Genomic DNA, 55,051 nt, shown 5'->3' with positions numbered 1-55,051 from the left:
TTTGCTCCAGTCATCTATTGTTAGATAAAAAAAACCACCCCCAAACTTAGTGGCTTAAAACAGTGGTGACACTTATTTTGCTCAAAAATCTGCACCTAGGGCAGGGCTTGGTCCAGCTCCACTCACCCTCACTGGGTGGGCTTCAAGGCTAGAGGCAGAACCATTGGAGTGTTCATTCATTCACAGTTCTGGTGGTTTAATGCTGGCTGTCAGCTGGGAAAACACTGCGGCCTGGCCTCTGAAGTCACACAGAATCACGTCTGCAGCGTTCTATTTGAAGTAAGCCCACATTCCAAGGGAAGAGAAGTAGGCTCCACCTTTTGATGGGAGACGTACATGTCAAAGAACTTGCAAACAAGTTTTAAAACCTCACAGCCTTGAAGAGAAATGTCAATCATAACTGATGGGTGGCAAGAAGAGGAGTCACACTACAAAATCCACAGCAGGCTTCTTTAAAATCCTCATCATTTCTCTACCCAAACCATGTGTCTACACTGCATGGCAGCCTGCTGCTCCTCTAATCTCTCTGTCTCCTTCCCTCCCCTCTGCATGCACCTCTACACCCATTCTTCCTTACTTTCCTCTCTCTGTCCTAGCTCATGCAATCCCTTTTTTATCAAGTTAAATGTAGATTTTCACATTTTCCTTTCCCCCATGGCCCATCTCCATCAATTTCCTCAGCAGAACCAACTATATCTTTCCTCCTAAGGAAGGTGGGAGGGGGTAGGTTGTTACTCTTTAATATTTTCATGTAGATGTGTGTGTATGTATGTATGTACGTATGTATATAGACATGCATGTATATATATTTGCAAGTTAACTCAGTAATTTGAATAGACTAGACATCTCTGTGTGCATATAACCCATGAAAATAAATAGATATGCCTGAATGTATAGGAAACAGGGTACACTCAAAGGAGACCTTAATGAAGGATTATTTAGAGAGGTGCAGGCAGAGTTATGAGAACTACCCAAGGATGTTGAGGTACCCAGCGACTAGCAACAGCAGGAAGCCATCACCTCCCTTAGATCTGAAGTGGGGGTAAGGGGGTGTTACCCAAGGCAATGAGAGCTGGAGTCAAGAAGCTGCAGCTATAAAAGAAACCAAGAAAAGTAAGGAGGCAGGGAAGATGTGGGTTAAAGTTACCTTGACCTCCCACTTCTCCTGCCCTTTTATACCCAGCTGGTTCTTCCCATTGGCCAAATCCAGCCAGAGGCCAGAGGGCAAGGGAGCCCAGGAGGTGATACTGTCCATAGGGGTAGGTCTCCCCACAGGATACACTGAGAAGGGCAAAGGAGGGTGGGCAAATGGAGAAAAAATAGCACAACTTCTTACAGAAATGAGGAAGATCACCTCCGGATGGCAACTCTTTCAAAATATACATACATTGGGAGTAAAAGATGTTGGAGGAATCACATGTGCAAATAATTAAGAAAAACAGACATTCACAGCAACTGGCATGACAGCCATCTTTAATTACATGAGCTAATGAAGTGGGATTCCTGGCATGACTTACTCCAAAGTAATTTATATTTGGCTTCAAAAGCAGAATGGTTTTTACAACAGATTTTTCTAATTATGTTTTGCTTATGTTAATATGAGGATTTGATGCCTCAAGCAAACACCACCTGACCACAAAGCAGGACGGCTTGGAAGTACACTGAACACCAGGTGGGAGCCAGGCTGGGGGTCTGCCATTTGCTGCAGATGATGCAAAAGTAAATGGAAGTTTTTGCTTTGGTTTCACGGGGGCTCCTCTCTAACTGGTTTGTAAAGGCATAAAGGGTAGCTATTGTATCTCATGCTTCTTCTGGATTCCTCAAAAATAATAAAACTCAAACTTTGCGATGCGTAAGCATCACCTGCAGAATGTGTGAGAATGCAGATCCCGCCAGAGTAACACACTCTCTTGGTCTGGGTGGTGCCTAGGAAGCTGAATTTCAACAAGCATTCCAGATCTTTCTGATGCCAGAGGCCAGGGCCTCATATATGGGGAAATATTGTTCAAAAGGCTGGACACACATTCATGCACAAACGAGGCAAAGTAGTGTAATAGATGCAGTAGGGAAATGCTTTTGGGGCAGAGCTGGGTTCAAATGACAACTTCACCATAGACAAGTTGAGGCCAGTTGCCTTCTCTGACTGTCATTTGCAAGAAGGATCAAAAATGCATGAAAGAGTACACTTAGAGGTAATAACTGAAGAGTGAAAACCATGATTAATACATAGTGGCACTCGCAATTTGTATCTAGAAGCTTCTTGAGCAAGGCTTTCTCAGGATGAGAGGGCTCTGGGAGTCCTACCTTCAAAGACCCATGGGGATGGCACCTGTGAGACATGGGGCGCTGGGCACTGCACTCACCGAGCGCTATCCTGAGATACTGGATCTCAGATATTTCAGAGTTTCTGAGGCTCATGCTTTCCTTGTTTCCACTCAAGAAAGTATTATTCATCCTGCAGCATATGGACAACAGGTTTCTTACCCATTCTCTCTTGCCGTTGGCATCATACCATGCAACAGCATGGTGTTAACGAGAAATATTAAAACTAGCCATCTTAAATTTTTGATTCTGTTTCATAATGTAGCATAATGAGAAGGAAAATCTTTCACAGAGTCCCAGTGGTGCAGAATCATTTAGAAATGACTCTAAATATAGGCTCCCAGATGTCAGAGGGGTTGTTTTATGTCATTCTGTGATTTCTTTTTCACAGCATGTTCTATGTGCTGGAATAAAAACGTTTAGTGAAGTCAGGATGCTAAATTGAAGCGAGCCTTCACTCTCTGTTCGTTGCAAAATGCGTTTGTTACATTTAATTGGCTGGGCATCCTGGCATCAGGCCCCGCAAGCAGCAAAACAAAAATCAGACTTCATAATGCAACAGTCTTGATTATGCCCAGAACTAACTACCACTCTGGGTCTTTCCTAATCGTCTACTTAACCAGCTTTCATTGAATACATGTAAAAAGAGTTTCCAATTGCTCCTCTTGAGAAATCATCCTAAATGGACATGAGTATGTGATAATATGTAACTTGATATTTCACATAATATAATCACATGTCCTAGATGATGCTTCCAGTATTTTGGTCAATAAATAGCCAATGAATACTGCTTGTTATGGGGAATAGATTTGAATTGCAAACTGCTCCGAGCACACCACTGAAAACAGTTTCTTGAAACTTAGGTACAAAGTCTGTAGTAACTTGTCAGTGACTATAAATCTGAACTAGGTATCCATAGAACCACCCAAGGAGCCCCCTTAGAAATGCAGGTTCTAGGGCCATCCACAGAGAGTCTAATTCAGTAGTTCTGAGGGTGGAGGAGAGGCGAAACCTGGGACAGGCGTTTTAAAGAACTCACCAGGCGACGCTGATGTAGCTTAGTTGGGGACGTTCTGATCCATTTTTTCCTGGAGGTGTTCCTCCCTCACTTGTACCTGCCCATCCCCTCACCTGTGAACAGACTCCCAACCCAGACACATTCTCTTAGCACTGGCCTGGAGGCAGGTGTGTATCTAGGATTAAGGAATGTTCTTTGAGCTCCTGAGCTTCTCTTGGACTGACCACATGACTATCTAATCACAAACAAGGTAAAATCGTGAAAATCCTATCTCAGGAATTGCTCAGAGAGAGTCTAATACTGGATGTCTTTGGACCAAATAACAGTGCACTGTCATTTATGTTCTTTTTTTTTTTTTTTAAAGATTTTATTGGGGAACAGTGTGTACTTCCAGGATTTTTTCCAAGTCAAGTTGTTGTCTTTTCAATCGTAGTTGTGGAGGGTGCAGTTCAGCTCCAGGTCCAGTTGCCATTGCTAGTTGCAGGGGCACAGCCCACCATCCTTTGCGGGAGTCCATGAGTTGAACCGGCAACCTTGTGGTTGAGAGCCTATTGGCCCATGTGGGAATTGAACCAGCAGCCTTCAGCGTTAGGAGCACGGAGCTCCCACTGCCTGAGCCACCGGGCCGGTCCCTCATTTGTGTTCTTTACTTGATCCTCACCACACCAAGATCGGGTCTTATTTTATAGAGGAAGAAACTGAGGTTAAGGGAAGCTGGGGCACTTAACAAAAGTCACACAAGAAAGGTGGAGAACCAGTCTCGGAACTGTGTCTCCAATTTTCAAAGCTGTTCTTTCCAACAACTTATTAAGAGTTTGGTTTGGTTGTATTGCCAGGATATGTGGCGGTGGGGTAAGCCTTTGACATTAAAAAAGATTAACTAGTTACCTCTCAGAATTAATTTTCTGTACAAGAGGAGACCACTTTTGTATTCATAGAACAGCAGCTACACGGGGAATGATCAAAATGCTAAGAAAAGTCTCCCTCAGGCTTGATCTTCAGACCTTTTACAATGCTTCCACCTTATGGTTAGATATGAAAATAGAAAAGTAAATTGAAACCTGATTTGCCCCTGGTTCTCAGACCCTCTGTCCCCGACCCAAGGACAGCCTGACTTTGCTCCCTGGAGCTGGACCGGGCATTGTGGAACCTGTCTCCTCCCAGGACCAGAAACCAGATCTTCACAAACCTAATTCTAGAACTTTCAGAACTGACGTTTGTAGTTTGGATGGTTTTGTCATTTTGATGGACGGCTCAGAGTGCCAAAACAAATGACCACACTGTTCAGTTTCTGGTGCTGAACCACTTCCTGGTTCACAGACGTTCATCTTTTCTGTGTCTTCACAAAGGCAGAGTGAGGAGGAGGAAAGAAATATCTCTCTTCCTCTTCTTAGGAAAGGATACCAACCACCTGTCAGATTAGGGCCCCATCCTTATAACCTAATTTAACTTTAATTATCTCCTATCTCTAAGTACAGTCACATTGGGGGTTACGGCTTCAGCATATGAATTGGATGGTGGGGGTGGGGGACACAATTCAGGCCATAGCAAATGGATTCAGGAAAGCAGCTTTGGAAAGACGTACATGAATAGCTTTCCTAACTAAAGACAGAAAGTTCTGTCTCAGAAGGTACCCTTCTAAACCTTTTGTGGAGAAATGGATGGTGTATCAAAAAGTCAACGTGTGCCATTACCAGCGCTTGGGCGGGGGGGCCCCCCAAAAATACTGTGGCTGCTGAATCTGGTTCCACAGCGTCTGGAGTGGAATTATATGCAAATCTGTCTGTATGTATACACTTCCTGGGAGGCATGCTTTAGCCCAATGACTTTCCTGCTGGTGTTGGACAAATCAGACAAGCTCTGGCGTTAGCACTGCCTTAGGCTGGGCTCCTAAAAGCAGAGCCTGAGGCTGGGATTCTTGGGCAAGCGATTTATTGGAGAAATGCTCTCAATCAGGGCATCAGGCTAGGCGTTGAGGGAGGCAGGATATGTCAGGGGAGTAAGTTGGGCATAACTGTAGTTTTTGAAGTCTTGCCTCAGTCTGTCCCAGGGGGGCTCTGGAATGTACCGCACATCACAGAGAGTGTCCCATTGAGAGGCAAGAGCACAGGGCACGTTTGCCCACCCCGTCAGTCATTGGCCGCCTCCCAGGCTTCTCTCGGCAGGGGGCAGCTCCAGTGAGCCAAGGGGACAGGTGTGAGCAGTCAGCAGCCAACACCGACTACAACAGGGAGCCAGACACACTGGCTGCTGCAGAGCCTGCTGTGGCCCACCCCTCTGTCTGAGTGCTCTTTTCCCAGACACCCTCTTAGCTGACTCCCCCGCCTGCTTCAGGTCTCACCTTGTCAGTGAGGTCTCTGCCAGCCCACTGCTGTGCACACTGAACCTCACCCCTCACCACGCCCTTGCTCTGCTCCACTTTTTCTTTTTGTCCATAGTTCTCATCACCTACAGACAAACATAGTTTACTTCTTTAGCATGTTCAGTTTTTTTATGGCCTAACTCTCATATTACCATGGAAGCTCTTTAAGGATGGAAGTACTGGTCTAGCCTTAGCACCTAGAATAGTGCCTGACATAAACTAGGCAATTAATAAATGCTTGTTGAATTATTAATTAAGTCTCAAAGCGGTCCCGACCCATAGAAAGGAGGAGATCAAGACCCGAAAGCAAAGATCACCATCTTCTTTTTTTAGAAGGGAGCCAGCCAATCCATGAGGCCGTCTCGGGGCCTATCGGAGGGGTACCAACACTTCCAGGAATACATGGATAATATCATGTCGGGGTCCAAATGAGTGCAAAGTCGCCATTGCGCTCTGTGTGGCTGCTCCAAGCTGTCCTGCCCAATACAGGTGCGGTCCAGAGGACTCAGGAGGTTTCCACTTGCCCTTCTAAGATAACTTGGTCTTTACTCTTCCTCGCAAGTCTCATCTGGGACCACTCCGATGATGACACCTTAGTTAGTAGAACTTTTCACCCAAAGATAGGGAAATGCAAAGGTATGGAAACACTCAGATGTGACAATGCTTCATAAACACTAAGTAAGGCATTTTCACAAATTCCTTAGAGGATGCTTATTATACTAACGTGAAGCTGAGTGACCAAGACAATACCCACATCCCAGCTGCCTTACAGAGAAGGTGACTTAAACAAACCTTGAAAAAGAAAAATAATTTTTTTAATCATCTCTTCTGGACCTACCACTCAAACAATTCACAGGGAACGGTTTACTCCTTGCCTAGACAAAATAGTCAAAGAATTAAGACAGATATCACCCAAAAGTGAATGAATGAGGAGCAAACAAATAGATGGGGAAATGTTTGATTTTACCAAAGAAATGCAAGTTAAAACAACAGTTGGATATGATTGTCATCTACCAAATGAGCAAAGGTGTTTTCTTTTTTTGTTTTTTTTTAATTGTACTACCAAAACTGGTGAAGTTGTGGTTACAATGACCATTCTACAACATGGGTAGAAGTGTAAAGTGCTAAAGGTCAGCGGAAAGCTATATTTAGAGACTAGCTGTATTCAGAGACTTTGCTATTTTCCTAATCTTTGACCGAACAGAGTCAGAACACTGCTGGAACCCTATCCTACCCAAAATAATCTGAAATTCGGGGAAGAAGCCTTTTGAAACCAGCCATAGAGGTTTATAGCAGGTACTATAATGCCAGGAAGAGGGAGGGAAAGAAGTAGGTTACCTGGGTAAGCTGGTGATAGATTCCCTCAAAAATTTTCTTGGGTTTAACTTTCTATCATAAGGACAATGTTTTCTTTCTTAAACAAATCTATTAAGAAATTGTACTCCTGATGACAAATGTGTTTTCAGGTCCCTAAGACATTTTATAAATCCCCAGATAATTGTGTGATGAAAGGTCATTTGCTGTCAAAAACATATTCTATTCACTCAGGCTGAAATGCCGTTTATACACGTTTTCTTCATTTAACTTGACTTTGCCCATGAGTCAGATAATGAATATGAACTCAGCATAAAAATATGCAAAGCATTTCACCTGGGATACAAATGCCGAATACGCCAGAGACAGACTTCAGGAAACATTGTGTGTGTGTGTGTGTGTGTGTGTGTGTGTGTGTACATGTATGCATGTGCATACATGGACTATTTTTGTCACATTTACCCTGTGGCCCAACAAATAAAATATTGGCATTAAAAAATATATTGGCATTGAGTTTCATAGTTGGAATTGATGATTTCATGTACTTCTGACAGTTGAATCATAATTCCAATAGTTCCCTCGTGCTTGGCTCTTATTAACCTGGAGCCATGTGAATAACTATTTTCAGAGCAAGTTGAACAAACCGTTGCTTCAATTTTAGGCCTTTGCAAAGACCAAATGTCAGCTTGAAACCTCAGCGAAGAACCATATCTCATGCCATGCGACATTTATTTATTTATTTACTTACTTACTTACTTACTTACTTACTTACTTATTCACAGTCCCATCCCACTGCTACGTACTTTCTATGGGGTTCTACTGCAGAGAGTGCTGTGTCGGTAAGACACCCTGCAGAGCTATTAATATCCCGTGAGTCATTTGAACAGTGCTTTTTGAAATGATGTCCCTTCACTTTCTGTTTAGTCAGGGAAAGAGAAAATAGTTCTAACATATGGCAACAGTATTTTCCAACATCCCAGGTCTATTCTAATATTTCTATGTGTGACTTTGGACTTACTAATTTTTTTCTCCCACCAACAGATACTATTATTTAGAAGTTCATGAGATCTCAGATCAGAAAATTTCCCCAAGAAGTTGGAACATGGATTGCTGGTTAACACAAAAAGTGCATGAGGAGAAGAGCAGTGGGTTGCCCTCGCCCATCTCATGAAGATTTTAAAGTGGAAAACCCTGACTTAGTGACCAGCTGTGGGGGCACTGCCATTTTTGGCTGCCCAGCCCTAGCCTTTTCTTGGGCTTCACTGCTGTATTTGTCAGGATTCTTGGGTGGCAGGTGAAGATCAAAACCCAGTGCAAACCAGCTTTAGTGAAACACAGGGACAGATGGGCTCAGGTAACCAGATGGGGAAGAGAGCAGGGCTGGGTTGCTTCCAGGAGTTACTGGACCCTGGGAGTCAACGCCACTGGGATTCTTGGTTTCTGGTCTCCTCTTCTCCCCGTGTGTTTGCTCCATTTTTTTCGAATTAATCTTTTCCTGAGACATGGGAGGGAACATGGCCACTAGTAGATGAATATCCTCAGACTTTCTAACCCAATGACAAAGGGGCCACTCTCTCCTAGATCCAGTTTAAAAATTCCTGTGAAGGACAGTGGCAAGAGTTTCTATGCCCAAGGCTGGGACCAAGTTGTTACCCAAAGGGACGAGGAAATACCATGACCGTAGCCAGGAGAGTGGAATCTGTTAATAAAAGAATGGGGGGCCGGGCAGTCTGAACATAAGATGTGCCCTACATCTCCTTTTTCAGGAAACTGTCTCTTCCCCTCCGTCTAGAGGGAAGCATCCTGGAAGAATGACGCCTTTGCCATATCAATTGTTAGACGCTAATGCTAGTCCATCAGAGTCCTCTTCCAGGAATTTAGAGTGGGGGCTTGGAGAGGCCAGCTTGGCCCACAGCTTGCTTGAAATCTGAGGAGCTGTAGGAGGAGCCATTTCTTCACCACCAGGGTGGGAGGACTAGGAAACAGAAAGAGCGGGGCAGCAAACAAGAGGGAAAGGAAGCAGCCGTTTACAGAGAGATGCAGATGCAAAGGGCTGAGCATTCCGGTGGGATGTGTGTCCTGGTTTCAGCGATTCCCCGGTATCAAGTCACATCCTGGCAGCCAGCTCTGTGTAACACCCCATGTCCACATAACGCCCCCTCCCCTTAAAGAAACTCAGATTGCACTTCTGTTGCTTGTAACCAAAAGCATTCTGATACTCTGTCTCATTCTAAAAAAACCCAGCCTCAACTCTGGCACTGCACAGTGGTGGCTCGGTTAAATGGGTGGGTTCGGGTACCAGCCTTCCTCGACTGAACCTGAGCTCTGACTCTTACTAACTTTGTGACATCAGACAAGTTACTTGACCTCTGTGTGTCAGTTTCCTCATCTGTAAAAGGAAACATTAATAGTAGTTGTAGTGTTGTGAGAATTAAGTTAATCCATGTAAAGCACAGTGCCTGGCAGGTAAAAATCACTCAGTAGTCATTAGCTATTATTCATAGTAGGAGAAGGCAATAGAGCCTGGGAGACAGTCTAGCCAGGGATCATATCCACCGCTTGCTGCATGTTGCAGACTCTGGCCACCATTCCAGACACTTGGCCTCCTTTAGATACGGGGGATAACCAGCGCTTCCTCTAAGAAAGCTGAATTTTACTCTAATGCTTGTATTGGGGTATAAGGATAATACCTCCCTCAGACGCTGTCGTTTTTAAAATCCGAGTGTCAACATATATGTGGAGAGGATGAGGAAACCCACGTGTGGTTTAATCTATGTGCACAGAGATTCTTTATAATGAAATGTTCCTGTAGTATTCATACATATGCAAAGGAAATAACACTAGAGAGAACAAAGAAAAGCAAGGGGTGAAACGCAAGGTGTCAAGTGACATAGGGCCTTAAAGGAGCATCACTGCTGTGAGGCAATGTTTGGAGGAGTCAGGGTGTGTCTGAAATCTACGTTGGTCAGCGTCTCGACTATCCTTTGCTTTACTCTAGCAGCTTCTAGTTTATACAGTAGACAGTTAACACAGTTAACTTAGTTTACTTTCACTTTTAGCGATCTAATTTGGGGAAGAGCTAAACAGGAGTGAAAATAAAGAAGTAAAGATCGAGAGCAGTTTTTTTAAACAAGAAATTATATTTAAAAACAAATAAAAGCAAGGGGAAAAAAGAAGAGAATCAAACCCCATTGGCAGTCATCTAGATGGCCCTTTTGTAGTTCCTGTTCCTTACACTTAAATAACGTACATTCGAATCTCCCTTGATAAAGAGTGGGCTCCTTGAGGATCCAAGTCTGGGCTGGCTGTGTCTCCCACACAAGTGCTCACCCTGTGCCTGACTCACATGAGGACCCGCCTGTTTGCACTTGCCAATTGGAGGATAAAGACTAAAAGGTATAGGACAAGAGGAAATAGGACAATCATCTGAAGGTTGGACTTGAGTTCCTCAGAAATGGGGCATTGCTAGAGCATCTCACAGATGAGATGTGTAGGCATTGATGGTGAAGGTGAAAATCTCCTGGAAGATTTTAGCCATGGAAATGATGTTATATTAAATCTGCTCGTACCTTGCTTGAGTGAAACTAGACTTTCCGCAAAGAATGTTCTTTGATGAGGGGTGTCTCTTCCACTCTTCCGGGAGCAAATTTGCGCTGCTTAACACACTGCTACAAGAATCTTGGGATATTTGACATTTATCTTACATTCATTGTAGTCTGTCAGAATCCATTTCATAGATGTCGCTTTCCAACAAAGCATGCAGAATCCTTTAATACTCATTATTTACCAGAATAAAAACTCTTTAAGAGTCATAATCTGGCTCCAGAATCTTCAGACAACCTTACTTCCTCTTTCTTCCTATTACCCTTCCCCCTTCACCCATTTCCCTCAAGGTCCTAGGATCACAGGTAAGGCCTCTCTGCATCACTGACTTTGCTTTTCACCAGGATGTCCTCACTATTGGCTAATTTAGGAATTAATTACACATATTTTCAAATTATTCTCTGTTTTACGTATTCTAGTTGAGCCAAGCTGCACTGTCAGCTGAAATAGAGACTGGACAATGGAGGGCCGTGGTTAAAGGCACAGACGTGAGAGTCAAACAACCTGTGTTTGAACCCAGGTCTTGCCACTAACTAGCCTGGTGTCCTCAGGCAAGTTACTTAACCTCTCTGTGCCTCAGAAGCCTCATCTATAAACGAGGATGAAGATGGTAACAGTAGCTAACAATAACTCTACTGAACAGGGTTGTGGGGAGGATTAAAAGTTACAAAATGTGAAATTCTCAGAAGAATGCACGGCCGGCCCGTTGTGCTTAAGAAGGTTCATGCTTTTAAGTTATCTCTCACAGACCCTAGCATCCTGCTGTACAAATGGTTTTATCAATAAATACATGTTCATTTCTGTTAAGTTTTTCTTGCATACGTAGTACATGTATCATGTATAATCATTAGAAAATACATCATATAGAAAATACATATAATAAAAATACCAGCAGTGCCACTGCCCAAAGATAATACGTATTTTCATGTATTCTATTCATTAATTACACATTTACTGAGTACCTAATATATGAAAGGTTTCACACTCTTGCTCGAGCTATAATGTTTGTCATAAATAGACATAGGTCTTGGAATTTACAGTCTAGTGGGGGGGATACACACCTTAATCAAGTAATGATATAAATATATATGAAGCTGCAACTGTGCTCAACACTATAAGAGGGTACATGTGTAGTAGAGAGATCAGACCTAGTCGTGAAGGTCTATCTGTTATTTGAAGGTTGTGAGGAAGAGACTACTGAGCTGAGATTCAACTCAAAGGCATTAACTCGGGGAATTCAGAAGGGAAGTGTGCCCAATAGAAGCACAGGAAGTCCAAAGGCCCTGCTGAGTGAGGGAGCACAGAAGGGAATCAGAGGGCCTAATGAGACTGTAGTGTACGTGAGACGAGGCTGCTGAGTCAGGGAAGGGCGGACCTGACACAGCTCAGAATCCTTAGTTTAGAAATTATATTCGCTATTCATTCCACAAACTTTGCCTATGAGGAGCCAGGGACACACACACTTTACAAAAATTGGATTAATACCATACATTGCTTTTATTATGAACATTTTTCTGAACACAAAATACAGTATTTTAACTCTTATTGTAGAAAATAATAGATTGTTTCCAACTTCCCACTATTATCATCAATAACATGACAGCAATATGGACATTTGTCTAAATATTTCTTGGCATAAATTCCGACAAGTGCAATTGCTGGTTCTGTGAATTTGTTGGGATATTTCAATTTAAATCTTGCCGGGAAAATTAGCATATTCAACTGTCAAGGTTTGATGCGACGTGATTCTACGGTCTTTTGAGGTTGGTACCACGATTTGGAGGCATTCTCTGTGACTTTCAGAACCTGCTTTTTCATTTTTTTCAGTGTGTGAGGAAATCCCTTCTATTTCTGATCCCCAGGGTTCTTCTCACAAGTTCAGATCACTCAGTACTGCCTGCCAACAAAGTTATCCTTTACGGCAGCTCTAGAAGCCTGACTGTCCTACTGCTGGGCTCCATAGATGAAAGGCTTTCTTATCTGTCTCTGAAAGATCTTCCTCTGGACTTGAGATGCACTGGAAGAGAAGGCAGTTTTTGACATTCCTTTCCTCTCCTCTGGCCTACTTTGTCCAGTTCCATTTTCATGCAAATTCACTAACTTGTTAAAAGCAGATGGAGCTCAGATGATTCTATTACAGACTGTGGTTTTCCGTTCTATTGAATTGACAGACGCCACCATCTCCAGGGTCTTCGTCTTCTATCTCCCCTCTTTCAACATCTACTGGCAAACTGTCCTTTTCCTCTTTTAAAGTCTTGTTTGTATCCTGCCTTTTGCTTACATTACCTTCTAAGGCGCCATTTACTGTTAGGTTGCAGGTCATTTTTAGGTTTCTAATGATTTAACATCATCAATCTATTCACACTTTAACTGTTCTTTGCATCCTATGTCTTCAATGAAAATACCTGTTTCCGAGGTCAGTGGGGCTCTCGAAAGCAGCCAGTTCGGGCAGACCTTGATAGGACACTGGGTGTATAGGTAAAAGTAGGCTCACCATGTGCCAGGGGCCGTGCTAATTGCATTACATAGGTTATACCTTTTAATCCTCATAACAGCCCTGTGAGGTAGGCATCATTACGGTCCCCATTTTACAGATTTGAGACTTAAGGCGGTTGTCACTCCTCCACAGTCACAGAGCTACTATGTGAAGAGCGGACCCCACTTCTGCTTGTAAACTGAGTAGATGAAGAAAAGGGAGGCAGATCAACAAAGAAAACATAAAAGGGGTAAAGGAGAAGGAAACTTAAGCAGGCGGGCGGAGCGGCCCCCTTCCGGTCCGCTTTCCAACCAGGGCTGAGCCACCAGTGAAGCCCCAACGCCTCCCAGCGGCCGCCTCTCAGCCCGCAGCGCTTCCGGCCTCCGGAGGGCGTCATTAACCCAGTGCCCTGCGTCGGCGTAGGTCACGTGTGTGCGTGTGGCGTAAGACGTCGGTTGAGGAGGCGGGCCTTCCGGCCCTACTCAAAACCATTTCCGGCAGGAGCGGAAGACCGTTCCGGATGGCGTCGGGGGCGGCCTGTGCGTGGAAGTGAGCTGTGGGGCCGCCGGCCTTCCAGCGCCTGCTGGTCTCTTCATGTTGCGGGCCGCGGCCGCCAGTCCCCGCTCGTATCGGCGATAGTGAGGCGCCCGGACAGCGCGCAATATGTCGTCGGGTCTCCGCGCCGCCGACTTCCCCCGCTGGAAGCGCCACATCTCGGAGGAGCTGAGGCGCCGGGATCGGCTGCAGAGGCAGGCGTTCGAAGAGATCATTCTGCAGTGTAAGCGGCGAGCGGTCCCCGGGAGTGGGTGGGCAGACGGGTCCTGCAGGGGCACGGGGGGCGCCAGCGAGAACCGGAGGCTGAGCCCCCGGCGCGGGCCGCCCGCTCGGGTACCCGGACCCTCGGACGCCCCCTACCTTTTTAGATCTTTTCCTTCCTTTCACTCTATGCCTGGGTGTAACTGTGGGGTGTTTTCTCTACTAAATTGTGTGTTCTTCGTGGGCAGGCACCGTTTACGTTTGTTTGTGAATCCCAGCAGCTCGCACAGTGCTTGTGTCAATAGGCAGGCTCCAGAAACGTCCCGTTTCGGGCTTCGTGTTGTTGAAACGGGCGCTGACGAGGCATTAACTCGCGCCATTAACGTCGTTTTGTGAGGATGATAAAGTGTTTGGCCTTTGATTCCTCAGACCGCTTGGCCTTATTCCACCTTGGTATTCTTTGACACATTTTGAGTCTTGACATACTTTTCAGGTGGGACCTCGTAGTCTTTACTGTCATTGAAAACTTCACTATGAAAGAGGTGGTTTTTCTCCCTGCCACCCCCACTGCAGTCTGAGTGCAAAAATGTCTGTGCCCCTAGCTGCGTTCTGACGAGCATTTCCTAGCGACCCCCTTCCCTGACTGTACCATAAGTGGTCACACATTTGGGGTAGGAAATGGGCACTTTTCGGTCCTGCGGTTCCGTGTACCCCTTGAGGTAAGCGTGGCAGAAGTCTCTTGAGTTACGTTGATCGATGAGATTCATAGTAATAGTTGCCCTTTATTGCATTTTGGTTGTGCTAAGTCAGTGGTTCTCAAACCTACCTGCGTGTTAGAATCATTAGGGATCTTTCTTTAAAAATTACACCGCCCAGACCACCTGTACGGCAGTATACAGGGGGGGCGGCCTGGGTATTGGTATTTTTTGATGCTCCCCAAGTAACTGTTATGTGCAAATAAGTTTGAGTACTGGGGTAAATATTTGGCACGTGTTATTTCACGTTATCTTCCTGAAAATTCTACGAAGCAGGTCCTGCTATTGCCCTTGTTACACAGGAAGCTGAGAGAGATGAAGTAACTTCTCTGTGAGGCACAGCCGATTGATGGTGGGGTCCGGATTGGAACACAGACTCGATGGCTCATGACTTTTGCGTTTGCTTTTCTCTTTGGGTCCCCCAAGAAATGGTCCTCCTTTGCTTTGGCTGAGCCCGTCCTCTTACAAGGGTGGGAAGAAACGGGAGCTGCTGTGCCACTGTTGTTGCGGATGCCTTATGTACTCAAAGCAGGCCAGGCCAGGGCTATTTCAGAAAGCCAGAAGTACAGGCCACCCCTCTTACTCAAATGCTGTCCCTTCACAGGTTACTTAAATTCGGGTCTCCAGGTGTTTATTGAATGCTTGTTCTTTAAAAGCTAGTACGTATTGAAAGTCAAATTGGGTTGGAGGTCCGACTCGGCCCCTTACTAACCTTTCCACTTGGCTTCCTGAGTCTGGTTTGCCGCATCTATAAAGTGGGGATGAAGCGTGCTCCGCCTGCCTCATAAGAACAGGGCTGTGCATGTAAGTGCTTTGGAAGCCCTCTACGTAATAATGGTCTATAAATGGCAGGTGCTTGTAATCGCATTGGCACAATTTGAATGTTTTTCTGCACTTTGAAAATGGACCTCTTGACGGGGTGGGAGAATGAAGGAGAAAAATCGGAAGGGAAGATCAGTCCTAGAGAGGGAACACATCTTGAAAGAGCTGTGGTGAGTCGTGCGTACCTGAGGAGCTGGGAGAGGGACCTGGGGTGAAAGGCAGTGAGAGGGCAGGAGAGGAAGGCCACCTTTGCCTGTTAAAATCTTTTCTTTAAGCCAGGGATTGCCATTTGGGAGATCACTTCCGGTTTGACTGTGGAACACCCCATGCCTCCTGCCAGCCTTCCTAGTTAAGTTCTATTTATCAGCCCACAGTTCTTTCTCAGTCCCTGCCTCTGAGGCTGAAGAGAAAGATGAATAGAGGTTGTGGGGTCAGAGGACACCTTCCTGCTGTCTCCAGCCTGCTCTTTGGTGAGAGGAACTTTTAGGAAGGACCCCTCTTACTGCCTCATGTCCTTTGAAAGACCTAGTATTATCACAGAGCATCCAGTTCCGATGTAACATTTGGAAGGTCTTGTGAGAGCCCTTTGACACGGGTGACTTTCCAAGGTTGGAACCACTTCCCTGTTCTGGGCTCGTTCATTAAATAGATGAAGAGAATGTTTCTGTTTCTGCCCAGGAATCCCATTTTCAGATAATCAAGACTCTTTAAGAGAAGAAGTAAGCTCTTCTAACAGGAATAGTCACTAGCGTAAACCTATTAAAATTTTGTTCTTGAGCAGTTCTAATCTCAGACTTTTTGGGTCACTTTCTTGTTCTTCTTAGTGTATCCCCCCACATCTGATTTAGCTGGCCCCCTTTTTTGCCGGTCATTCTTCACTACATGTCATTTTTAGCCCTGGCTTTTCTTTTGAATTCCTGCACCATGCTCCCTGTCACATTTATTACATTCGGAAAGAGCTCATTTTCTCCCGTAAGCTCGCTGTTGCTGTGTTCACTGACGCATTAGCATCTACCACCCAGTTGCCTGGGCAAGGAAGGAACCTCAGAATGATCTTTGACTTCTTACTAATAAATATCTGATCACATCACTGCCTGCTTTTAAAAGCAGTTATTTCACCATTGCCAGTAAGAAAAGGTCTGAATTTCTCATCGTGCCCTTTCACGTGTTGGCTCCAACTGTTATTACCAGACAACTCTGCTAGTCCTCCTTCCTGACTGTGTCGTCTTCACCTGTGAAGCCATCAGAGAAAAGGAGAAAAGGGTCGCTCTTCTCTCTTCCTTTTTATACTTCATTCCTCCTCCCCATTACACTGGAGTTCCTCGGGGTCAGGGGCCCTCATTTGTATTTGTATCCCTTGTGCCCTGATCAAAAAAACAAATTTCCAAATGTAATAATAAGGTAAAGTTCTGTATTACTTAGAGGTGTGTAGCATTTCATTTTTTCATTGTGTTTTGGTATGTTTCTTACCTCTTGCTCCTGAGGTAGAAATAGGTAACTTGTGGGAGTAGAAAGCATTTTCAGCTGTTAATTGGGGGGGACATTCTTTTTTCTTAAAAAAATAATTGCCCAACAGTTTAATAAATGTGTACGTATAGATATAATAGATTACGTATAGATTATAATACATATAATACGTTATGTATAGATTATAATAGATACATAGATATAATAGATTATAAAGTCATTTATACTAAGGTTGTGAAATAAATATGGATTGAATAATAGACATTCTTGCAGGATCGTATCCACAGGTTCCTGGCTGGGCTGTCCTTGCTTAGGCCCAGAAGCATCTAAGCAGTGTGTGCTCCTGGATTTGGGATGATTGCTGTAATCGGTGACAAAGTACAGTACCGGGTAACTTGGATACCTAATAAAAGTGAAAGATACCCAGTCATCGTCTGGTTATTTATTTATTTTTTTGGTCCAAATCTTTGTAAGACATTAAGTAGTAATAAAGTATATGTAAATTATAATAAATAACTCAATTTCTCTCTCTTTCTCTTTTTTTTTTTTTTTTTTTTTTTTTTTGATAGATAACAAGTTGCTGGAAAAGTCAGATCTTCATTCAGTGCTGGCCCAGAAGCTACAAGCTGAAAAGCCGGACATACCAAACAGGCACGAGATAAGGTATTTTGAAACTATCTTGTATTATTTGTGTCTCCTCCTTAATTGAAATTTGCCTCAGTTCAGTTGTCACGTCTCTGATTTAGAAGCAAACCAAGTACTGTTTCTGTGTTCCAGTTTTTGTCAGCTCCTTTCAAATAAGAACTTATGAAGCCAAATAACTAAAATAATGTTTTTAAAGGTACTTACCTACCGACCTAGAAGGGTTATCATTAGTAAGAGGCTGTAAGCTAGAGAAATTGCTTGAGGTGGGTACCTAGGCCAGTTTCTCCTCCAGCCTATCGGAGTTCCTTTTTCTAGATAATCAGACAAGCATTCTTGAGCGGATTTACACAGATCTTGTTAATACAGGATTGCCGTAAGTTGCTTTTTATACAATACAGGTCTGTTTGATCCTTTTTTCAGTTCAGTGTTTTTCAACATATTTTAGTAAATTATGAAATTAAGCTAGCAGATTGCAATAAGAATCTTTCTTGTTTTAAAGAAAGATTAGGAAAAAACCTGCATTTTAATAGGAAGAGTAAATATTGGCTCGTTAAATATGCATGTATGTGTTCACAGTGGGGGTTGATGTGTTTACTTGGATTATTCTTAAAAAGTATTTCTTTTTGAGAGGCATGGTTCAAAAAACATGAAAGCCATACTTCACAGAGTAACTTAAATGGCATCATTCTAGAGTCCTATTGTCTCCTTTTTCCATATGTTCATGTTTGTGTATTTGATTGCTTGTATCAGAACAGTACCCTTGCTCTGAAATCCATTCTTATTTGCATATCAGTTAACACTTAGCAATTTTAAGAACAAAGTTGACAGTAATTTAGGACTTTAAAAATCCCAGAATGCTCGGTGTAGCTTAAGTTGTTTACTCCTATAGCTGAATCTTCTGTGAAACTGCCTGCCATCCATGTTTCCTCAGCTGGCGGATGGCCTCCTGGCAGACCAGAGCTCCATCCTTGCTTAATAACAGTCCAGGAGATGGTACCTGGCTGGGGTCCTGGAAGGCCTTCGGTAGTGTTGAAATTATTGTAGTGCTGTGGCCTATTTTAGGTGTAGTGAATGCCATTTTGTAAGGCTTGTGGCGAGATAATGAGGCCAAGAGAGTCAGGCGGGTTGAGAAAAGTGAGTGCTTTATTCTCCGCTCCCGGGCGAGGTTCACAGGTCCGGTGAAGTCGAGCCCAGGGCAGAGTGAGGGAGGCATATATGCGATTTTTGGGGTGGGGGTTGGCTGAGTGAGGTGGCAGATGAGCAGGTCCCCCCAGCGCAGATCGGGCGCGAGCACTGCGTCCGGAGTTGTTTATCACACCAGCAGTCTGCTGCCTTTTCTGGGAAATGCCAGGGGCCCCAGTTTCCGTCATGCGAGGAGGGGTCTGACTTGGCAGAGGGGTATGACGTGGCTCCTGGCCGCTTTGACCGTGCCTGTAGCTGACCTAACACATTTCACCTTTGTTTAAAATGTTTTTATTTCTACCAGGCTACACTCGTGGTGACTGTATTGTATATCCTTTATCTGTTAGTCAAACTCATCTACTTGGAAAGGTGTTTATTTTAAGTAAATAATACGACAATTTTGGCTGAATATCACTGGGGAGCTAGTGTGATTGGAGGTGCTTCCTTCCCCACAAACTCATGTCCATAGCAGGCCTCTCCTCCTGACTGCCTCGTTTCTATTAATGGCATGTGATTTTCCACCAGTCATCTGTGAGTCCTTTTTCCCTCGGTATCTTGTCCCTCCCCATGTGCAGTCGGTCACCCAGGCCTGTTGATTGTTGGCCCACAGTCTTTGTGCATCGATCCCTTGGTTTACATTTATTTTACCACTCCCTTCGTTTCCTCTGTGTCCTTCCATTCCTGGACTGTGGCAGCAGTCTTCTGCACTCGATGTCTGCCTGCCGCGTGGGTCAGGCGTTAGGGAGGCAGAGCCCACTAAGCCCGAGTCCCTGCTCTTTAGGAACTGTCTATGGGGGCGACCAGTTGAGGGGGTGTTTGCTAGTGTGGTAAGTGTAGGCACAGAAGATGGCTATCTAGGGGGTTTTCTTTAAAAAAAGAAAAGATTTTTAACTGAGTAAATTTGAAGATGTAATTGGATTTATTAAGCAGTTCATCAATCAGGCAGCATCCCATCTAGCAACTAGGAGTTATACAGAATGGAAGGTTCTTTTCGGAAGAAAAGTGGAATAGGGGAGTTATTAACAAAAGAAAAGAAAGGGTTGGTACCAAGGGTTTTTCTCATGTAGATTACCTCTTTTCTATGGGAAGAGGGAGGAAATGGAGAGGGCTCACGTGATAGATTACTTCATTGGTGTTGACTGGCAACTTCCAGACTGCTTGGTTATGTTTTGGGCAGATTATTTTTGTTTTTTGTTAACTTTTTTTTTAAATTAGTTTCAGGTGTACAAAACAATGTAATAGTTAAAACATTTATCATTTATATCCCTCACACAGTGATATCCCCCTCCTCCCATCCACTACCCTCTGACATCGCACACAGCCCTTACATTTCCACTGCCTCTATTCCTAATGCTGTACTCCGCTTCTTGTAACTATATACATGTATAAAATTGTAGTTGACATTCGTTATTCTTCAGCTTCAGTTTCAGGTGTACAGTGCAGTGATCACTATGTTTTAACTGCAGTTAAGTCAGATATTAAACTAGGTTTGATGTCATGGGCTTTTAGCACAAGCCACACCATTTTGGGCCTGTGGTTTTTTTGTTTTAACAGTTTCCTTTTCCCGCCTTCTGTCTCTTAAGTCCTGCCTATCTTACTCTAATTAATCTTAAAACACACTGTGTTTAAAAAGCTTTACCTATGTCACTTACCTGACTTCCCTCTTAAGTGTTTTAATCCCTTTGCTTACCCTGTTTCCCCGAAAATAAGACCTAGCCAGACAATCAGTTCTAATGCGTCTTTTGGAGCAAAAATTAATATAAGACCCGGTAATATATTATATATTATATTATATTATATTATACCTGGTCTTACAGTAAAATAAGACCGGGTCTTACATTAATTTTTGCTCCAAAAGACACATTGGAGCTGATGGTCCGGCTGGGTCCTAATTTCGGGGAAACACGGTACTACATAAAATTAAACTCTTCAGCCTGGAAACAGTGGGTTCTGGTAGTTTTCTAGGTATGCTTCCTGGACAGCAGCTTCTGGGAAATTGTTACAAATGGAGAGTATCAGGCCCAACCGCAGACCTACTGTTTCAGGAACTCTGGGAGTGGGCCCAGTAACCTGTTTTAAGAAACCCTGTAGGTGGTTCTGATGACCCGGAACTGTTGAAAACCCTGTGTCAGATCTGAGAGCCTGCTGGAAACGCAGGCGATGGGCTCTGTCTCAGGCCTCCTGTAGCAGTCTTCGTGGGGCCCAGGAATCGGAATTTAAGCATGCCGCTTAGGCGATTCTCTTGTCTACCTAGTGAAGCTCCGTTGAGGGGATGTTGTAAAGAGTCTGAAATAAAAATGCAAGTGCCTTAGTCTCCTGAAGCTCTTGTAGAATGCCAGCTCCTTTTCGGAAGGGACTAGCCTTGCATATTCTACATTGCTTTGCATTAAAATAAGGAGATTTGATAAAAAAAATACTTCTTAATCCCCACATGCAGTTAGTCACCGAGGCCTGTTGACTGTTCTGCCTAATTTAGGATGGTTTCCTGTGAGGTACGATCCACTTTCTCATCGCTTGGCTTCTACTCTGTGTGCTACGATTGGGGAAGCACAGGCTGCCTCCAAGGCTGGGGTATTAGTCTGTGCTTGAACGTGTAATAAAGACACTTTTGGAGATGGAGGGTGGGATCAGGAGGGAGCGTCATGCTGCCCCCCTTTACCCTCTTTTATTTCATTATCGGTCTTGGAGGAGGCAGTTCCCCCTCTTCAGGTGGGGGCATCCTGGTTTTCCAGCTTTCTTCCTTTTCCCCATCTATGTGCTTTTCCTGGGTGATGGTTTCAGCTACTCACTATAGTCCGATAATTCACATCTGAGGCTCCAGCCAAGACCTCTGTCCTGAACTATAAATCCATTGTTCTAGTCACTTACTGCTATTTCTGAGATAGTCTGCAGACACCTGCAGAGTTCCCCAAACTACATTGATTCTGAAAGCAATCTGAACTCAATCCCGTGGTTTCAGATACATCTGTCTGCTTACAGCTTCTACATGTCAGCCTCCAGCTTACACCTCTTTTCTTGAAGTTCAGGCTCTAATACCCAATTTCCACTTGACATACCCGCTTGGATGTCCAAACCAAACTCTTCAGCCCTCCGCCACGTCTTGTCCTCCCGTAGTCCTTCCCATCTTAGTAGGTGACACCTACATTTTCTCAGTTGCTCAGGTCAAAAACCTTGGAGTATCTCGCATACCCCACATCCAGTGCAAAGGCAAATCCTATCATCTCTCTTGAATGGATCTAGCTAGGACGTGACCACATCTCAGCACCGCCACTGCTGCCGTCTTCTTAGCTGTACTGTCTCGAGCAGGAACTGTATCATAATTGCTAGCTGGTCTCCTGTTTCTACCCTTGATCCCCACCCCCTGCAGTCTGCTCTCCAACCAGCAACTATAGCGATGCTTTTAAAACAAGTCTTTCCTCTGCTGAAAATCCTCCAATGGCTTCCCGTCACATCTAGTAAAAGCCTACGAGGCTTTGCATGACCCCCTACTTCCCCTGACCCGTCCGTCTCCTGTACCTGCTACACCTCGGGCTCCAGTCATGCTGTCCCCTGAGTACACTATCTGTGTCACCTCTGCGAGGCCTTTCCAGCACTTGGTGTTCCCTCTGCTCAGGAGGGCCCAGCCCCCGGGGGCTGCATGGCTTGTTCCTCACCTCCTTCCCGGCTTCAGTCGTGTGTGACCTCTCTGAGCAGCCTCTTTAATTACATGCATAGAACAGGACCCGTCACTCTGTTCCCTGCCTTACCTGCTTCGATTTTCTTCACAGCACATCTGTGACCTCCTGGCTTCATACAGTTACTTGTTTGGTGTGTGTCTGCTCTTAACTGATCGTCAGCTTTGTGTGCCCCGCCTTCCCCCAGCTCCAAGAGCAGTGCCTGGCACGCGACAGGCGATCACATACTGGTCCGCGAGGGGCCGTCTTACCTCCGCCGTGTTTACCTAAACTTCATTCTGGAGCCTACCCTTCATTCAAGTGTCTCATGTCTCCTACTTTCTACTTCATGCTTTATTGGCGGTGTTGCCGTGTACAGGTTTGAAATTCGGAAGTTACTGTTCCACTGCCTGATTAAAGAGGCTTGGGTCTGATTTTTTTTTTCTCTCCTTTTCATTCTCACCTGCCTGGTTTGGGGGTTTAGTCCTGGACATGATGGTGCATGGAATGAGAGTCAGCTACAAGAAATGGCCCAGCTCAGGATGAAACACCAGGAAGAACTGACTGAATTGCACAAGAAACGTGGGGAGGTAAAGATAACTGCTCTCCTCAGCTGTCTTCTGCTCTGTCTGGGTCTTAGGGTAGGGAGGACGGGCGTGCAGGACTTCTGCTGGAATTTGCAGCCGTTCTGGCTACATGTGGCATCACCAGCTCTTTGGTCTCTGCCTCCATCAGTGGGAAAGGTCTCTGCCTCCATCAGCAAGGGGGCACGCCATTGACATAACTACCCCGTCGTCATGTTCCAAGATGGCATGAAAAGTATAAGTGGAGAAACTTTAAAGGAAACAAGCCCGCTGTTTGGTCCATTGAAGGTCTTACTGATACCTTCACAAAGCTTTTGAGAGAACTCAGAGAGGCAGACGAGAGGAAGGGGGTGGAGCAAGGGTGAAACGGGTAAAGGGGTTCAGTTGTATGGTGACGGATGGAAACTAGCCTTGCTGGTGAGCACAACGCAGCACATACAGTTGTCAGATTACATGTAATGTTGCACACCTGAAACTTCTATAATGTCATACACCAGTGTTACCTCAATAAAGAAATTTAAAAAAAAAACTTTTGAGAGTGAACCCTGCTATTTGAGGAAAAAAATCGTTATAACCAAGTCCTGGGCTGTATTTACTCTTGATGGTGATGGAATGGCAAATTATGAAAAAATATATTTTACAAATTAGCTGAATTGATCATTTTATCAGCTGAGGAGTCTGAAAAGGTGGCTGGGTGGAGGGGTAGACAGGTGCCCTCAGCAGGACCTGGCAGTCATCTGGAACTCTTCTCATCCATCCAAGGCTGCCGTCAGTGGGGATCAGCACACCCTGTTCCCATGAGCACCCCCGTAGGCCCTTCAGCTCCTCTCTGCCGCCTCGCTCGTTTCTTCTTGCCGTGGCCCAACCCTGCAGGCACCTTTTCTTAAAAATTAAAACCACTATTAGTTTTCAGCTGGGGTCCTAAAAACTCTCATTTATGAAAGTGTTCTTCTTTCTCCCAGTTAGCTCAGTTGGTGATTGACCTGAATAACCAAATGCAGCAGAAGGACAGGGAGATGCAGATGAATGAAGCAAAGTGAGTAGAGAGAACACCCCCTTTGGGACTATCGTGGGGTCACTCTTATTTACTGTGCTGCTGTGAGCAGGGCCAGTGGTGATCGGTGGCACATGCTCGCCACACTGGGCTCAGCGAGAGTTGCTTTCCTATGGTGCGTAGCCTGGGATCCGTCCCGCTCTAAGGACGGGAAAGGCAAGAACAGTGCCTTCAGTCTTGCAGGTTCCCAGCATACCCCTGGGAAGTAACCTTGGCCCTGGCTAGTGTCCAGAGGCGTTCAGAGTTCTCCCGTGGCCTCTGCATATGGGAGCTGGTATCTTCTGTGGTGGAGATGGGGCCAAGATACCGAGTGTGTGGCCCTTGGGAACAGGGGTGAGTTTGTGGGCAGGATTATTCTCGATCAGGGAGAAGATAAAGAGGGGCTCCAAATCTAGGACCTTTGAGCTGGAAGGGAGCCTGGGTTTATCTGTGCCTTTTTCCTTAATATGCAGAGAGGGATCCTGAAAGGCTTGGAAAGGTGGAAGGCTTGCTCAGGACTTCTGCTCAGTGATAGAGCTGATGGAATGAAGACACAGGATTTCCAGCCTCCTTTTAAGCCCCCGTTAACCACTGTATTTAAGCACCGAAAGTTCCCCCTTTTTTCCAATCCTGCTCTTCTGAAACAGCCTTTAACTAGTCATTGTAGTCTAGATGACTTGTACCCTGGGTGCATTCTCTCCTAATGGGGTTACAGAGTACAGCTGGGCTCGGCTAAGTGAGGGGCAATAACCGGGAAGTCTGCGCGTGGTACCTGGTGTGATGGCCGAGGTCATTGCTGGTGCCCGGGCTCACACAGCTCGAGCACCTGGCCAGGTACTCTGGCCCCGGTGCAGGGCTTCTGCACGGCACCATTCCTCCTGCATGTCATGCTTTCAGAATTGCAGAATGCTTGCAGACTATCTCTGACCTGGAGACGGAGTGCCAAGAACTACGCAGTAAGCTGCAGGACCTTGAAAGAGCCAACCAGACCCTGAAGGATGAATATGACGCCCTGCAGATCACTTTCACTGCGTTGGAGGAGAAACTGAGGAAAACTTCGGAGGAGAACCAGGAGCTGGTCACCAGGTGGATGGCCGAGAAAGCCCAGGAAGCCAATCGCCTCAATGCAGAGAATGAAAAGGATTCAAGGTGGGAGATCAGTCCGCAGTTGGTGGTTTCCTTTTCTTGTAAAGTAGAACCCAGGTCTATGAAAAAAAAGAAACAAACCTGGCATCTCTAACCACAGGGTGAGGGGAGGGGGCGAACCGGAAAACACTTAACAAAATTAGAAATAGCAATGGTGGATATAGAGATCTGCATTTATAAGAAGACTTTTGCAGCTGGGCAAACCCATGCTATTTTAGCCAGTGAATTCTTTCAGCGTTTCGGGGAGAAAAGTAATTCTTGAGCAGTATAAATTAAACCAGAATTAGAAAAAGATTGAAATTCCTCCCACCCAGCCACCCCCATTTTTATAAAATTATTCAGACCCATACCAAAAATTCTGATACAAGAGGACAGTAGTCCACCCTCACGCGCATACAGGTGTGAAATTCTTAAATTAGATTCATTGGTACTTTTTAAAAAATTCACTGCGGCCCAACAACAGGAAAGCCTCCGCCCACCCCCGACACTAGGGGTAGTCTCAGTGGAGGGACATTTTGTGTGATGAAAATCCCCGAGGCTGTACCTTCATGGTGAGGGTCCGCTGTGCTACATGCGTGCCCATCAAAACCAGAAACAGAAGAAGGAAGGGCCCTCTCTCAACTAAGTGATGTTTTGGCCATCCAGCCGCCTAGGACAGCGAATGCAGGGCCTCTGCAGAGAAGTTGGGGACAGTTTGTGGTTATCCACCTAGAAAAACCTAAGAAAATTGGTTGAGAAACTAGTAATAAGAGTTCAACAGAGATTAGAACGTGATTTTAAATCCCCACATCAGTAGTTTAGAATTTGAAAAGATTATTGCAGTTACCTAAGAAAATGAATAAATGAAAATAATGAGGCTTAATAAACACTAACCCTGCCAAGTAACATACCAAATAGATTTCAAAGTCTGTAAAAACTGAAACCATAAGGTAGAAGTAAGAAAAAGTGACTGCTGTTTATTTTATGAAAAATTCCTAAATACAAGTACTGGAGGACTTTCTAAACATTGAAAGGAATGGAAATGAGGGACTATAAAATTTTTATTTCTCAACATCAGAGAACACTAAAACAGTCAACGAGGATGTGCTCTTATCAAATCAGTATTTTCAATGTAGAGTCTGTAAGGAATACGTGAGCACTCAAACAGATGGATGGAAAGCATAGGTAGTTCATAAAAGAAGTGGATGTGGGCAGTAAATTGGCAAAAAGGTTTGGGAGGCAGATGAAAAGGGTGCCCATGGAAAGCCTGTTTCTACAGCTGGTAGGGCACTTGGGAGAGACTGGGAGCCTAAAACTTCCACTTGTTGGACTTCAACTTAAGGAAGTCACGAGACTTGTTCTCAGATGTTATTTTGTTGTGTTTTTTTTTTTTTTAATTTTTATTGGGGAATATTGGGGAACAGTGTTTCTCCAGCTTCAAGCCCATCAGCTTCAAGTCGATGTCCTTCAATCTAGTTGTGGAGGACACAGCTCAGCTCCAAGTCCAGTCGCTGTTTTCAATCCTTTAGTTGCAGGGGGTGCAGCCACCATCCCATGCAGGAATCGAACCGGCAACCTTTTTGTTGAGAGCTCGCACTCTAACCACCTGAGCCATCCGGCTGCCCTTACAGATACTATTTTGTGATAGCACATTATTTATAGTGGTGAAAAAGCAGTATATCGCTCAAGGGATAAATAAATTGTGATGTTTTCATACAGTGGCATTTTACAATGTTATTTACAAATAGATGTTTTAAAGATACTTAGTGACATGAGAAAATGCATAAAATTAACATAACTGAAAATAGCATAGACATTCTTTTTACACAGCGTGATCCAAATTTTGAATAAATTAGAAGGAAGGGATTATATTGTAATATTTAATTTGACTGGTCTGATATGGTTCTTGTTTTCTTTTTACTTTTCTATGTTTTCTAACTTGCTTAAGTTTCTACTGTATTAAGAAAAAATGAGCTGTCCTTTTTATATTCTTCCTGTCTCGCGTTTACTTTAAAATAGCTTGACTTATGCCATGGTGCTCTTAGGCAGCTTAAGGGTAGTGAAGACACCAAGGTTACCGGAAGTCGTCATGCTGCCTGTGGAGAACCTCCTGGAGGGAGAGTGGGCAGGCCTGTGCTTACGCTGAGAAGAGCCCTGCAGCCTCCCAGTGCACAGGAGAATACACACACTTCCGCAGGAAAATGTGCTGTGAGGCACCATGTCTGCTCTTGTTCCTTCCTCTGGAATGTTCTCCTGGGGATGTGCAGCGGATGTGTCACCATCTGATTGCATATGTGGGGTCTGGGGATTCTTTTCATTCCTTTCCTCAGGTAGTTCCTCCACTGAAGAAGCTTACCCCTTCGGGCCAGTCCCCCTCCTCCTAGCAGCTTTTGGTTATCTGGGTCACAGCACGGCATACTGTTTTGAAACAGCTGTTTATGTTCTGCGTCGCTCACTAGGCCAAGGTATGTCCCCAGTCAGGCATGGTGGCTGCTATGGAATATTTGAACTCAAACGAAGGTCATTTCCTGTAAGCTGTTCTAATGAAGGCTGGGTGCAGCATTTCCTTCTCCCTGTGACCCCAGGTCTGTCCTTTAACCACACCCACCCCCCCGATAGGTCCCTTCCTGTAGAGGAGTGTTACACACCCACACCGAGGTGCTGCTTTCCCTCAGAGACAGTTCACAGGGTGTGTTCCAGCTAGAAGAATTTGTCAAACTGGATTTTTTTGTCATTTATCCTGTAAAACTCACTTTTCATCTTTCAGGTATAAAATTAAGATGGTAATACACTTTTTCAACTTACAGCCTCTTCCCTTCCCAAGATTCTGATAATGTGATCTGGGGGACTTTTCTCGTTTTGAGAACTCATTGTGGTAGAAGCTTAAATGCCAGCAGTATTCTTGATGAGCTCAGTACCGTTTCCCCGAAAATAAGACCTAGCCGGGCCATCAGTTCTAAAGCATCTTTTGGAGCAAAAATTAATATAAGACCCAGTTTTATTTTACTATAATATAATACCGGGTCTTATATTAATTTTTGCTCCAAAAGACACATTAGAGCTGATGGTCCGGCTAGGTCTTATTTTCGGGGAAACGGTAGCAGTGCTAGAGTTCTGGGTCGGGGGCCCTCCACAGAGAGGGTAAAACAGATGAACTTGCCACAGAAGAGAGAATGGGGACAAGGGAATAGTTCGGGAGCGCCTGCATTGAGGACTTGGGAAGGAGAGACAGAAATGGTTCTGAGAGTGGAGGTGACTGTTGACCACGCCGTGGTGTAGACGGCTGTGTCCAGTCCTAGTGAATTGAAACTGTGTACATTTTGATGGCTTAGGAGTGTTAGTGTCCTCATCTGTAAAATGGGAATAATAGCACTTAACCTCGCATCCTTATTATGAGGATTAAATGAGTTAAAACCTGTAAAATAAAACCAAGCCAGGCACAAGTAAGTTCTAAGTAAATCTTAGCCACTATTCATGCTCTTAGTATGTGAGTGTGAGACTGCTAAGAAAACTAACCCTGGATATACCGGAGGGGCCTTTCTCTCCTGAGAGGCCCTGGGTCCCACGGGCAGTTTTCTGCCCTGTGGCTTCACTGGTTTCTCTAGTAACAACCCTCCAGGCTTTGCTCTGAAGTCCTTGGTAATGGGGATCCTCGCTGAAGTTACCCGCGTGGGTTTGGGACTTTGGGTGTCTTTGCCCCAGGCTGTGTTATTTTGAATGCACCATACATCCAGATGTGTCATCAGAGCGAGTTTGCTGAGAGCCGAAGCCTCATGCTTTCTTTAAGGAGACGTAAATAATGGGCTTTTTCTTTATAGGAGGCGACAGGCCCGGCTGCAGAAGGAGCTTGCAGAAGCAGCAAAGGAACCTCTACCAGTTGAACAGTAAGTGGAGACGTGCCAATCAAACCTGTGCTCTTAGTAATTTGATTCACTCTTTTTAAATAGTTTTTTTTCCTCTTTATTTTCTGTAAAACACTTTTCTAGATTGTCAGAAGAAAACTAAAAGATTTAAGGGAGAAAATTTAAAAAACACTCATTACTAAATTAAAAAAAACACTCATTACCTTCCAGAAAGTTCCTGTTTACACTCTTCATGAGCTGTGAGTTCTAACTTCCTGCACCCCTAACAAATGACAGCCTCACTGTTTTCCTGTTGACACTTGGATCCATTTTCTACCCCTGATTGTGGTTGCTACAATGTCATGCTGGGCTGCGGTTCTTTCTCTTGCTCTCTTCTTGGTTTATGACTTTAAGTGGAGGTCTGGGCAGACTTTTGAAGAACAAGTGAAGATGAGCATCTCCTGGAACGAAAGGAATTGAATCAATTTGGAGCTTTTCCTAGTCTGGGATTGGGGTGGATGGTCTTCCCTAAGACTTGAAGCTTTGTTTTGAGAGCGGTGGCTATTTTTATGACTAGATTCCCTTTGTGTCTAGTTCAGGGTGTGTTTCTTTACTACTGAAATATACTCTGAAATATGGCATTAGAATTATGACCCTCTAGTTTTTAAAATGTTGGTTGCTTCCATATTAGTGGAGAGGAGTGGTTTAAATTCAGGAAGGAGTCATCTGCCTGATGACTTAATTTATAAGAAAACAAAGATTCTCACATCAAGCCTTTGCTTTAGATGCAGAGTATGTACATTTCTTCTGTATTCTCAGGTGTGGAAAATGAATCTCATGAGTATATTCCCCAAAACTACAAAATAAGTAATTGACTCATTGTTATGGAAATGAGATTTTGTTTCTGAAAAATAACAGCATTTGTCCACCCCGTTTGCCAGCATAAACCGGTGACTAGGTGTAACACGATTTAGACAGATCAAGCATCCTGCCCAAGATTGCATAGGGTAGGGCTGAGCTAGGATGCAGAGCTGGGGGTGTCTGACTGTACAGGCCTGTTCTTCATCTCTGGCCTACGGAGTTTCTGGGGGGAAGGGGTATTGACATCTTTGAAGGGTTTTGATAACCAGTTGCCAACCCCTGCTATTTTCTCGTGGCTCTGGGCCTTTGCACAGTTCCTGGTACGTTTATGACTGTGAAATTCCACCTGAAAGCATTTACATAGGCTCTGCTGTTCCTGCCAACTCTGCCGTTCTGTCATCGCCCTTGTGTGAACACAAGTGACTCCCCCCAAACCACAACCGTGAAGAAAGCCCCACCCTGTTCTCTTTCTTCAGGCCATCCTGGCCCGGACTGGGTTCAGCTACACGGTACCTGGACTCAGTAGCCAAGGAAAATAAATTTACTTTGACTTGGTCTAACTTGTTTGGTAACAAGTTATTAAGTACATATTTACTCAATCCAGATGATTAATCATGAAAAAATCTTGCTTTCAAGTTCTTATGAATCCAAAAATTAGTGATAGTCTTAGGTTAGATATATCCATTTTATTATTTTACTTCTCCATGAAGATTATAACTCGGTACGTCATTAAGACCAAAATAAGGACTTACCTTCCCCCCCAGGAAAATGGGGAGGAAAGGGAATTCCAGAGGAGCTTTTCATCCAGTGGGATAAACAACAAAGGGGTGTGTGTTCCTCTGACTTGATTATTTCACGTGAAATGTGATTGACAGGTGTCAGAAGCACCAAGTGTTTAACCTTTACACGTAAAATAGCCAGAGGGAAAAGTGAATTGTGTTTAGATTTTGTTTTCCTGTTTTATACTGCAGTAATATTTAAAACTGGGTTCATGCCACCGTTGATTTCATGGTCCTTATAGCAGTGCCTTTTCTTACTCACCTGGCTCTTGTCCCCACATTGCCCTTTTCTTGACTTTGTAGTAGCCCCTAACTATCCTCTGTGCCACTCGGCCCGTCTCATGGGAACTGGTTTTGGTGAGTACAGTGCAGTCGTCTGAGGCCAGGAGCCCTTTACTGCCAGCCCGACCTCTGCTGGAAGGAGTCTGCCGTGGTACTGGTCGTGTGGTTGTGGACTTAATGAGCCGTCATTTCGTGGCTTTCCAAGTAGGAACCTGTTTAGGCCTCAAAGGATCAAACGCTCACTTCTAAGCTTATTTTCAGTTTGAGTTCTGGATTTGATTTGAAGAGATTGAATGTTTCTTTTAGTATCGCTCAGAGCGTGGCAGCTCCTTTTTCTCCAGAGAACCCTTGGTATTTGCAAAACAGACTCAGCACCAAGCAGCTACTGAGCAGACTCAGACTCGGCCTCTTTCCCTACTTTCCAGGGACGATGACATTGAAGTCATCGTGGACGAGACCTCTGATCACACTGAGGAGACCTCCCCCATGCGAACCGTCAGCAGAGCGGCCACGTAAGTGCACAGGTCTGGCCATGAGCGGCGAGCACGGCTGTGGCCATGACAGAAGAATGGTTCGATACACCCAAGCCTCCGTGCTGGAACCCCAGCCCCTCTGGCACAGCCATGGAGATCCGTGGGTTCCTGAGTGTCCTCACGTTGCACCTCTACTTCATGGGAGGCGAGCTGTCGCTTGGTGCTGCCACTGGCTGTGAAAGGAAGCAGGAAAAAGCACAGTGGCCTCCTAAACGATGGACAGTTCGACCTTGTTATGCAGGGTGATTTTAGATCACACTGTTTAATTCTTACTTGGGCTCCAGGGTTTGTTTATTTATTTATTTATTTATTTAGCAAGGCAGGACTAAAGGAATGGGGATTGGGTATTTAGAGCCGGAAATTGTTAGGTCAGTTAGATATCTAGTGTCATTGTCTAAAGCATTATTTGCAAGGAAGTTAATTTAATGCTAGGGAACTTTATTTCTTTTAAAACTTCGAGACTGGATTTCCCTCCCACCTTCCCACTGTCATCTGGTGGTTCATACTGTGATGGGTTTCCTGGCTGGGGTTCGGGGACTCAATGGGAAACATAATCCCAGGTACCCTTTTTTGTGGACTGTTTTTAACGATTGATTATTTGGGCAAAATGTTTCTAAGGTTTAAACCTATCCTCCCCTCCTCTTTAGTAAGCGACTCTCGCAGCCTGCTGGAGGCCTTCTGGATTCTATCACTAATATCTTTGGGTAGGTTAGAAAACCTTCACCTTTCCTTGTTAATATGTGTATAAATATACCTAAGTATATGTACATGAGTTATTACCATTTTTTAAACGTACACCAGAATTTCAGTGGTGCAGAGTATACAGATGCCTTAATTTCAGCTTTTTCATTTCGCTTCTTCCTTTTCCCTCAACTTCCTTTCTCTTACTCTCGCTGCGTGCTGGTCTCTGGCCTTACCCTTTAGTCTGTCCGAGTCTCCCCTTTTGGGACATCACTCTTCTTCTGATGCTGCCAGGTGAAAATATTATCCACTCTTACCCCGGCATGTGAGTGTGGGTCATTGATAATCCAGCTGATCACTGCTTCACTGCCCTCAGTCATCAAACGCCTGTGCTAACCGGGGCGCTTTGCATGTTCCTAGGAATGCTGCTAGCCCTCCAAGCTGGGCGTTAGGTTGAGCTCTGTACAGCAGTCATGTTCGTCGCTCTTTCTTGGCATGCGTTCGACTCTGCCTTGACCACGGTGTGTGCTGAGGATGATTGTGACTAAGCATACACGCATCTTAAATTGTTTTCAGAGAGGACCAGCGAGCTCCCTGCAAGCTGGCTGGTGCATTACATTGAGAAGGTTTTCCTGCAGTGTATCGACGGGGGGAGAGTTGTTCAGGGTTGCTTCTCAGTGTTGAATTCTGGACTCCATGGCTTAGCAAGCAGGAGAGTACGAGTATGTGCTGGCTGACCTCCCAGTGGTCTGAGTGAGGGTGCTTCTGACCTGGTGAATCATTCTGTAGTTTGAAGGGCCTAGGAGGGGAAAGAAGCCATTGATAAAAGATGTCTTTGACTCTCTTCTGAGTTCGATGGACAGTCCTGCCTAATGTTCTCCTTTATGTTACTTCTTAGGAGGCGCTCTGTCTCTTCCTTTCCAGTTCCCCAGGACAACGTGGATACTCATCCTGGTTCTAGTAAAGAAGTGAGGGTGCCAACAACTGCATTGTATGTCTTTGTAAGTATGGTCTCCCCTCCACAACCAGGCTTCATCTGAGAGCAGCCTGATAATTAAAGGAGGATCCTTTCTCCTCCTGCAGCTGAGCCTGACGTTTTATTTAGATCGGACTTGACACCCGCTGGCTCTGTCAGCTGGAAGGGATTGACACAGTTTGCTTAGCTTCAGAGGACAGACTTGATTACAGCCATCCTCCGTGATAGAGGACTGGATGGGAGGATTGCTAGCAGGAGGGATGGATGGGGCGGGCAGTTTGGTTAGCGCTGGTGAGAAATGAAACGTAATTCATGTAATTGCTGTCACCACTTGCTCCAAGGTAGTGAGAGTCTCGTCAGTGGTGTGTTTTGGAGGGTCAGTAGGGAAATTCCTGAGGCTGGCACCTGTACCTGTGTGACTTCATGATTTATACCTGTATCTGTGTGACTTCTGACCACGTGGTTGGAAGCAGGAGACAGTCCTGGGCAAAAGCCTCTTGATACCAGGACTGTCGGCTGGAGTTCAGAGCTGGATTCTAGTCCGAAGGGAGAATCCGAGTCCCCGCTGGAGTGCTTGAGCAGGAACTGAGCAAGCCTAGGAAATGTAGGGTACCTGGCTAGGGCTGTCCAACGGAGTGGGGCAAAGGCAGAGCAGAAAGTGCAGAGCACAGAGAGTTGGGCTGACTCTTAGATTGTGTGGGATGAGTTAGAGGAGCCAGCTTTCAGGGGAGAGAGACTTGATACAAATGGGATGGAATTTATATGGGGCAGCTTTCAGTTCCAGGCATAATAAGAAGGAACTTGAATAATTAGCTATTTGCACACAATGAGCTTTGGACATTTAAAGAGAGTCCCACTCTGGATGAGCTGGGGACCGTTAAAGCCCCTTCCCGTCCCACTCCACTCCTGTGATTCCCTGGCCGGCCTGGGCACCTCACAGCGGTCGATGATGATTGGTGAAAGGTCTGATTGCACTTGATGTCACAGTCCCTTCGCTGCCCTCAACTCCCAGCAGCCCATTTTTTCTGCCTGTCACATTTAAGTCATGTGTGTGGGGTAATGGCGCAGCTGATAATTTGGGATTCTGTCAGCGTGTGTTTCTGCAAGTGAATGGTTCACAGCTGACAACTGTCCAACAGCACCAGCTCTCAGGAGATTGATGAGCGGCAGCCATGGGTGTGATGGTGCATGATCTGAAGTTTTCAATCTGAGACCTGTTTAGTAGAAAGACACCATAGAAAAGGCAGAGAGTTGCATGGAGCCAAAAAGTGGTCACCTGTCGTACAGCTTTCCAGCAGTGGGACGCAGAAGGAGGAGTGGGAAATCAGATCACCCAGCAAAGAAGAATAAAGTGATGTTTATATCCCAGTTAATAGTCGTGCTCTCTGTACGCTTCTAAGTATCTTTTTCAGTCCCAAGCAAATGTGAGGATCAGATTTTGTCTTCTCAAAATGACCTTTCGGGCAATGATGAGTGATGACCTGTTTAATGATCTAATATTTACAATCCGTGTTTTCCACGGCCTTTTCTATTTTCCCTTATGGAACTTTTCCAACGTAGAAGTGGAGAGGGGACTTAGAGAGCCATCATCCTGTGAGGCAGCGTCAGTTCGGCACATTTGCCAATCTCCTTACCTCTCCCCCGCACATTTTGTTTGGAGCAGAATCCCAGGCATCATATTTCATCCATAACTATTTCAGTATCTGTAGACTTAGAGGTGATCACAGTGACAACTTCTAGTATTCTCTCCTCGTTCTAGAATGGGATGCTTTTTACTCGCTTTCCCTTATCCAGAACACAAAGGCCATCTTTTCAGATCATGTGTTCCAGTGTGGGTGCCAGCCTCAGGAATTTCCCTATCAAGAGTTTAAATTCTCCCCCAAATAATAGCTGCTTCGTGGTCAGGCACAGTCCTAGGTCACAAAACCTGTGGGAGTTCTTTTTTATGGACGAGCAAACTGAGGCTTCAGGAAGTTAAACTTGGCAGAGGTCACACCAAGAGCTAATACACGTTAGTGGCGTGCTGTTTCCATAAAGAACCAGTAGGATTCCAGTGTGACACTGATGTGCGGCGATAGGACTGGCATGTGCTCCTATTAGGACTCCAGGTGTTAGGAAAGCATACAGGCCTCCTTTAGCAGGAGAAGCCTGCTATGCATGAATTAGATACATAGTTGGATACATAGTACGAATGCAATCTGGACAAAAGAGGCTGTTAAAGAGTATCGTTTGAAATTTCTTACTCTTAGAAGAAGTAAAATTATGCAAAGACAGACTTTAGGCAGTTAGTTTACACAGACTTTGAATCCTCTTTAAGAAGGTTACACCGTATTTAAGTAAGTAGAACTGTATAAGAGTAAAATGATTACAGAATCTTAGGAGAGCCTGGGCTAGGAACCCAAGTTAGTTTATGATGGGCTCCCGTCTCCCCAAGAGTGAACGCTCAGCCTTTGGTTTGGCATCCAGTGGGCTCATTGGTATTGGGCTCTTTCTTCGTGGGAATGATGGTGATTGGGTCTGAAACGCTGCTTGTCTTGCAGGACGCCCACGATGGGGAGGTAAATGCCGTGCAGTTCAGTCCGGGTTCCCGGCTCCTCGCCACCGGGGGCATGGATCGGAGGGTGAAGCTTTGGGAAGTGTTTGGAGGTGAGGGCTCATGGGAGTGACAGAAGGAAGCTGCGTCGTGGAAGGAATCCGACCAGAGCGTCAGTAGCCATCTCAGTTACACTTTACAGCTGAGTGGCTGTTGGCTCTGAATTTCCAAGTAGTGACTAGAAAATGCTGTTAAGTTATGGATATGTTTGTGTTAGTGTTTTTCAAACATACACTAATTGGAGCATCTAAGATAGTACAGGTTTTAGAAGGAAAATTAAAAATCCAACAGCTGTAGACTCTGATTAAACTACGAACTGTGGTTTATGCATTTACTAATGCCAGTGGCCGTAGCCTAACAGAAAACATATTTAACAGCTTATCAGCCAAAGGCCCTAAGGTCAAGACTGAGTCTTTGGTTAGACATTGTTTCAGAAATTACCTCAGAGCACTCAGAAATGGGATGGCATTGGAACCAGAAATGGGAGTTATGAAATCATCTCTTAGAATTCTGGAGCTGGGGCATAGCCCAATTTCAGCATTTGGAGATTCAGTGAAAAATATACACATACTTTTCATAAAGCAAAGTCAAAGATTAGGCTGTAGGTTTTTAGAAGAACCACTTTGTCAAGTTTCCATAGTTACAGCACGTACATGTTCTCTGTCCAGCAATAAATAGTTCCCTCCGCTCCTCACAGGATCCTGTGCAGTTAGAAGGGTGGGTATTGCCCATATTTGAAAACTCGAGACACTACTGGATTTGCATGGTTGGTTCACACAGCGAGTAGATGGGTGACTTCCGTTGGAAGAGAGCGGTGCGGTCTGGCTGCACGTGCTTTGCTCCTGGCACTGCAGCCTCTCTAAGCTGGAGAGCTGCTGAAGAGGCCTCCGGTTACTGCTTTGGGTGTGTTTAGGCCAAAAAGGATGTGTGGATCCCTTTTGTTAGAACAGATGATCAGTACAGCGCCACACATGTCTGCGGGCCTTTTGAGTTTCAGGAAGGTGACTCAACGGTAGTTACGTCCCTGGCAATTACAGCTGGTCGCACGCAGCCCTTTAGAATCTGTGCTCTTTTACCCAGAAACACCTTAGGAGTGATACTTGCTGAACTGTTATAAAATAATAATAAAACGATAGCATAAGAATAGCAATTTTATGAGATTGGGTTCTTAAATCTAAGCAGATAATCTGATTTGATTAAGCTTTGGGACAAAAAGAAATAACACTAGAAATATTTTTGGTTTACTCCTTGGTCAGTAAAAGCACCTGTAAATAATTGGAGATGCCAACTTTTATTAACAGTGTTACCTTTGTATCAGTTATATCCTAATTATACGGCCTATCTTCCACAAACAGCTTATTAAGTCCATAGTTTTGTTCACTTTAGCTAATATTTGCTGAATCTTGGAAAAGACCAAGTCCAAGAGTCCATTTATGAAATAGTTCAGGGTGTCCTGTTTTTTTTGCCCTTTTAGAAGATCAGAAGAATGGCACTTTGCACCCAGTAGGCACACCTGTCCCTGCTCCGTCTATCAAAAACAGAGGCTCAGTTGGGAATTACTTACAGAAATGCAGTTGACGTAGCTTCCCCGGTGCCTTCTAGATAAAAGAACTTGAACAAGGTGTTTGGACTATTGTCTGGAATAACATTTTATTGATCATTTCTTATATTTGTCCAAACAGACCAGTAGTTTGGGCAGAAGCCAAAGTGATATTTCTTAGAATTTGTAGTAATATTTTTGTCTTTACAGGTCTAATTTAAATAAAGACCTTAATTAGTGGATGTCGGCTTTTTTTGACTCCTGAAAATCTAATGAAAGCTAGGATCCAGAAGGAGGCATTTCATATGCTGTATTTTGCAAATAAATTCAGAGGCGGCGTTCATCAGCCAGGTTAATTAATAATCCTGGCCCTAAATGTATTTGACAGCTCCGAACCAGTATTCATATCATCATTATTACTATTTAGAAGTACTGAGTGAGAGATAAAGGTTATTCATTGAGATATTTCCTATTCTGTGCTCCCCTTTTATGAATTTGATTAGAGTGGTTCTGTAGTTGTTTTCCTAGCATTTCTAGATAGGTCATCCTTAAGCTACTCTTTAAAAAGGGGACTGACTCTCGTTATCAGGGAGACGTACACTCTTCTGAGCTTGGGCCTACATCACGGACATTTCCATGTGGGGGGCCAGTGCTGGCTGAGAGCAGGGCCCAGTGGCCTGTGGCTGGATAGAGTGAGGGAGCACTGGCGCAGGCAGTTGGATTGCCGGAATCTCAGGGTTCTTGGACATAGAGTTAGTGTAAGGACAGATTCCAGAAATGCCAAACTAGCATAACTGACATTTGAATGACTAGCCAGTTACACATAAAAAAATTCCTCCCAGACCATAATCAAAATGATCCCGCCTGGAGTCTGAAAATTTGATTGTTTAGTTCTGCAAAAGTGTTCATTGACACAAGTACCGATCAGACCCAAAGATGTATTTATGTAAACTAGAAAATTTTACTGAGAAAAAGCAGAACTAAATTAAACATGGTCTCTAAATCAGTTGACATGTTTTTTAAATTCCTGCACTTACCTCTCTGTAAAGGGAATGGATGACACTAAATTTCTTTAAAAGAACAGTTTAACACACAGGCAAGATGCTAGTCTCTGTGTCTGCTTATACATTTATCACTCTTAGAAACTGACTAACAGTATGAGGTATGATCACAAAATATGGTGAATGTTTACATTTAAAAAAAAAAACAGTAAAAGACACTTTGCCATTAATCCTCCTTCAGAATACCCCCCCTCATTTCAGATACACTTATTCCATCGTTCTTGCCGCTTTCTGAAGCAGTTCTGGAAGTCCTCTTTCATGAGTGTCTTTAGTTGTGCTGTCATGGCTGCCTCGATGTCCTGAATCATTTTGACTTTGGGGAAGAGCCAGAAGTCACACGGTGCCAGATCCGGTGAATAAGGTGGATGAGGACACACCGTAATGTTTTCATTTGACAGAAATTGGCGTATCAGAAGCGATGTGGGACATGAACGTTGTCATGATAGAGGATGATTTATGACACACTTGAAAACAAACCTTCTCTCAACCGTAGCTCACACCTGACTAACTGCACCAAACAAGTGGAAACTTGTCACATACTGTTACTAAGGTGACGCACCACTTCCCACATTGAAGATCCCTGCCTTTCTGTTGGATGGCACTCGGCAGCAGCATTCACCGTATTTTGTGATCACAATGGAAGGGAAAGGCTCCGTATCACATATCGTTTCTGGTACAGCGATATCTGTCAAATAAAAACATTATGGTGTATCCTCTTCCCCCTTATTCATGGGATCTGGCACCATGCGACTTCTGGCTCTTCCCAAAAGTCAAAATGATTCAGGACATAGAGGAAGTCACGACAGTGCAACTAAAAACACTCACGAAAGAGGACTTCCAGAACTGCTTCAGAAAGTGGCAAGAATGATGGGATAAGTGTGTTCAAAGCGAGGGGGAGTATCTTGAGGGTAAATAATGGCAATCTGTATTTTACTGTAATAAAATTTTTTTATTTAAACATTCACTATTTTTTTATCACATGCCGTCTCACATTTTGTTTGTTCCACTAGTTGATTGTGTGATGATGCAGGAACGCTCTTGTTTTGACAATGTAATTGGCTTCTGTTGTGTTTCAGGTGCCCCATTTTAACTTACGTTTTGGCTTTACCTTCCTGTCTTTCCTGAATTTTTCTTTTTATCCAGACAAATGTGAGTTCAAGGGTGCTCTCTCTGGAAGTAACGCAGGAATTACAAGCATTGAATTTGACAGTGCTGTAAGTATCTAATACCCAGGGAAATAGGGGAATTTTGAGGTGTTTAGAAACAATTTAAGACACCTGGTTCTTGAAATTTAAAAAGAATTTATCTGGTTTCTCTGCTATTCTCTATCTTAAGTAAAATCAATGTTAGAGAAGGATGCAGGTAGATTACAAATGCACTGATCGTGACTGAGTTGAAGACTGACAACTGGGCCATGTCTCTGCAGACTCGATAAGGGCCCCGGTTTGGGTTGAGGTGACGCAGCAGAGATGAGTGGGTCTCCGAGAGGGCAGTTGGGAGATGAGGTGAGGGGAGAGTCGCTTCCTCTGGGCTCTGGCTTGGGCGGTGTGTAGAGAATTAGTATGTGGTGTTACTGAAGGCGGGCGGCAGGGGGGGTGAGTGTGGGAGGAGGGGTTCCATTTTGAGCTGGAGGGCCTGCAGCGTTCTAAGGAGAAATGTCTGAACGGAATGGGATGATGCGTGAGTTGACAGAACACGGGTGATAATGGTATTCGGTCAAGTGTGTAGTTTTAGACATCCAGACCTTGGACATTATTGGGGAGTTTGTAGTGTGTGAACTGGTTTCTTCTATTATGGCTGAAATGTGTTTTCCGCCTTTATTCCTGTAGGGATCTTACCTCTTAGCAGCTTCAAATGACTTTGCAAGCCGGATCTGGACAGTGGATGATTATCGGTTACGGGTAAGGCCCAGTTGACAAAATTAGTATAATCACCGAACTTCGTATGGTTATCAGGGCACAAAATGCAGGCAATCGCAGGTCAGTTTATGTAGGAAAATTGTGTGTGGGTTCCTAAAATCATATTTGATTTCCTTGCCCTTTCCTTTCCGCCTTGGGAAAATTTGTGTTTCCACTTTATACTCTCATTTTGTCCCAGGTTCAATTTCAAAATATTTGCAATAGGAAACCTTCACATTTCCATGAAAGACTTGAGATACTCCTGTTGATAAGAACTAGATACTTTCAGTAGATACCAGTTTTAGCTTAACTTCAGCAATCTTAGTGCCAGGATATAAACTGTGTTCATTTTGGGCTCCCAGACTTGATAATTATCTCACGGAGTATAGCTGGAAAGTATATACTTACCGATGTGCTTACGATAGAGAGAAAACAACTAAAGCAAGGAGTCAGGTGTAAGGGAAGGGAGAATAATGGGATCACCTGTGGAGCAACTCGGCATCTGAGCACAAACTTGCCGAGAAGTCTCTTGGATTCCAAGACAGAGACCAAAACTTCAGGGTTATATCACCTTTGTTCTAAAGAAAAACATACAGCTTAATTTGGAGACAGGTTTTCCTCCTTAAGCTTGAAGGAGTGTTCCCGTGAACTCATGAAATAAAGGCTACTGAAAGATACGGTGGAGGATGAACTTGACATTAATAGGCATTTTACCAAAAAACTTTGACACCAGCTCTTGTATGTCAACCCACGGGAAACGGCATAATGTTAAGTGGAGTTCTTACAGAGAGAGCTTTGGGGAGTGGGAGCTGCACTGCAGTGGTCCCCGGGTGGTTCGCGGTGGTCGGACCGACGACAACGCAGCAATGCGGCCACACGCTTAGCTCATCACGTAGGCCTTCTGTTCTCTTGAGCTCTGTGGCAGATGGCCAGCATCAGACGCTATTGTGTTTCCCGGAAAATAAGACCAAGCTGGACAATCAGCTCTAATGCGTCTTTTGGAGCAAACATTAATACAAGACCCGGTCTAATTTTACTATAAGACTGGGTGTTATGTAATATAATACAATAATAATATAACATAATACTTAGTCTTATTTTACTATAAGACTGGATATGATATATGATATGATATGGTGTAATATAATATAATATAAATATTATAAGACCAGGTCTTATATTAATTTTTGCTCCAAAAGACACATTAGAGCTGATTGTCTGGCTAGGTCTTATTTTCAAGGAAATACTGTAGCTGGACTGAAAGGGAGGGTGGTTGTTCTTTATTCTGGGTTGAAAGAAGATCCAGGGCTCTGCATACAAAATGTGCGATGACAAAGGTGACGTTCTCTTGTGACAGCTGTAGAGCCTGCCTGTGTTCTGTCTGCATGAAGGAGCGGGGAGGTGGACTGCCGGATGCCCACGGGCGTGGCTGGTCTCTTTCCTCAGGAAACAGTTCACGGCTGTTCCAATGCTTGAGCAAGTTTACAGTCCTGTGTCCTGCGCCCTAAACATGGGCAAGGTGGCCTAGCCTGTTTCATTGGCAGCCATGGAGTCCATCCTGTGGTGTGCCGTGTCCCGTAACCGTCTGTAATTAATAGTACTTTTAGGATGGAGTTGAACACTTGTGCAACTGTTGATTTCCCTTGAGGAAAAGGGACTTTTCTTCTGTGTGTTAGACCCATTTCTGAGGTATGTCATGTACATGCTGCTTTCAGTCCTCGGGGAACCAGGTGAGGTGGGTAGATGAGGGAACTGAGGCTCAGAAAAGGCCCCACCCCCAGCCCCCATTGCCTGAGGTCACGCAGTTAACAAAAAGATGAGAATTGGAATTGAGGCCTGTGCCCTTCCTTGTGTTGGATAGGCCTGGATTATTCCAGACTGAGGACAACAAAACTGTTTCATAGTGGAGAGGGACTTACAGCCTTCCTCACGTGTAGGCCCTTGGAGGAGAAAAGCAAGCCATTGAGGAGTCAACCAGTGCAGGCTGATATCTTTTCATTGGCAGAAGAGTTCTGTACAGGTGGGCATCAGCCTTTGGGTCAGACATAACAAGGGCACCTGGGGCGGATAGATCTGGAAGACAGAATTCATACTGTGGGGAAACTTTTCAAGTGAGCTCGTTTGCACGGGTGGGCTGAGTTTCCCTGGCGAGGGTGCTGTCACGGTGCTCGAGCTGTGGGGGCTCCTTTGCTTGACTAGCTGGACTAGGTGTGAGCCCCTCTGCTCACAGCCATGTCCTGCCCCGAGGTGAACGTGTGAAGAGATTAGGAGGCCTTTTTAAAACAGTTCCGTCCCCAGAGAACCTGCAAGAAACTTGCCAGGGTCCAGGATGTCAGTGGGGTGGTGGCTTCCACTTAGACACTAGTTGACAGTGGCTGTTGGAGGACTTGAATGGACATCCACATTCCGAAACTCAGGTTCCAAGCCCTGGTCAGTATCCGTAGCTTTTATGATGAGGGAATGGTGTTGGGAGAGATGGGAAGCACGGAGCCGCCTGTGGAGTGCTTGCTTTAAAATCCTTTCAGTGAAGGTGTCCTAGAAACAGCCTGCCATCGGCAGCGGCCCATGACAGGAGTCCTTGTGTTACCAGGTGTTCTCGACCTCTTAAAAGTCTAAAAAGGTCAGCGCAGAGTGGCCTGGCTGCTCTCTGAGATGTGACTTGAGGAAGTAGGCTGAAGAACCCACCCTGCTTGCTTCTCTAACAGTGACGTAGAGAAGGGGCCACAGGGACAACTGGCTTTCAGGAACTTCCTCTTACAGTTCTGCATTTTTCTGCGGTCAGTTTTCTTGGGTTGGTGTTAACGGTAGCTGCCTGCATGGTGGCCCTCGGGGTCTGCCCTGTGACACGAGAGCCTGTGTAGAGCCCTAGAGAAGAACGCTGAGCCCGTTTGGAGGCTCTGGCTTCTTTGACATCTGAATCCACTGCCTCGTCTTTTGTGAGTCTCAGTTTAAAAGAGGAAGATAAAACCTAACAGTTGTGTTAGAATTAAATATTAAAGATCAGTATCAAAAACAGTGAATGGAAAAAATAATCTTAAATCTGATCCACTTAAAGTAAGGACTTTTTAAATGATAAAAGCAATTCAGTGCTTCTAGGAGGCTCAGTTCCACCTTGGAGGGCATGGAGAAGGGCCTAGTTGGCCTCAGGCGGGTCCAGCTGATTTCCACCAAGAACAACATGAGAAGAAGTCTGTACTTTTAAAAGAGTAAGCTAATAGTACTTATGAAAAGCTGAGAAAGAAAAGCATCTCTTTGCTTGATTCCATTAGTCCAATAGTTTCATTCCAGGAAATAAATCAAGAGGAAGCTGTATGCTCGTAGTGCTCATTACACCATCATTTGTGATCATGAAACATAAGGTGTCCTAAGCATCTGTCCGCTGGCCATGGAAATTTCAATGAAATTGTGATCTCACCCTTTGAAGATTATTTAGCTATTAAAGATTAAGGGAGACTCTTAAGAATGGGGGCGCAAAAAGGAAGAGAATTAATGCTATCAACTGTGGGCCTTGTTTGGTCCCTACTAATTAAACCAGCATGAAGAAGAGATTAGTCTTTCAGAGATGTTAGAGACCCAAATCAGTGCGACCACCCCCCAGGCCCGTGCACTTTCAGCCATCACACGAAACATGCTTGTACTGTAATGTTAAAAGAGCAGTAGCTACCTTTTTAGGAATATTTTCACATGAAATATATGAAAATATGAACATATGCTTTTGGAGTCCATAAAAATGAGTGCGTTCACATAGCCCATTTCTGAGCAACATCTTTGCCTCCCTATGTTTGTGAAATGTGATTTTACTTTCACAGTAAAAAAGAAAACAGTGCATGTACACAGAATTTTCATTTTTTGGTGAAGTAGTTCTTTAATAAGAACTTAATTTACAGAGTGGGAGAAGGACCTACCGAGATTTCCTGTCTCCCGTGGTTTGTAGGCTGGATGGGTACGCCGAGTGGAGTCTTTATTCCTGTACTGTATTTCATAAAGCTTTGTTCCTGGAGCTGTCTTGCTTTTACCAGCAGGACCAGTGGGGGCTTTCATAGGCTGCAGCACACGTGCCCCTGGCTGGCAGCACGTGTAAGACGCAGTCTTGGTGTCAGAGAGGTTTTAATGTGGGACGGATGAGTTTTAGAATCCGTGCAAACTCCTCCTTAGAAAGGGAGAAGTACGTGTGACCATAAGTTTTCTGTTCTGTCCTGAAGTGCAGTTGCTGCTCTGAGCATAGAGGACAGAGTGGATTCTAAAATGTTAACACTGAAAATACAACACTAAACTCTGAGGTCTCGTTTTGGGAGTGGGGTTGGAACCCAGTAGTTAGCAGGGTAGTAGGTATCCTAGTGTCTTTTAAAAGGCTTTTTTTATTACAAAGAAAACATCAGTGATTTCCTTCTGAGCCCAGGAGGCTTCGTACGTATACAAGAGGTCAATGATGAATAGTAAAAGGGCTGACTCCCCAGGTCCGCTCCCAGCTCCCTTACCATCCCCAGCCACCTCACTGCCATCAGGCTCCAGTAGTGCTGTGATGGGCAAAAGGGCGGCTGACACTCGGTGATGCCCGGCTCTGTGTTCCTTGGCGAGCTCAGGGAGGACGTGCAGTTGGCATCCTACAGCCAGTCATGAAGGGATTTGCTGGGAGTGCTGGAATCTGGGGTTATGATCTGGCTTTCAAGCTGAGACCTCTGATGGAAAACCCCCAGGGGGTTTAATTATTTAAAGGGACCTGATGTTTTTTTCTGTAAATGATGCCTGCAGCGAACGAAAGTGTCTGTTCTGACTTTAAATAGGAAACTGATTTTCAGAGGCACTGGGTAAGACCCAGGCTTTAAAATTTTTGTAATTGGATATAATCCAGACTTACAAAAAAGGTGCAAGAACAGTACAAGAAGGTGTCTGCAATGAAGCCCATTTCAAAAAGGTCCTCTGACTGCCCCTCCCTTTTTTTGAGGATAGGGGCACTTGAAGTTTGCACTGGCGAGGATGGGTTGTTGTTTTTCAGTGTTGTTCATGGTGGGAGCTGTATCCTCTTCCTCTTTATACCTCCCCTCTGGCGACACCCAGAGATAGGCTTTCCGGGGTGTGTGGAGAAGCGCACTGGGACTGCCGCTGGCTCTCCCAGCACGGTGCCCCCAGGCTGACTGTGGCTGTGCTTTCTTTCCTAGCACACTCTGACGGGACATAGCGGCAAAGTGCTATCCGCCAAGTTCCTGCTGGACAACGCGCGGATCGTTTCCGGAAGTCACGACCGGACGCTCAAACTCTGGGATCTGCGCAGCAAAGTCTGTGAGGAAATTCAGTCTCTCTGTGTCTATATGTGCCATGGGATGCTAACTGCAGAGGTGTTCGGGGCTGCGTCAGAGCCTGTGTTTAGTGCCATACAGTTTGAATTTCAAGTCTGGTTTCAGATTCAGGGTGGCACTGAGGTGGTGGCAGTTTTTCGTGCTTGAGGCTTCATTTAAATGAGTAGTTCTGATTACTCAGCGGCAGAGGGCAGTGGTGTGTGGGCAGCCATGGAGGGGCCTCTGCTTGATGACTGATGTTCGGTTTTCTTTCAGGCATAAAGACAGTGTTTGCAGGATCCAGCTGCAATGATATTGTCTGCACAGAGCAGTGTGTAATGAGTGGACATTTCGACAAGAAAATTCGTTTCTGGGACATCCGGTATAATAACCAAGAGCTTGGTGGGGAGGCAGATGAGAGGGTCTCTACATGGTAGAACTGTGATGACGTGTCCATGGGTTGTGTTTTTAAATTCCCTAGAAATGGTGAGCTCCAGTACACATTTATTTGAAGTTTGATTTTCTTTACCATGAAGTAGACAGTGGCGTTCAACAGTCATGTACGAGCACGCACGCACTGTGTACTTATGAGGTGCTCTGCTAGCTGCTAGATAAGCCTAGGTGTACAGCGAGCTAGGTAGGTAGTTCCAGTATAATCGGTAGGACAGACACAGGCCTGCGCAGTGCGCTGAAGTGAGCCAGGCACCTTTGTCCCAGGACGGAAGAGAAGGCCTCGAGGCTCGTCTCGCGAGGTGAGCAGGCCTCACTGCAGAAAAACCCCTGGCAGCCGGGCAGCCTGCTGGGGCCGAAACACGGCGAGTTGGGGTGGGGCGTGGGAGGAGATTAACGGGTGGCATCAGATGGCCTCAGGCTTTGTGCCATTTGAAAGTGACTGGATCTTAGAAGCTGTTGGGTGTTTGGCAAAGGATTGCTTCACGAGAGCCTAGCATGTTACGTTGTTGGCAGTTTCAGAGCGTGTATTGGGGCGCAGGGAATCAGTAAAGAGTGAGGAGAATCTGAACTCAAAGCAGGAGAGGGAGGTGTGGAGGGAGGGAGCAGTTTGAGGGAGAGCTCGGACAGGACTTATTGACAGGTTGGATGTAGAGGGTGAGGAAGGGAAGAATTCAAGCAAGACGAAGAATAAATGACAGATTTAGGAAGAAGGTGCAGAGAATGTGTTCAGCTAAGGACATTAGTTTGTAGTTTCTAATAGACATTTGGAGAAATGGGAGCAGAATTTTTGAGAGCAGTCTGGAGTCCTCAAGGAGGACTCTGAAGGTGTGAGAACGGATTACTCAAAGACAGCATATAAAGCAGGACGAGGGCTGCATCTAGGGAGCTGCCTCAGGAGGCGTGGCCAGGAGTGGCTGGAACGCTGGAGAGTCCTGTTGGTGGGCCAAGGTGGAGGGGCGTGAAGGGGCCGCTGGCAGGAGTCCAGTAGGATGCGGCTGCTCTGTGAGGAGGTACCGTGTTTCCCTGAAAACAAGAGCGGGTCTTACATTAATGTTTGCTCCAAAAGATGCAGTAGGGCTTATGTTCAGGGGACATCATCCTGAAAAGTCAGGCTAGGGCTTATTTTCTGGTGAGGTCTTGTTTTTGGGGGAACACGATAGCTGGTGATCTGATTGGGTGGGGGGCAGCATGGTGAGTGAACAGCCTGTGGGTCCAGGTGATGCTTAGAAAGGCCTGGTGTGAAGCCTCTGGCTCCTGGCCATCACCTTCGGTTAGCTTTTTTAAAACTGAAATTTGAACCTGAAGCATGGAATTCAAGAGTTAAGCTGGATGTTAGAGGTTTTCTGGTCCACCCCCTAATTTGACAGATGAAGACCCCGAGTCCCAAGGCAGTGGAGTGGCTTGCCTCCCCCCACGTATTTAAAAACACTAAGATAGGGGTGGCTGGTCGGCTCAGTTGGTTAGAGCACAATGCTTGTAGCACCAGAGTTGCTGGTTTGATCCCTAAATGGGTCAGTGTGAGCTGCACCCTCCACACTCTGACTTAGGGATGGTGAGGTAGGAAATCATTTCCTTGTAATCTTACAACAAAATGACTACGAAGGGTCCGCGCCTCCTCTGGCTGTAACCCCAACAGATCGCTGTTCACGGACCTGGGTGTAGACTGGGGCCCAGAAAGAACTGGGAGGCCAAACGGAAGAAGAGGGACTTGCGAAGTGTGGTGACTCTGCCCTGGAGTCCCGTGTGACATCTCGCGTCACCGAGGGAGTTGGAGGGCCCCTGAGCTGAACTGTGTGTGGAGGAACCACACATTTGTCCATATAAGACAGCCCAGTCCCACCGCAGCAAGTTCACATGTCTTTGGATAAGTTGAAATGGTATAATTGGAATAACACAGCACTAATTGGGTAGTAGCCCTGGTTGGCACGTGCTGATCAGAATCACTGATTGGTAGTTACTGCGTTACTCCAGAAATGGACAAGGATGTGAATTCTTACCAAATTTGGAGTTCTAGTACTCAAAACTATTACCATAGCGTCCATTGATGGAAAGAATTAAAAAAGCAATCACTGAGGTTACTTTTATAAGGTTGGGGACGCGTTCACTGCCCTTGGAGAGGGTGCATTCTAGTTGAATTGCTTTCCCACCCCCTTCTGCATGCACGACATCCTGGTTAAAACGGGGAGTTGTGCTGTGTCTCTGTTACATTTTCTCAGACGTTCCATTTCGTTTGCAGGTCAGAGACTATCGTCCAAGAGATGGAGCTGTTGGGAAGGATCACTGCCCTGGACTTAAACCCAGAAAGAACTGAGCTCCTAAGCTGCTCCCGTGACGACCTGCTAAAAATTATTGATCTCCGAATAAATGCTATCAGACAGACATTTAGGTAACTGAAGACACACTGGTTTGGGTTTCATTTGAGTTGCTGGTTTTCTGAGGATTGCATGAAGATCAGAGGCCCCCAGCCTGCTCTTAGCTCCTCAGTGCCCTGAACTCTCGGGGTGACCGTGCCCTGTTGTTTGTTTCAGCGCGCCTGGCTTCAAGTGTGGCTCTGACTGGACGAGAGTTGTGTTCAGGTGAGTGGTGATGCCCCTGCTGCCCCCGCTTACCCCCAGCGTGGTCCATCTCAAAGGTTAGAACACGGGCATTTTCCCGGTGGGATGACAGCCAGGTTTATACAGGTCTCGACCTGAGTGTCCAGGAGTGAGCCTGTCAGTTCAGTACTGGAGGTCCCTGTCACAGGAGGTCCTTCCTTCCTAGTGTGCCGTTGTGATTACAAGAAGAGAAGTATGTTGTACTGAAATACAAAGGTTGGCTAGTCAGTTTGTTCTGGGCAGAGCAGCTTCCCCTGTCTTTCCTGCATTCGCACAGAACTAGTTGAGAGCCGTTAGGGAAGGGGACTGTCGCACCCTGGACAGAGCTGGGTGGGCTCTCGGGAGAAGGACAGTTTCCCTTTCCTGGTTCTCCCTGTTGCTGTGCATGGTGCTTCTCCCACGTGCACTGCCATGGTTAGTTCCCGTACTGTGGAGAAGCTCACAGAAACTCCACAGCTGACACTTCCTTCTTTCCTGCTGTCACTGAACCATATAACCAGGCGGTCTGTCAGCTGAAAGACACCCTTTGCCATTTGGGGGTTGACTTGATCACCCTGTGTGCTGTTTATATGTCTGAGAGACAGGGCCTTGTGGACCCAAGAAGTAACATGGCACCATTCTGCAGTGGGTGGGTGAGGCCAAGATGACAGGGTGAAGCAGCTTTGGTCGGAACAGTGAGTGGCGCCTTCTGATTTCTGGGTCTAGGAACGGTCATGTGTTTGACTCAAATGAGGAGTGAACATGACTTGGGAAGAGGCAGGGATGCGGAATTGGGGTGGGCGCTGACACCTTGTCTTCTGTGTTCCCCAGCCCTGACGGCAGCTATGTGGCAGCAGGCTCGGCCGAGGGCTCGCTCTACATCTGGAGCGTGCTCTCGGGGAAAGTGGAGAAGGTCCTTTCAAAGCACCACAGGTAAGATGAACTCTGCGAGCCCCTCTGAGGTGGTGCGCGGGTCCTGTGACTTCCTCCGGGGTCATGGCCTCTTCAGGCGTGGACCTGAGTCGGCCCCACAAGGGCAGTGTCCACTCACGTGCTCTGCTGTGAGCTAGGTCAGAGGACAGAAGCTGGGCCATTCCCACAGTACAACAGAGTGTTCTGATTCATGTTACGGAATATTCCTGTTCGAGCAATTAGAGCAGTGGCTGCTGGAGGAAAGGTTACAGAAACATTGTCTCTTACCTTCCCCATGGCTCCTTGTTTTCTTAGCTTTGTTCCATCACCCAGGCCCAATTGCTAGTTAGACTGCAGAGCCGGGTTCCTGCAGAACCACCTCTGTCTGGGCCTTGAGCAGTGAGTGGTCCTGTCCTTGGTCCTCAGGAGCTTGTCAGAGGCACGTGATGTCACTCACTGTCTTATTCACTCAGAGCTGTTCCTTAGGGCAAACTCGAGAGGGCCCGAGTCCCTTCATCCCGAAAGCACATCCTAAAATACAGTACAGGCTCTTCCTAGTTCCTTTGCTCCGCTGAAGTGCCTGCTGGGGAGTGCGAGCAGCACTGGCGAGTAACGCAGGCCGTGAGTGGCCAGAGCCTGACTGCAAGGAAACCTGTGTGAGCTTCACAGGGCTCTCACAAGCCTTCCGCCCTCTCCCTTTGAAGCTCATCTATCAATGCGGTGGCGTGGTCCCCCTCCGGCTCCCACGTGGTCAGTGTTGACAAAGGAAGCAAAGCTGTGCTGTGGTCAGAGTATTGATGGCGCCTCCCGGGAGAGCAGACCCGAAGCCGGAGAAGCACTCAGGCCCGCAGCTCTGTCGGCAGGTGGTGTTGGCTGCAGCTTTGACCTCCAGAGGACAGCGCAAGCCCTGTGGCAGTGGCCTTCCTTTGAATGGGATTTCTGAGGATGTGGGCCGAGGTCTCTCGTGACCTGGAAGAGTAACACTGAAAAAGATCTGACACTGCGGTCCCTTAGCCGAGGCGCAGCTTCTTGCCTCAGTTCAGGTGGGAAACACTACTGGCTCTGATCTTCCGTACCTAAGCAGGGGGCACAGGCACCACCGCTCTCCTCACTGGACGGTTATGCCAAAAACACCCCCACCTGGCGGGGGGTTCTTCCTCTGCGCTTGTTCCCGTCCTTCCAAAGTCAGTTCTGGCCTAATGCATGTCCTGTCACCTTAGGGTTATTTTCCCGGTGAACTTGCTTTAATCATTGGATTCACAGAAACCCAAAGAGGCTTACCCCATCCTCAGGTGGCCCGTGGCGACCACCCTGGTTTCCAAGGAGACCTGGGACTGTGGTCCTCCCTGCTGTTTTGTATCATTACTAGGCTCTTCCTCCCATCTCATCTGATTACGGTTGGAATTTTCTTAGATCTCCTAAACTGTCCTTGAAAAGCAACTATTCTGCAAAGCTTTTGATTCTACATATCTATTTCTTGGTCAAGACATAAATCTCAACTTGGTTAAACAAATATTTTTTTGAAACGAAGTACAAAAACCTTTTTGCAGAGAAGTGAGTGTGCTGCAGGAAAGTAAAGGGTGTGTTCCTGTCTCCATCTGTCAGTTCCCAGAAAGGGGGCGCACACCACGGTCCTTCCAGGTGTGCCTAGGTGACAGCTGGGGTGGGGCTGGAGGGCCGGAATGCGTTAGTTACGCCAGCCAGCAGCTCGTCCCCGTCCCTTTGCCAGGCCTCCATGCAATACTTCCTCGGTGCTTCCACGCAGGAACCCGTTCCAGGAGGCCGGGGAATGTCCCCTTTTCAATCTCAGGAGCTGTGATTAGGGCAGGGGAAAGACTGGCCTGTGGCATTTAAAAAAAAAAAATTCTCTTTCCCATCTTACCTGTGTATAAAATTTTAGTTCCTCAAATGACTGAAACACTGATGTTTGTATCACTTTTTAATTTGCACTTTACTTGTTTCCTTCCATTCTTGCCCTCTGGACAGCTGGATATGAGTGCTGGAGTGGGTGCGGTGAGGTGTCTGTCCTGTGTTGGGGGTCCTCCTTTCCCTCACCCCGCCCTCATCTCCCCTTTTCCGTTTGCCATTCAGAGAACTCAAGCGGAGCTGAAATTCACAGGCCAGGGCATGTCTTATTTATTTAATTGTGTTGCCCAACAGAACTTGATGTAAATAAAAAAGAAATCTGTTATATACTTTTCAAACTCCGTGTCTCTTGGTGGTTCTTTTATTCTCCTTTATCCTCAAGGGGGATAAAAATCTGTTTCTTTCATTCATTTCCCTGGTATTTACTCATTTGTAAATAATGGCTAATAATTTCCTGGTGTCCTTCCTCGTTCATCACTTAAGCCCACGGTATCACTGCCTGTCAACGTCAACATTCCATAGTTTCCCATTGTTTGCACATATTAACGGGAACCAGGAAAGGGTCTCTTCAGAATTTGAGCAGCTGTCATCTAAGAGCCCAACGCACTGTTAGGCCTGCTGCAGGTACAAGTGCCTGGTCCCTGCGTGGGAGACTGTCCATAGCACTGATAATGCACTGTACGTGTCTCCTTCTGGCCTCCACTCATCCTCTTTGCAGAACGGCATGAATTACCTCACTGAGGAGTGATTTATTCATGGGAGCTCAGGTATCTAGCAGGCAGCCTTGTGCCATTAACAAATTCAGATCTGCCAGAATCCCCCGAAAGACCTGGACCGTCCCCGCACTGTGTTTACAGAGGGGTTGGCCGAACATCTGCTCAGCCCAGCTACTTGAGTCAAGATTTCCATCAGGATCTGAAGTCTTGGCAGCAGCCAGCACTTTCCCAAACAGCTGAGAGAGCCCTTTGCAAGTCAGCTTTGAAGAAGTGAGTGAGTCATTATAAAAGGAGGCCCGAAGTAAGCGATGTGTGGCCTCCGTTTTCTTTGAACTTGGAGGGGAGTGAGGCTGTTCTCTGCAGTAGCCTCCGATTATCCCCTTCTCTTTGAACTTGGAGGGAGCGTGGCGGCTCCTCTGCTTGTAACAACAATGTTTCAGTTTGAGGGGCATCCACACTGTGAAGCTCTTTGCAGGTCACCGGACTGCCAAGGTAGCTGATGGTGTGGACTCACACTACAGAGGAGTCTGCCTTCATCGGCTCTGTCGGATCACCTGGGACCCCACCCTGGTGCTCCTGGTTCTGTGGGGTGCGGAGCAGTGGGCACAGAGGTTTTTAATTTCCTAAACAGTTTCTGAAGGGTTACAGCCAGGGTACGTCCTTGTGAGTGTTGTCAGCTTTGACCCGGATGTTAATACGCCTCCGAGGCTGAGAACTTAAAAACTTCTTTTTAATCAACTTGTATTTCTCAGGTCGTTTCCCAAAACTGTAATAAATCACGGATGTGTTAAAGCACAGACTGCACACAGTAGCCCTTATCCTGTGGCTCGTAAAGCCCCTTTGCTCCTGTGCATTGTGGCACATGGGAAGTTTTATATGGACACAGGTAAATGGAGGACGCTGCTCTCGGCAGGGGGTAGGGGGTGGGGGTGGCAGCGCAAGCCCCAAGGTTGGGTTGGAGGGGGAGTTCCAGACTGCAGAGAGTACCAAGGTGCACAGAGCTACCTGTGTGTCTTCACATCTAGAACATGACCGTGACCTTGGGGAATTGGACATTTTAAAGTGTGGACTTGGAGCTCATCACCTGTGTGAGTCACCAGTGAGAAGAGTGATCCTGATAAAAAGCATCTCATACGGGATTGTTTGCTGGGCTGCAGAAACCAAGCATTTCTGGTTCTATAAGACGCCTTGGACGTAGAGAAGGAGTCTGGCTCTCATTCCGTAAGATCTGAAGTGTATCCTATTTTGCAACTAGGGGAAGGGTTCAGAGCTAAGCGAGGAGCTGTCTTAGATCCTGACCCCTCCGTAGGCCGGGGGGGGGGGGGCAGTGACGGCCACCTCAGATCCGCCTGGCCCCCCAGGCCTGCAGCGTGAGGCTGATGTCAAAGTGCCTGTTGGGGCTTTGGGTGCGGTGACGGGAAGAGTCGCTGTGTTAACGCCGTTACTCCACTTCATCTTTTCTCTTGTGTCTCCTACTACAGTACATACCAGTCGTGCTGGGCATCCCAAATTTTCAAGCCAATAAACGTTGGAAATCTTGAGTAGAGTGAAATATGTCTGTGTTGGCATGGGTTCTGTAAAAACACATAGGATACGTGGTACGTGCCAGTAAAAGATTAGACTCTGATCCAGAAAATGATCTTAGCTGCCTCACCTCTGCACCATTTGATCTCGTACCTCAGGGAGCTCGGGCTTTTGTAGCATGGCGTCCTGGTTTCCATCTGTGCCTCTGAACCCTTCCCTGTCTTCACTCCAGATGCTTCCGAACGTCCAGGTCCGGCTGGGCCCGGAACCTACAGGGGCAGAGGAAACACTCGTGTAATGAGTCTCGGCGTACCTACCCGCCACTCAGCAATTTGTGAGTGTTTTATAACAAATCAAGCATGTCATTGTCCCCATAAATCAGCATTCATCCCAAACTAATGAGGGCACCATGTCATAGTTACACCTCGTGGAATGCACAGTAGCTCAGTGCCGTTCACCATCCAGTTTATAGTCTCATTTTCCTGATTGTCTCGCCGATGTGTTTGTATGATTGACTTGTTTGAGTTGGGATCCAGTTAGCTTCCACCGCTCAACAAACTACCTTAAAGTGTAACGGCTTAAAACAACCATCCTTACGATTCCGTGAGTGGGCTGGGCTGAATGGTAGAGGCTGGCCTCACTCACGTCTGTTGATGTGCAGGCAGCTAGGGGAGCAAAGGGGACACAGCAAGAAAGCAAGCGGCACTGTAAAGCACGCGTCACTGTTTGGGTTGCCTTTTACACCCCATTGGCTGGAGAAGAGAGCCGGTGAATTCGGGCTTCACTTTTTAGAGAAATGGAATTAAGAGACAATCGGTAGGTATGTTTATGAGCCAGGCCGGTAAGAAGACAGGCTGTAATACACATCTGGTTTCTAGCTAGGACGCCGTAAGTCCTGTTCCCTGGAGCACATGCCCAGATGGTTCTAAGATGTCAGAAGTCTCAGGAGCAGCCATATCCTTGATGCCCATGTAGAGCTTGGCACAGAGTGGGTACTCAGTAAAGTTTTTGTTTAGTAGAATTGAATCAGCAAAAAACAAGCCAGCCCCATGATAGTGGGTCATAACCAGGTGAAAGGAACAGTGACAAAGAGGGAAGGGAGGTAGTTAAAAAAAATGTAAGAATAAGCCACACAGTAAGGGTAAATGTTTTGTAGAAATTTTATTCTGTACATATATGTGTATGTACAGGATCATGACATAAATATTTTTACTGTTTTTAAATTGATTGAGTTGAAAACCATATGACAAAATTAACCATTTTAAAGGGAGGAATACAGTGGCATTTAGTGCATTTGCAGTGTTGTACAACCACCACCTTTATCGCGTTCCAACAGAAAAGGGTATATTTTTACACGGGGTTAGTGTCAGTTTCTCTCAAACTTTTTTGATCTATAGCAGTCCCATCTGTCTGAAGAAAAGCACAGGCCCTTGTGTAGCTCGCGCTGCCATAACAAAACACCGTTGACTGAGCAGCTTCAACAACAGAAACTCCTTTCCCACACTTCTGGAGGCTGGAAGTCTGAGATCAAGGTGCCGGCGACGTAGGTTTCGTTCTGAGGCCTCGGC

At 45.7% G+C, this 55,051-nt stretch overlaps 1 protein-coding gene and 2 non-coding genes across 5 annotated transcripts; all 3 read left to right on the top strand.

The window, feature by feature from the left end:
• Nucleotides 1-13,571: 13,571 nt before the first annotated feature.
• Nucleotides 13,572-51,565, top strand: ATG16L1 (autophagy related 16 like 1). 3 transcript variants are annotated; one of them, XM_033112112.1, is made up of 19 exons: nt 13,572-13,873; nt 17,465-17,558; nt 22,860-22,965; nt 23,922-23,995; nt 24,890-25,141; nt 28,936-29,001; nt 31,307-31,393; nt 32,062-32,118; nt 32,339-32,389; nt 32,994-33,096; nt 35,612-35,717; nt 39,409-39,479; nt 40,095-40,166; nt 45,323-45,443; nt 45,716-45,821; nt 48,129-48,278; nt 48,421-48,468; nt 49,297-49,398; nt 50,082-51,565. In XM_033112112.1, the coding sequence occupies exons 1-19, from the start codon at nt 13,759-13,761 to the stop codon at nt 50,173-50,175; spliced, it is 1,875 nt and encodes a 624-aa protein (XP_032968003.1). In that variant the 5' UTR covers nt 13,572-13,758; the 3' UTR covers nt 50,176-51,565. The 3 variants fall into 3 exon arrangements, with proteins under 3 accessions (XP_032968003.1, XP_032968004.1, XP_032968005.1); XM_033112113.1 differs by lacking the exon at nt 32,339-32,389; XM_033112114.1 differs by lacking the exons at nt 32,062-32,118; nt 32,339-32,389.
• Nucleotides 34,013-34,286, top strand: LOC117026418 (small Cajal body-specific RNA 6). The gene has a single exon (XR_004423769.1). It is a non-coding gene; the product is annotated as a small Cajal body-specific RNA 6 (non-coding RNA).
• Nucleotides 44,585-44,841, top strand: LOC117026417 (small Cajal body-specific RNA 6). Its single transcript, XR_004423768.1, has one exon. It is a non-coding gene; the product is annotated as a small Cajal body-specific RNA 6 (non-coding RNA).
• Nucleotides 51,566-55,051: the final 3,486 nt, after the last annotated feature.

The sequence above is a fragment of the Rhinolophus ferrumequinum genome, chromosome 8 (genome assembly GCF_004115265.2).
Source record: "Rhinolophus ferrumequinum isolate MPI-CBG mRhiFer1 chromosome 8, mRhiFer1_v1.p, whole genome shotgun sequence".
NCBI lineage: Eukaryota > Metazoa > Chordata > Mammalia > Chiroptera > Rhinolophidae > Rhinolophus > Rhinolophus ferrumequinum.
Note: the sequence above shows the minus strand (reverse complement) of the source record. Positions and strands in the feature narration are given on the sequence as shown.

Coding starts and splice junctions, on each gene's coding strand:
- ATG16L1 (XM_033112112.1), top strand. CDS start 13,759: ATGTCGTCGGGTCTCCGCGCCGCCGACTTCCCCCGCTGGAAGCGCCAC. Junction 17,559..22,859: donor CCAAACAGGCACGAGATAAG/GTATTTTGAAAC, acceptor TTGGGGGTTTAG/TCCTGGACATGATGGTGCAT. Junction 45,822..48,128: donor ATTCGTTTCTGGGACATCCG/GTATAATAACCA, acceptor TTTCGTTTGCAG/GTCAGAGACTATCGTCCAAG.